At 39.8% G+C, this 72,089-nt stretch overlaps 2 protein-coding genes across 3 annotated transcripts in view; both read left to right on the top strand.

Annotated features, from left to right (window-relative positions):
* The first annotated feature begins 18,350 nt into the window (after positions 1 to 18,350).
* LOC127624601 (55 kDa erythrocyte membrane protein-like) lies at positions 18,351 to 55,699 on the top strand. Of its 2 annotated transcripts, XM_052099387.1 has the most exons (13): positions 18,351 to 18,698; positions 44,388 to 44,516; positions 45,650 to 45,728; positions 45,810 to 45,895; positions 47,097 to 47,165; positions 47,339 to 47,372; positions 48,022 to 48,235; positions 51,471 to 51,577; positions 51,675 to 51,755; positions 52,274 to 52,354; positions 53,495 to 53,697; positions 53,938 to 54,012; positions 54,770 to 55,699. In XM_052099387.1, exons 1-13 carry the CDS (start codon positions 18,576 to 18,578, stop codon positions 54,944 to 54,946), a joined length of 1,458 nt encoding a protein of 485 aa, XP_051955347.1. In that variant the 5' UTR covers positions 18,351 to 18,575; the 3' UTR covers positions 54,947 to 55,699. The 2 variants fall into 2 exon arrangements, with proteins under 2 accessions (XP_051955347.1, XP_051955348.1); XM_052099388.1 differs by lacking the exon at positions 47,339 to 47,372 and having other exon boundaries at positions 48,039 to 48,235; positions 54,770 to 55,696.
* An 11,832-nt stretch (positions 55,700 to 67,531) lies between these two features.
* The window catches only part of LOC127624603 (NEDD4 family-interacting protein 1-like), a 16,965-nt gene continuing 12,407 nt past the window's right edge, over positions 67,532 to 72,089 (top strand). Inside the window, exons 1-2 of the mRNA XM_052099391.1 lie at positions 67,532 to 67,720; positions 68,706 to 68,793. Coding sequence (XP_051955351.1) covers positions 67,691 to 67,720; positions 68,706 to 68,793 — 118 coding nt within the window. The 5' untranslated portion in view covers positions 67,532 to 67,690. The remainder of the gene's footprint in view (positions 67,721 to 68,705; positions 68,794 to 72,089) is intronic.

The following is a 72,089-nucleotide window of genomic DNA, read 5'->3' as shown; positions in this document are numbered from 1 at the left end:
CATGAGTGCTATCATTGTCCCAAAGGAAATGAAAAAAAAAGAACCCAGTATCAAAACTCAGAATGTGCATCCAGCCAAACCACACATTGCAGTCGTATACAGTTTTTAACTTTCTAAACTGTAAATCTATTGCTCAGTACTAGAGAATGATGACTAGGTCACCGAAACCATTCTAACCCACGCAACAAAACTCCCCTAGTTTCACTTATGATACAAACACATGTTTTCCTCTAAAGACCTAAAGATCTAAAAACACAACTTGGTAATATCTTCACATCAACAGAGCGTTACACAAGAGAAGGGGATTTCATAAATGACTGTACATTGTCTGAATGTCCAAAAATCCATGCACAACAATCAATTGCATATGTTTTATATATTTTTAAACTCAGCAAAAAAAGAAACATCCCTTTTTTAGGACACTGTGTTTTAAAGATAATTTTGTCAAAATCCAAATTACTTTATAGATCTTTATTGTAAAGGGTTTAAACAATGCTTCCCATGCTTGTTCAATGAACCATAAACAATTAATGAACATGCACCTGAGGAACAGTTATTAACACACTAACAGTTTACAGACGGTAGGCAATTAAGGTCACAGTTATAAAAACTTAGGACACTAAAGAGACCTTTTTACTGACTTTGAAGAACACCAAAAGAAAGATGCCCAGGGTCCCTGCTCATCTGCATAAACGTGCCTTAGGCATGCTGCATGGAGGCATGAGGACTGCAGATGTGGCCAGGGCAATACATTGAAAAAATAATTACTGTGAGATGCCTAAGACAGTGCTACAGGGAGACAGGAAGGACAGCTGATCATCCTCACAGTGGCAGACCACATGTAGCAACTCTTGCACAGGATTGATACATCTGGCAATCACACCTGCGGGACAGGTACAGGAAGGTAACAACAACTGCCCGAGTTACACCAGGAATGCACAATCCCTCCATCAGTGCTCAGACTGTCCGCAATAAGCTGAGAGAGGCTGGACTGAGGGCTTGTAGGCCTGTTGTAAGGCAGGTCCTTACCAGACATCAGCAATAACAATGTTGCCTATGGGCACAAACCCACCTTCGCTGGACCAGACAGGACTGGAAAAAAAGTACTCTTCAAAGATGAGTCGTGGTTTTGTCTCATCAGGGGTAATGGTTGGACGTTGATCATTGAAGGAATGAGTGTTACACCGAGGCCTGTACTCTGGAGCAGGACTGATTTGGAGGTGGAGGGTACATCATGGTCTGGGGCGGTGTGTCACAGCATCACACAAGGTTGGATCGGATGGTGAGGGCTGGGGCCATTCCCCCCAGAAATGTCAGGGAACTTGCAAGTGCTTTTGGTGGAAGAATGGGGTAACATCTCACTGCAAGAACTGGCAAATCTGGTGCAGTCCATGAGAAGTAGATGAACTACAGTACTTAATGCAGCTGGTGGCCACAACAGATACTGACAGTTACTTTATTTTTCACATTATTTATGTCCTGACTCAGTTGAATGCCACTTTGGTGAATAAAAGACCAATTTCTTTCCGTAAGAGCAAAATCTACATTATTCCAAACTTTTGGCCGCCAGTGTGTGTGTGTATATATATATATATATATACACTCACCTAAAGGATTATTAGGAACACCTGTTCAATTTCTCATTAATGCAATTATCTAATCAACCAATCACATGGCAGTTGCTTCAATGCATTTAGGGGTGTGGTCCTGGTCAAGACAATCTCCTGAACTCCAAACTGAATGTCAGAATGGGAAAGAAAGGTGATTTAAGCAATTTTGAGCGTGGCATGGTTGTTGGTGCCAGACAGGCCGGTCTGAGTATTTCACAATCTGCTCAGTTACTGGGATTTTCACGCACAACCATTTCTAGGGTTTACAAAGAATGGTGTGAAAAGGAAAAACATCCAGTATGTGGCAGTCCTGTGGGCGAAAATGCCTTGTTGATGCTAGAGGTCAGAGGAGAATGGGCTGAATGATTCAAGCTGATAGAAGAGCAACTTTGCCTGAAATAACCACTCGTTACAACCGAGGTATGCAGCAAAGCATTTGTGAAGCCACAACACGCACAACCTTGAGGCGGATGGGCTACAACAGCAGAAGACCCCACCGGGTACCACTCATCTCCACTACAAATAGGAAAAAGAGGCTAAAATTTGCAAGAGCTCACCAAAATTGGACAGTTGAAGACAGGAAAAATGTTGCCTGGTCTGATGAGTCTCAATTTCTGTTGAGACATTCAGATGGTAGAGTCAGAATTTGGCGTAAACAGAATGAGAACATGGATCCATCATGCCTTGTTACCACTGTGCAGGCTGGTAGTGGTGGTGTAATGGTGTGGGGGATGTTTTCTTGGCACACTTTAGGCCCCTTAGTGCCAATTGGGCATCGTTTAAATGCCACGGCCTACCTGAGCATTGTTTCTGACCATGTCCATCCCTTTATGGCCACCATGTACCCATCCTCTGATGGCTACTTCCAGCAGGATAATGCACCATGTCACAAAGCTCGAATCATTTCAAATTGGTTTCTTGAACTTGACAATGAGTTCACTGTACTAAAATGGCCCCCACAGTCACCAGATCTCAACCCAATAGAGCATCTTTGGGATGTGGTGGAACGGGAGCTTCGTGCCCTGGATGTGCATCCCACAAATCTCTATCAACTGCAAGATGCTATCCTATCAATATGGGCCAACATTTCTAAAGAATGCTTTCAGCACCTTGTTGAATCAATGCCACGTAGAATTAAGGCAGTTCTGAAGGCGAAAGGGGGTCAAACACAGTATTAGTATGGTGTTCCTAATAATCCTTTAGGTGAGTGTATACACAGGGTTGGGAGAGTTACTTTTGAAATGTATTCCACTACAGATTACAGATTACAGAATACTGTGTAATGTCATTTGTAACGTATCGCATTCGATTACTCAATGTCAGTAATGTATTCTAAATTCTTTGGCTTACTTATTCACAACTGGTAGATTTTTTCAATTGTTTTGACTATAAAAACTTTGCCAGTATGGTAAGACAAAATACACATGTTAAAAATACATTCTCTGAAAAGCCAAAATATCATGCAGTGTGGTTTCTAAAACAAGATCTTGTTTTAAGGATTTTTAGATATTGGAAAACAATACAAAAATTATTATCAAGAATATGATTTTTGCCCTAATATCAAAGGTCTTACTAGAAAAAAGAAATTATGATCCAACATGAATTTTCTTGATAAAAAATATGATTGTGTCTGGTAACGTGCATGTAAAATGGCTAGAAATTGCATTTTAGCTTAGCATAAAGCTAACATTTTACACATGGTTTATTTCTATTTCTTCTGCTCCAATCTTACTTCAAACTTATTTCTCTGTCTGCTTGTATGAATGTAGCACATCATAAGAAAGTGTTTCACCGCTGTTCAAATACACTTTGGATTGCATCATTTTTATGTGTGAATGTTTTCCATCTGAAAGGACTAAATATAAAATTAAACAAATGAAAATAAAATCCAATATGTAATATCTTCAGTATTCAAAATACTTTTTGAAGGTAACTGTATTGTAATTAACCATGAATAGAATTGTATCTGTAGTGGAACACAGTTACTTATATTATGTATTTTAAATATGTAATTCCGTTACATGTATTCTGTTATATATATATATATATATATATATATATATATATATATATATATATATATATATATATATATTTATTAAAATGAATGGGAGAAGTTGGATCAATCTAAGTCCCGCCTTACAGGTAAAAGAGACAATCACCTTTTAGATACAGACTTCCTGTCAATCAACTTGAGAACCCACATGCCCATTAGCTGGACCAGCCTGAAAATTGTAATTTTTTTTTGCGTGATCTGATGTAAAGAAGCACAATTTATGATATAACTGTTGTTAGAGTTAACTGCTAATTTTGAATATGCTCTTTGATCATAATATTGACCGACTGCTTTTGAGATTTTGGTCTTTCCCCATTCAAGTGGATTTAATGTGCATTCAGTTGACGGGCATCCCCTATCGTCAAGTGGCTCCAATCACTTTATTTTCACTGTCTAATATAATATTTGTAACAACTGTTATCCAGTATATATGAATTGATTGCAAAGAATTGTATTTATTAGGCTATAGGTATTAAATAACTTCTAACCTGCTCATTAAAACCAGATCAAATTGACATAAGATTCTGAATTCTCACGTTAAAATGCTCTCAAAATTCTTAAAACTCTAAACTCCACCCAGGAATGTTTGTTCCGATGCCTGTAATGATTACCGCATCTTTGTCCACGCTCACAATGAGAAACTCACAATGAGAAAAATTTACTTAGTTATTGAACAAGATAAAAGATTTACAATTCATTTAATTTTGTTCTTCAATGCATACCATACCAATTAATTGTTGCCCATGTAAATGAGAAAGAAATGGTTAGCTTTCTTATAGTTGGTCGATGTAACAGAAAAGGAAAAAAAAGGAAAGAGTATAAGCACATAATGTTTGATTTCAATACACATTACAAGAGTATAAGTTGGTTTGACTCTTGTGATGTACATCCAAACAAAGTTGATATCCTTTTGAAACCTTTAAAAAAAATAAGATGGAGAAAGAGACTGGGAAATAAAGATGCCAAACGTAAACAAACTATCCACTGTGTCCTTGATTTGTGAAAGCAAAATTCTGACAGTACTCACACCAATCTTTGTGATTCAAACAGACAAATTGTATCCTTACTGTAAACAGTACATGTACCGTAAATGGATGGGCTCACAATAAAAACTCTCTTGACTTAAATAAAAAATTTATTAAATATAAAAACTAATCCCATCACATATAATTTTATTATTATACAAATGGTGAAATTAAACATTTCTTTGTTCAGTTTTCTCCAGTTAGCTCACAAACTAGCCAATTAGCCTTGTAGTGGACATGTAGTAGATGGTAAAATGGTCTATGGTCTGCACTTATATAGTGCCTTTTTAACCTTAGCGGTATTCAAAACACTTTACACTGTGTCTCATTAACCCATTCACACTCACATTCACACACCAATGACGGCAGAGCTGCCATGCAAGGCGCTAGCCTGCCATTGGGAGCAACTTGGGGTTCAGTGTCTTGCCCAAGGACACTTCGGCATGTGGAGTCATGTGGGCCAAGAATCGAACCATCAACCCTGCGATTCAGTGTCTTGCCCAAGGATACTTAGGCAGTGGAGTCGTGTGGGCCGGGAATCGAACGACCAACCCCTGCTCTACCACCTGAGCCACAGCCGCTCCAGTATACTGTCGGCGCAGACAGACCCTTATGTTTAGTTTGCGTGCCCTCTACAGGTTTTTTAATTTCAAGTGTCTTGATTAATAGGAAAACTGATTTTTACACAGTTATTATGAGAATGTATTGTATTGTATGTGAACAATGTATTATTATAGAGAATGTGAAGCTGATGTCACGCTGTGTTGAATTCTGGGTAACTGTTTAGTGTAGACGCCATATTAGGAGGATCAGACTTCTTTTCTGCTTGTGCATTTACGGCGGTGTTTTGATATTCTTTATTTTGGAAAGTATCACCATGGTAGGTCATTGCTGCTGCATTAAAAACTGCAATAGCTAGTCACACGATCGTTCAGGAAAGAAACTGAACAATGAGATAAGTTTTTTCCTTTTTCCAACGTGTAAACAACGCAAAGGAAAGCATGTCAAGGAGGTGATGAGAAGACGTCGTATAGCGTGGACAGCGGCAGCAAGACGAAAAGACATGAGATATAGCAAAATCTCTGCTCAATGAGAGTGTGTTCTTTGCATTTTCAATCAGGTGAGTCCCATGGTGTTTAAAGGTGGGGTATGTGATTTGCAAAACGGCCGGCAGATTTTGAAAATACACAACTCATAAGGTCCTACCTTCTCTCCTCCAACGCTGGCCCTGACTCCACCCATTCGAAAAACATGGACGCGCAATCATGCACGAGCGAAAACTCAGATGCGCGAGAGCGAGCCAGGCTAGCATAGGTTGGAGTTTCTGCATGACGTCACCATTTACCTGCTAAGACCGTCAACATGGCACAACATTCAGCGGTAAGTTGCACCAGATATTATTAACGTTCAACAGTCACATAAATCATTAGTATTGTTAGAAAATTGATGTTTTTGAAATGTAAATATATATTGTATAAATATAAAATATATAAAAATATATTGGACGTCCTGGTTGTCACCGAAGTTTATGGCTAAATATAGGGCTGACCGATATAACGTTATCAGATGAGATTGTTATCGCATCTCGTCAGTAAAGCACATAACATAAAGTGCATTCATTGATTAGTAAATCGCCATTAGCTGCTTTCAGATGGAGCGGTATACTACACAGAGCCGTAGTTCACTAACAAGCTGGGCCGTGATAATGAAGGGTAAATTGCCCAGCTTGTCAGTGATGAACTACAGCTCTGTGTAGTAAATGCCGCTCCATCTGAAAGCAGCTGATGACGTAACGGGACACGCGCCAGGGTGGTGGGGGAGGGGGCATGGTACGACCGTTTGATTGACACATTTTCTGTCCAATGATTCTAGATGGTCTTGAAAATGATCGGCTGGAGTTTTTCGAGTCCTGCCCGTTCCACAGATGATTAAATTGCTTAATTTTCATTTCAGTGCTTCTAATTTACAGCCAGTAAGTGGGTTAGGAATAGGATTTCAAGTTATTTTGAAAAAATGGTCAAAAAAGAAAATCACATACCCCACCTTTAACTTTGACCTTAATTGTACAATATATTTCTTCAAAAACGTGTTATGATGGCATGTGAACATAGGTTTGTGTGTGTGTAATGGGTGAAATAAAAAAACCTGGCAAATGTAAAACCACTACATGTTCATTAAGTCCTTCTGCCAGCATGAGATGCTGTTTAAATTATATAAAGATTCCCATCAGCTTGTATAACCTATGCAATTGCTGTATTTAAAGGACAACCAGCATATGAAATTCTTGACACCCATCCAGACTAGGCACCGTCTTTGCTTTTGGGCCACAAAGAAGTGAAACCGACAGACAAAGACAGGTTTGCACGTCAGTTACAGAGACATGAGAGGTCTGGGGTCAGGACAGGAGTGAAAGTGGTGGACAGAGTTCGAAGTGAAGGAGAGGAGGAGGCAGCACAAGAAGAAGAAGAGGTACAACAGGAAGAGGTTATTTTATTACTTATTAAATAACATAACATGGCAATAACTGACATTAAAACACAGTATATGAATATGACTGTTCCAAAGGAAAAATAATTTTATTAGGAAAATGTTATATTCATCAAACTAAATGTAGTAATTCAAAACACAACTGTTTTCCAACAGCCTTTGAAGTTTATTTAGAATCTAAAAAGTTTTTAAATAAAAAAGCCCTAAGAACTGTGCTTCTGTTAAATGAATTTAACATAAGTTTGTGGTGCCCTTTAATTTTCTTTTTTTTTTTTTATTAGTTAATGCTGTATGAAATTGTACTTGCAAATTTTGAAAATTGTGACTGGTCTTGAACTTGCCGAATTTTTTAATTTTTAAATTCAATAAAAAAACACATAGTATAACACTTTGCTGACATGTTAACTCTTTGTTAACAGATATACAACAAGGCAACTGAGGAGGAAGACGACATGGCATAAAATCATCATGACCACAGTGTAGAGGAATGTGAGTCAACTAAAGGAAAACAGTCAGCTGAAGCATGAACTTGATAAATGCAAAACCACAGACAATTTTTTAAGGATGATAATGTTAAAGTAAAATATTACACTCGACTTCCCAGCTATGTCATTTTTCAGGTTTTGTTGTGCCATATAATGCCATTTCTGCCTCAGGAAAGAAGAAAGTTGACACATTTTCAGATGAGGCTTCTTACTTTCATGCATCTGAGATTGGATCTGCACATCCAGCACATCGCCCATCTATTCACTGTGCGCCGAGCAACTGATAGAACAGCATTTATGGAAACGGTCAATATTTTGTACTCACGCTTGTCTCCACTAGTGCATTGGCCAGACAGAGAGAGTTTTCATAGAAAGACCATCAAATCTTCAGGCAAGGGCACAAACATTTTCAAACTACAAACACAGTCACACACTGAAATACCTCAAATGCATCACCCTACAAGGAGTCATTTCTTTCATCTCCAAAGGGTAGGGCATGGAGTGCATCATTGGATGAGAGCTCAATAGTACTTATCCGAAGCAGATGGACATCCCACCTTAGCACCCTCTGACTTGCACAGATTTTGAATATGCAGGGAACGTTTTGCAGAGAGTTTAAAAATCCAGGATGTGTTACGACATTCATACCAGCCTACAGCTCTCCTAAACCATCAATAAGCACCTCTACTCTAACTGAAACATAGTCATTTGATGTGTGGTTATCGACTTCATTCGCATGTCGCGCAACTCTCTAGATATATGTGAAGAGTCCGCTATAGATTTTTTTATTATTTTATTGCAGATGTATATACATAAACGATCAGGGAAATGAAGCATGGTTGTATCTTTTACAATGAACAATCATAACAACAGAAAACAATATTATGGATTTGCAGACATCAAAATATGAAGTTATATACGCGGAAAAAAAAGAAAAGGACAAGGTTAAATCATATCATTTATGAAACTTGCTCATTTGGTGGATTTGTTGAAGAAACAGCTCCCCATTTATTTTGAGATTGTAGTATAACCAATACATCTTGGATTGACTTAAGCACTTGTGTTTTAGCCCCACAAATAGCTATAGTTTACACGCGATATGGCTATGAACTAACGTCACATCAAAACAAGTCAAGAGTAATCGAGCACATGCTTCAATCTACAATAAGCCAATGGTAAGCAGGACCCGCCCACATAATTATCATACAAGAGACAGAAATCTAAGAATAAATACAAAGATAAATAAATGTGGGAATATTTAAATATAGAAATAAATACATGTGGGAATAAATAAATATAAAAAATAAATGAATGCATAATTAAATAATAATAAAAAAACAAATGAAAGAATAAAAAATGTTTTAAAGAATAAAAATAAAAAGAGAAAATAATAAATAAAGGAAAAAAGTCTACAAAAATAAATTCAGGAATAACTTTAATTAAAAACGAATTATAATAGTTTTATCAAGACATTTATTCCTTTATTTATTTTCTTATTATTACATTTATTTATTTATGTATTTATTTATTATTTTTGCATGTTTTGTCCTCCATAGTGGGGTGGTCGCACTAGTGACAAACGAATAAACGAGAACTGTGGTTTTCTAGACAAACTACTACCAGGTGACCTAGTATTAGCGGATCAATGGTTTGACATAAAAGAGAGTTTGGGAATGATGTGTGCTGAAGTAAAAATACCAGCATTTAAAAAGTTGCATCATCAGTTAGAAGCAAAGGATGTGGAGGAAACGAGATGCATTGCACACCTCAGAATCCATGTGGAGAGAATTATTGGTTAAATATAAAATCCTGTCTTCAGCTATTCCTGTCATGATTCTGCCATGTGAGGGTGAGAATGTGACATTTTTAGACAAAATTGTTACAGTGTGCAGTGCTCTGGTAAACATGTGTCCATGTGTTGTACAATGATTACTTAATGTACACTGCAACCTTGTGAATTTGCATTCTTTACAATAATAAATGTGTTTTTAATGAAAATATTTTTACATGCCTTGCTTCTATTGTTTGTGAAACAACTTTGTATAGTGAATATATATATAATGAATTGAACATTAATACAAATTTGAAATGACATTAGCCAATTCTCAAAAACAAGGATTTAATGAGCAACAAATTGCATAACAAATATGTTTTTAATTTTCATTAATGTATGTAAATAACTTTGAACTCACCTCAGGTATAACGTTTGTAACATTGTTATGTAATAACCTGCAAAATAACTCGGTGATAGTTTATCCAAAAATCTCACAATTTACTCACACTCATGCCATCCCCAACTGACATGACTTTCTTCAGAAAAAACACAAATGAAGATTTTTAGGAAAAAAATCCATCTGAGAGATCATATAATGCGTGTGTGTGTGTGTGTGTGTGTATGTGTGTGTGTGTGTGTGTGTGTGTGTGTGTGTGTGTGTGTGTGTGTGTGTGTGTGTGTGTGTGTGTGTGTGTGTGTGTGTGTAAGAAAACTACACAGAGATGGATTTTCTTTCCTAAGAATCTTCAATAGTGTTTATCTCAAGAAAGGAATTAATGTACATTGGGGATGTATGAGTGTGGAGTAAATGATGAGAGAATTTTAATTTTTAGGTGAAACAACTTAGAACAGATTAGGTAGTTCACGATATCAGAGTATGTCAGTGGAGGTAGCGTTTCGGCATCTGAGATCCATTCTTGGGCTGCTAACTCATATGGATCTATGTCTTTAATGGCGTTTAATTTCTCCAAATACCGTTGCTTGGCTTTGTCATTCAGTTTGTCCCGGAAGGGCCCACTTTTTTTTTCTTTTCCCTTCTCCATGTAATTCGTATTAACACTAGCAGAGCTCGATCCTCTTAAGATGGTGGCCCCAGCATGCAACATGGTGTGACGTAGCTTCACATTCTCTTATTATTTGTAATTGACATATTTAAATGACTACAGGAATGTTAAAACTGAATTGTGTATAATGTGATTTGTAAGGTAACTAAATATTTGAGCATTTATGAATGTATGATGAGAAAGAGATGCTTCTCTTTCTCTACCGTAAAAAAAATAAATATGAATTGCTTATATTACTGTTTCATACATATATTAAATACTGTATTTTTATTTAATAATGTAAAATACTGTAAAATAACTAATTACAGTACATTTGCTGTGATATTTTGCTGTAAATTTACAACAAAAACTATGGTGGTATACGCCCCTGTCTGGAAACAATTAGCTAAATATAAAAAATCTAAATAAAAAAACAACAACAACAACAAAAGTTTAAAAAAAAAGTTATATGAAATAAATAAAAAGCATACAGATCTCATGCAATCAATAATTTATCTTAGCCCACCCACAAATGTCTGCCTACGCTACTTGTTAATACAGCTTCTGTGGCAGCGGGGGCGTGGTCAAGTGTCCGTCCAGAGAGAGAGAGCGGTAAGTGCGCTTGCACCTGAGCTAGATTATGCCTCTAATTTCAGTGAGCACGGGGAGAGCGGCATAAAAAGAGCCACACCACCAGCAGACGAGAGGGAGAGTCCGAAGCTGATGTTTATTGTTAAATCTGAAGAGTTAATGAGAGTCTGAATTTTATTGTTAATTTAATGTGAAGCTGAAGTTTGGAGAGGCAGGCGTATTGTTGCGCCCAATCAAGCTGTATTGTAATAAAACCTACTCACCTGATTTAAGGAACCTGATTCCCTGTGTCCTCCTTTCAGTGTCCCCACAGCTTCGTTTACTGATCTTGCGTTAATTCAACTCATAGAATGAGTCATTAAGTAATTGATAACACATTTTAATGTCACGTTAGTTAAGGTATTACATGTAATCTTGTATTAAAATTATATCAACTGTATCAAATGTTCCTCTAAACGCCTCCCCCAGCAGTGTGGCGGGTGTCTGAATGTTTGCAGACATACCGTTGTTCATCTGTTTTGAATTTCTTTTTGTCTGAAAGCGAAGAACGAAGAAGAACTTCTCCATAAGTGTGCCGGGGCCTTTATGATGCTTGTATCCATAAAAATTAGTCAAAGGGTGCAGATGACCCAAGGCCCAAGGGGGTTAAAGCAAAGGTCTATAGTTGACCCTTAATGGGATCAAGTACAACAATTTACTTACTGACTTAAATCACCGAAAATAGAATGCATATGTATTTACATGATAAATACATTCATTTTTATAATTAAAACTTCTCATCTGATTCTGATACCCCATCCCCCCCGCTGTTATTGTGAAAATGGTTCGGTCGAAACACCTGGCCAATCAGATGTGCGGAACACACACGATGTGCATTGTGCAAAGCTTGGGTTGACAATAGTCAAAATGCCTCTCCAAACAAGGCTAAAATCAGGGGCACACCAAAGAAATGCGAGCAAACAGAGAGCAAAAGTGAACAAAATAAGCAGAGAGGCGATGGCCAAATTTCTTGCCAAGCATGAAGCACTAGGTATGACAGGCTAAACTGAAAGTGGCAAAAGCGAAGAGCTTGTATAGACTAGCAAATAAAACTGCAGGTAGCTAGCTTAACCTTTAAATAACGTTAGCACGTTCAATAAACTAGATAAGATATCAACATAATAGATAGATATATATATGCCCTTATAAGTAGGGATGGGTACCAAAACCCGGTATTAAACAGGCCCCGGTGCTAAATTATTTAAGATTGCAGTATTGATGAGCTCCGACGTTATGGTACTTTTTAACGATTTGGGGTCATTTATAATCAAGCTGCCGCAGCCTTGCTGCGCTGTTTTGGAGCTGTGCTCCACACACACTAGGGGTGACCATATCCCAACAAACCAAATGTGGGACACATTACCAATGCTGAGAAGTCACATTTTTTTTTATATGACGTCTATCTAACTTAAAAAATAAACTTCACAATTTTCCACGGCGCTAAGTAGGCAGCAAAGACGGTGACAGGTCCACCTGCACTTGACCCACATGTGCGCAGTTTGATTGACATCAAACACATCCCCTTGATGACAGCTTGCCTTGCACAGCCATTGGATACAATTATTTTATTGACATTTTAGATTTGTTTCCAGTGAGATATTGAGTTTATATAGTGACTTTGCTGTTGTAAACGTTACTGTTGCTATTCTAGAAACAACATTCTTTAAAAAATATATATATTTTAATAAATTATTTAATAATTGATAAAAAATGTTTATAAGGAGTATCAATCAGAGTAATAGTATTGATAAACTCCTAACAATACCTATCCCTACATATAAGGCAATTATATTGCAACCTGCTGGAATTACGAAATCTTGCAATTTGCTCATTTTTAGGCCTGAAGTCTTCCTATGATATCACCCTCTATCAGAAACTGAGGGAAAGACGAGCATCCCCACCATGCAGAGCAGGTCCACTGAGGGAGAGAGTAGCATCCCTAAACAGTGAGTGAGTGAGTAACACAAGGATGGGTGGGTGGTGGTGGACGGTGCTGGAGTGGGTGTGGATGAGGGCAATGCCGCAGTAAGTAGGGTTGCTGTTTTTTTGTTGTTTTGTTTTTTAAATAAATAAAACCAAAATCATTAAGAGTAAGAAAATGCTCTTTATTAGAATATTAGTTTTTCATATTCAGGTTGGCAATGAGCATGTACAAGCAGTGTACAAGCACTCCGCACAGTCAAAGTCTGTCGCGGGGGGTCAATTTGGAAAATGTTGTCCCCCTGTCCATAAACCCTGCCATCGAGTGGACTGACTTGCCTTGACATGATTTGATTTTACTATAGCACAAACGGTGCAGCACGAGTTACATGCTAAAGCTTAAAGGGTTAGGGTTAAAGGTTTGTTCCCCAACCCTGCTATGAGCAATAGTAATAGTGATGTTTGCCTTTAAAAACACCACAACATTTTTGTACTAGCCAATCAAATAAAAAGGATGTCTCTCTATGTAGTGTTCTCTCTTTGGATTTGTGCATATGATAGGAGAAGCTTTTGGGGAGACAAATGAAAGGGTGCAATTCGTTTCAAAATGAATCACTTTGCTACCAACAGATCTGAGCAACCTCAAAAGAGTTGGAATAGGTGCATTGTTCCAGAAAGCAAAGCTCATGATGCTTAGAAAATGTTGTTTTCTTCTGTTGGACGCAAGGGGGCATACATGACTATGGAGTCAGAAATATGCCAAAACAATTTGAATTTTAATTGTGTAAATTTGAATTATAGACTTTTGAATTTGATTTATAAGTGTGATTTTTGCCAAATTTAATATTACTTTGTATTTTAAATTGGTTTGAATTTGAATTTTTTAAACTCCAATTCTGGCCATTTCATATTTAACCAAATTGAATAGTGTTTTTTATGGCACAATATTATAAATATGTATTTTGAAACAGCACATTTTTTGTTCTGAATTCTACAATCACAGAAATTCAGATCTACAGAAAGTGGATAGGAGATCAAGCTTCCGTGTTCCACAGGGAAGAGTAGAGGGTCTCGTAAAAGTCGAACAGAGCATTTTGGCCAATTACAGGTCGAGGTGCAATAATTCTTTGGTGCTAGTGTGATTCAAAAGGTCGCCATTCTGACCATGAAGTGGTTCTTAAACTTTTATTATTTATATTTTTATGTTAGCACATTCTCAGCACATGATACATTTGTCTAAGCTGTCTCTGGTATTTGTTTTAGTATAAAGCATATTTAGTATGAAAGTGATTAGTATGCGTAAGAGAAAGCATCACATATAACTCAATAATGAATGTAATTCTGCTTCATTCTGTGATCGGAATCCACATCAGATCCAAGTCGGATTTTATTTCAAACAATTGTTGGTGTTTGTAAGTGCGTTTTGAGCTCAAGACATGAACATCACTAATGATCATTCAGATGTGTGTGATTTAGCAGGCGTGATTACATTATACGATTAATTTCATGCAAATTGTATGCTTATTGTAAGGCATTTAATGGCTAATTTACACACCGAACTCCAACAAACGTTACAAACACAGGATGACTGTCATTCTCACTTGGAGACTGCACATCCCTATTGATGTTTAGTCATTATGCCATTTATTTTTAGTTTGACTGTCAGAATAATTTTAAACGGAACATTTCACGTGTTCTTGTCATAAATCTTCAAAGCTGCAAAGTAAGTTTAAACAAGCAGCATTAAAAGGTTACATTTTGGGTAATGTTGATTATTGTTAATAATAATGTATAAGCCATTTTACTGTTTCATAATTTTATTCAGCTTTGTGACACTTGCCACAGTAGTTCATTGCCGCAGAAGGAAATGGGAAGATTCTGCACGTGCATGACATCTTCTGCGTGCGCAATACAAGATCTCACACGCGAGGATATGCCTGCCATTAAATGCCTTACAATAAGCATACAATTTGCATGAAATTAATCGTATAATGTAATCACGCCTGCTAAATCACACACATCTGAATGATAATTCGTGATGTTCATGTCTTGAGCTCAAAACGCACTTACAATCACCAACAATTGTTTGAAATAACATTAAACTTGAATCTGATGTGGATTCCGATCATAGAATGAAAAAAGTCAAAAGTCTATCATTCCAATTTACACAATTCATGTTTTGGCATATTTCTGGCTCCATACATTATTCGCGCTAGCGCCAACTTAGATTTTTTATGGGAATGACAATAAGGCTGTGAGGAATAGACTTAAGAGTCTCTTCAATGGCACGAATGGTAAAAAGCTGTATAAATCTCCTTGATCACATCTTATTTTTCACTGATTGTTCTTGGCCAGATATTTTTGAGCAATGTTTTGTCCGTGGAACAATCCAAAACTCTTTAAACTGCCATACAGACCATTGAAGATACTGTAAGTGTGTATCCATCACAGCCTCGTTTTCATTCCCATTAAAAATCAAAGATGGCGCTAGCGTGAATTTAAAATGAATTGTAAAAGTGCGCATTGTCTAAATATGCTTAGGAAACTGTTTTATAACCAGACAGGAGGTTTAATTCGCTTCCATTCTAATATTCATTGTTCATTTAAATATGTGGTAGAAAATAACTAAGAAAACACATTTGAACTATCGACCGGGGGTCCGTGTATCATCCGATCATTCGATTATTCCATTAAATCTGGCAAACCAAAAACGAAATAACAAATCAATGTTTTGTTTTTCTGTTTTTCTGTATGAACCAAATATGAAAATTTTCGTTTGTTTGATTGCTTTCAGCTCGAAACGGGAAATATAATAATATGGAGTGGTGGTGGTGTAGTGGTCTAAAGCACATAACTGGTAATCAGAAGGACACTGGTTCGAACCCCACAGCCACCACCATTGTGTCCTTGAGCAAGGCACTTAACTCCAGGTTGCTCCAGGGGGATTGTCCCTGTAATAAGTGCACTGTAAGTCGCTTTGGATAAAAGCGTCTGCCAAATGCATAAATGTAAATGTAAATGTAAATGTAATAAACAAGGAAACCAAAAACGAAATAATGGGTCGAATATACGTTGTCTTTATTTTTCTTTATTTGTTTTCCTATTTCACACGGTGGAATCAATTCTGTTTCGCGCATGCGCAGTGGATAGTTTCAAAGGAGTAGGTCGCTGAGCGCCAAAAGCGTAGGGTTCGGTCCCAGTTGGTCAAACTTTCCAGTTCAAATGGCACTAGGCGCAACATGAAGCCTTGGATGTTTTATGAATCTGGTCCCTGGAGCACAGATTTTATCAGCTGGCAATTTTCATTGCACATTTAAGAGTGCAAGTTGCAACTATTATTAACAATAATTGAAAGCTGAGGCTTATCAGTAGCAGTAACAATGAACATAGGCCTATGTGCAGTTATGTCACCAACACTCATTCATTATGGAATATTATTAACAGTGAGGACACAAAAAGTGTCCACATCATCTCAAGCACATTTATCGTCCAAAACCATTGTCAAACTGAGGTTATGTACTGTATCAGCTGAATGAGCAAGCTTCCAGGAACTGTTACTACTACTTCTTCTTCTTCTTCTTCTTCTACTACTAGTACTACTACTACACACACACACACACACACACACACACACACGAAGCCGAAAACGTCAGTTCAGTGCTTCGCAACCCAGACGGGGTGAATTTATGAATGAACGCGTGAAAGTTCTGTTGTTCTGTTGCAAAAAAACAATGTTGTTACGTATCAGCTCACTATTTTAAGTGGGTATACGAAAATATCTGACCGTTCCTTGTGGGTATATATCGTATAGGCTAACTGCGTATCACGTAGACTAGTGATAGGTCTAGTATGGGTGACCATATTTTGATTACCAAATACCAGGACACTCGGCCCGGCAAACAGATACTCAAATGATACTCGAAGTTTACTCAAAGATGCCTTATTAATTTCAATACATTTAAAGTAGGCTATGCCTCCTCTGTATGGATAGAAAATTGTTATATTACAAGACACAAATTCAGATAGGCTTCTCAGAGGTTACTCAACATGTTTTATCATGACAGGTTTCAAAAATAATGAATGAAATAATGTCTCTTCTGTATTAGAAAAATAAATATATAAATAATAAATGACTAAAAGAAATACCTCCAAATTGAACAAAAATAGCTCTCACAAACTTACAAAAACGAACTAACAAAATATATTTATATCTTTAGTTTTCTTCCTCTTTATCCTGTTTTTCTTCCTCATCCTCCTTGTTTGCCCATCTATATTTGGCTGTAGAGCTGATCTTTCCCAGCAGTTTTTTGAAAACCAGGACATTTTCATCACTTTATAAAAAACAGCCAGGACGGCCAGGACAGGACGTGAAAACAGGACATGTCCTGGGAAAACAGGACTGTTGGTCACCCTAGTTTAGTATGCAACATGTTTTACTTTTTTTATATCACGTAACGTTACCTCATTTATTGCTCGAGAGACAGCAATGTCAAGGTCTGAATCAGAAGTGTGTCCTTTTCTCCGCATATTATGCTTGGCAAGTAGTCTCCGGATGCTGATCTCAGAGCTTCCACGCTGGACACCCATTTCTTGCATCTTTACTGAGATCTCATGATATGGCATTCCATTCATAAACATGTCCTCAATAAAAGACATGTATGGTTCGAGTGCCATTTGAACTGGAAAGTTTGACCAACTGGGACCGAACCCTACGCTTTTGGCGCTCAGCGACCTACTCCTTTGAAACTATCCACTGCGCATGCGCGAAACAGAATTGATTCCACCGTGGGAAATAGGAAAACAAATAAAGAAAAATAAAGACAACGTATATTCGACCCATTATTTCGTTTTGGTTTTCTTGTTTATTGTATTTCCCGTTTCGAGCTGAAAGCAATCAAACGAACGAAAATTTTCATATTTGATTCATACAGAAAAACAGAAAAACAAAACATTGATTCGTTATTTCGTTTTTGGTTTGCCAGATTAAATGGAATAATCGAATGATCGGATGATACACGGACCATTTTTCCGTTGTCTGTTGTACATTTTCGAATCCTACTAAGACGAAGACTTTGCTCATGAATATTTCCTGTTTTTATCTGACACGTTGTCGCCTTCTCCAGAGCAGTTTTGATTTATTCGCCAGCTGTCTAGTATCCCGTCTTCCTTCGGCCAATCAGTTAGGAATATTGCGTTGCGTGTGGCGTTACGTGATTAATATTCATGAGAGTAAACGTCGCCATAGTAGGAATTGCAATTCCCCTTGTACTGTAGGTCCCACCTACGATTTTCAGCGATAGTAACAACGTAAGTGCGCACTCATAAGGGAAGCTGCGGTGCTCCAGCCCCCTCCTCGCACTCTTGTTTATGTGCTTTGTCAGCTGTGTCTTGTCTCTAGCGCAAACTCCGGACTTCGACTAAAAGCTTTACCTTGAGATTTCTTATCACTCCGCATCGTTCTCCGGACCTGCCCCTTTCGGACCTTGAACTGATTAAACCCGATAATTGTTCTTTTTCTTATCCCCACCCCCTCTAACTGTGAAACATGACATTAAATTCCAATAAAAACGAACCCGCTGTCACCCTCGAGCGTGTCAACAGCTCGCGCACGGCTCTCTCTGATCTCTATCTGGAACAGCTGCTGCAGAATAAACCCAAGTCAGACAAGGTAAGAGGACTCACGCTGATGTTATGATTACAGAAAACAACGAGCGGTTGTTTTTCCTCGATTCCTTATCTCAGCATTAACACGCGGTGTTCAGATGTTGATAGTGTCTATCGACAGTTTTATCAGCTTCAGGAGTTCCTGAAATGGGGATGATGTGCTGGTCTGTACTGGTGCAACCCGGTTTGAGATCAGCATCTCACTGCTGCTCACCACAACTTTCCTCTTCACATTTCCGTTCAGATTGTTTACATCAATGATTACCAGTAATTCTGTCAGCAATGTGTATGACATACATAAATGCAAGGCATTATATAGCAAATTAGTATATCGTGTCGAGTCGTGACGTCATAAGGACAGCTGCGAACGCATTTTATTTCATTTTTATTTAGTGGTGGTAGTCTTATTTGACTAGAAATAATTGAACAATAAAAAAAACGGTATCTATGTACTTTTTGCTGTTGTCATACTCTGGTAATTTGATAAGATGAACACTGATTTATGTTTATGCAACAATTATAGTTGACCTTCCAGAGAAAATAAATATTATTGCTAAGGTTGCTCTTTCATAGCTCATGTACTGGAGTTTCCACTTATGCTTCATTTAATTATCATTTTTGGGTAACACGTCACATTCACTTTGTTCAGGATTTATAAAGGTGTTAATGAATTACTAATAATTGATTTTATAAATGCATTATAAATCATTGGTATGCAGTTATAACATCACGCAATACCTCATTTTAGAGTCATTTTACCTCACATGTTATAAATGCTTAATAACACTTCTTCAACATTAGTAACCTATGAAAATGTACCTTAATGTTATGTGGACACATTTGAAGCATTTATTAAGGAGTTTCCAACATTACACAGTCAAAGAGGACTGTAGCAAAAATTATAATTCCTGTTAATCTACCTATCCACTATTTACACGGGCAGCGTAATTACCCATTATGCTTAGTGCATACACTGAACACGGATGCTAAATATTCCGGTTCGCAACTTACTCAAATTTCCAAGCATTGAAATAATCACTAATGACAGTCAGAAACAATGGAACACTCCCTGTTTATTTAATGTAAATCCCTTTCTCACTAAAATCTGTGGATGCTTTCGGTGGCAATCGCTGAATAAATAAGTACACAATCACACACATTTACACATTTCACTGGGATTCTTGTTGCACGCACAATGTATGATGACTATGGTAGAAAGCACTTCAATTTGAAAACAGACAAATATGGGAATCTGAATCTGACCAGATACTTTTTAAGGTCCAAAAAAGAGGACATGTGGTCTCCCTAGGTTTCATTTAAAAATCAGCAGATTTGAGGGACATATCATTTGGAATTATCTGTCAGTGTTTAAAAAAATTGGCAAATGATGGAGAATTATGTTAAAGGGCACCTATTATGGAATTTTGAAAATTACCTTTCATGTAGTGTGTAACATAGACTTAAGTGAACAAAAACATCCTGCAAAGTTTTAGGTATGAAAGTTCACCGTAAAAAAAGTTATTGTCTCTCAAAAGTAGGAGTCGACTCTGAGTCAGTGTAATGAATCGATTTTCCAACGAGTCATTTTCCTTTTCGTTGTGACGTCAAGACGAAAAATGATCAAAATGGCCGCGCCCACTCATTGCGCGTGCAAACACCAGGGAAAACTTGAAAACATCATGTCGACAACAAGACGCTGTGTTCTGAAGTGCATATCAAAAGCGACCTTTTTTTCACTGCCCAGTGATGAGCATGTGAAGAATCAGTGGCTAGAGTTTATATTTACAACTATACCACACAAGTATAGCCCGAACCTTGTGCTGTGTTCGCGTCATTTTAATGACGATTGCTTTACTGAACATGAATGCTTTCAAGTGTGGATTCAGCGAGCGGTTGATACTGAAGGAAGGTTCAGTACCAAGTTTATTTGGATCAGCTTCCTCCTCCGAATCACAACCTGTAAGTATTATTAATAATTGTTGCTTTTATGTGTTTTTAGCATGCTTAATAAGTATTTGTGTGTGTTGTGTAAGTTACGCTCAGCGCAGCTTCTAGGTCTCCAATGTCAATTTTTTTGAAATATGTGAAATGTTTGTCGATGTTATTGGAGTTGTCATAAAGAATAGAGCAATAACTTGTAGTAATGCAGTGCTTTACCAATATGTTTATGCGTTGGGCTAACGCAAACAATAACTGATTGGGTGTTTACCACCGAACTTTGGGCTATGATCGCTAACATAAATCAACTCAAATTCCTTCTCTGATTTAGATTTTTTTACTACAAAGCGGTGATGGGCGTTCCGTTTCCGACAATCTCTGCACAGAGTATACCAATCACAACTGACTGGGTCATCTGACCAATCACCGCAGATTAGCGTCACGCAAAGGAGGGGTTTGGAAAAATGAGTCATTGAACGAATCATTTGGGAGTCGTTGAGCAAATCAGGTAAACATAAATGCATATTATAAGACAACAAAAGTGTTTTTTGTCATTGCATGCATGTAAAACTGTTGTTGGGGACTCCCAAAACAATATTAGGAACATTTGAAATGCCATAATAGGTGCCCTTTAATGCAACCTCTGCTTATTGCATTTGGTGCGACTCAAAGTTTCAGGTACTGACAGATTTTGGGTGGGTTTATTGTTTTAATATACATTTTCCAACTAATTTGTAAGCCACCTGTAGTTGTTATAACATCCTCTAATAGCACATATTCCTCAAGAGCCCCCGATGATCACCTGCAACATTTGTCTAGCTCTAGCGTACAATAACAACAACTAAGCTGAAGTGCGGAGCATCCGAGAGGATGTAGTTTGCCCTAATGGCGCCACCCATGGAGAAGTCAGGAAAAAGGTGGATAATAGTCTTTTTTGGGGGCATTGTGACATAAATGATTAGCTAAGCTATTTTATATTTCTGATTCATATAAAAATGAATGTGTATTTAATATGCATTTATATCATGTAAATTAAAATGCTTATTGTTTTTCAAGTATTGTTTGAGTTGTTATGATATCCAAATTATTTATAATGCATTTGTAAATGACTTTTTAGCCATTAATGAACCCCTTTAGAATTGGGACTTGCACAGTTACCATTTTTAACATTGTTTTTACAACGAGGTTTCATGAAAGGTTAATCGTTTTTCCTTCGGGACCCAGGGATAAAGAATGTTTTTTGGAATGGGAAATGCTGAAAGTAAAATTAGTGAGATTCAACGCAACATTCAAAGATGTCCGTCCACCACGTGTCTAGAAAAAATAGCGCAGATGCCCCTAACTCGCCCACATTTGAAAAACTGACCAATTCCCACTGTAAAAAATTGTGTTTTGACGGAACTAACCAAGTTCGAATCAGATTTGTAAGACCTCTTTTGCATGTGTTGAATTACTGAAAAGGGATTTTGGGTTTCGATTACTGGCGTATCGAACTGTTAAACAAATGTCAACAACGCATACCTCCAGACTTTATGAAGCCTTAAAATGATAGTTCACCCAAAAATGAAAATTCTCTCAATATTTACTCACCCTCATGATATCCCAGGTGTGTATGACTTTCTTTCTTCAACAGAACACATTTGAAGAAAATTTGACAAATATCTTCACTCTGTAGGTGCTTAAAATGCAAGTGAATGGAGATTTCTCTTGTGAAGCTTCAAAAATCACAGACAGTCAGCATAAATGTCATCCATACGACTCCAGCCGTCTTCTAAAGCAACACAATTGCTTTTGGTGTGAAAAAGATAAATATTTAAGTACTAATACATTTTTTAACTCAAAATTATGATTCCGGTCAGCAGCTGTATGTGCGTGATGTAATTGCATTGGCTTTTGAAAATGTGAGAACTGATTCACGTGTGTCACAGCCGGAAAAGCAGCGCTGTTTACAAGTGAGAGGGAATGCTGTACAGTAGCTTCGTTGGTTTTGATTTAGAGCTGTATTTATCTTTTTCTTTACTCACAATGGTGTATTTGTGTGCTTTTCCTGGATGTTTCCACCAAGTGGAGAATGTGAGATTACTTCGGTATCATAGCAGCGAGAATACGTCACGCGAGAGACCGCTTGGACTAAAAATCTAAGAAGGAGACTAAAAGCAAAAATCTCCAGTAGATTCAATCTCATTGCTGTCTAGGATAAATCCCATTTGAGATTTTTGGCAGAGATATTTATTACAGCTTGTAAAATAAATAGCACAATCACACTCATTTGAACTGTAAATAATTTAAACAGTCAATCATCGTTGACAGTGAGAAATGTTCCGAATTCATAGAATACTTGCCAAATAACTAATCACCTCAATCATCTACAATCTCGCTGCTCCAGTAACTTAATATTATTAACCGTTTGAACTTTTTCTTTGTCACCAACAGTGCTGGTAATAGTTTGAAATCCCTCTTTGATGATCACAGACATGGGAATGGTATATCCAGTTGTGAAGGTCTAGCACGTGAAGAGGTTAATGATCAAGGCCAGTCCACGACTTTATGTTCTCTCAGATAAACTCCTCAAGCCTCTGATGTTCTGACAAATGTGCTCTGTAGGGAAGATGGGATTAGTGGCAGAAGGCACAATAGACTCGTTAACTTGGTTTTTGTCACAAGAAGTCATACAATATTTGCGTGGTCAAAGTAGCCAGTGTTGTCTAGTGATCTGAGGGGGACCCACTGAAACTACTCATACACTATGACATTTTGGTATGTGAAAATTATATAGAAAACAAAAGGATTGTTTTTTTTCCCTGCACTTAAGTCAGAAGTTGATATTTAATGCCCCTCTCTGGGCCCCAATCTGGTCAAAAAATATTCCACTTACCCCCTTTCTTAAATGTTGGCTAAGTTTGATAATTTTATGTTTTTTATTTGTATCCCCTATTTTTGTGTTCAGATCTAATCATTTATAAAAGAAAAAAAAATGCAATAATTTATAATTTGTATGAGATGTTGTACAATTGTAACTTTTATTCCCATAGAGACCGACCAATCAACAAACAGAATTTCAAATCAGTACAATGCTTGAAATTATAGCTCCTATCCAATATATTATTTTAAGAAAGGAAACTTCAATGAACAAATTTGGTTACTCATTCTAAATTTAATCATGCAATACAAATGACTGATGTATGTCAAAAACATGTTATGTCTTGTAATCGTTCTTGCACAGTACAAACATTTTATTAAATGTATTAAAATTATGGTTAGATTAAGGGTTTGGGTAAGGGCTTAGACTTTATGGTTAGGTTTAGGTTTGTAAACAGGGTTAATGGAAAGGAGGAGGCGAGAACCGGATTGGCAAAATAAATAATAGTTTAATGAAAAACTGAACCAAAAACACACAAACATAAACACAGAGCAGCTGTCATTCTCTCTCTCTCTCTCAAACCGTCATCACCAGCCGCCTTTATCCCTCGCTCGCCCCCATCAGGCTGATTGGGGACCGGGCATGCATTGTTCCAGCCCGGCCCCGCCCTCCTCCGCTCTACAATCCTCCCGGCGTTGCCTCAGGCCAGGGAGCCCCCGGCATGACGTACACCCCCCCACCCCTCTGCCGCTGTCCACAAGTTTACTCCGTCCCCCGGCGGATGGCAGCGGTGCTCCCCTGGGTGGACAGCATGGTCGTGGACTCTGCGACAGGCATCCCTCCTCCTTCCCGGGTTCTGGCACCGATCTAAAGCGGATTAAGGGAAAGTAGGAGGGCGAGAACCGGCTTGGCAATATAAATAATAGTTTAATGAAAAACTGAACCAAAAACACACAAACATGAACACAGAGTAGCTGCACGTCATTCTCCCTCTCTCTCGAACCATCATCACTGGCCGCCTTTATCACTCGCGCGCCCCCATCAGGCTGATTAGGGACTGGGTGTGCATGGTTCCATCCCGGCCCCGCCCTCCTCCGCTCTACAAGATTTAATTTTCTGATAATAAGCACATCTGAAAAGGTAATCTCTTCAATGAGGACCAGCTACACATAAGTGCACAACAAACTCGGCACAGATTTTTTTAAAATACAATCCAGCCTTATCTGAAAAGGGTAGCTTTAACCTTTTTATCTAAAGCAAACAAAATGCCAGGGACACAGTGTTTTATACAAGCAGCTCCAAATGGTTTTCCATACTTCCCACTTTTATCTGCAGAGGAAATTATGGCTTCTATTAATAGAATGCTTGTGCTCTTCAGCCTGACTAGTGAAGCGTCATAGTCTATGACTAAGAGTGAGCGGCTGCCAGCAAGCCAGCATCCACATTACTGAGTCAAATGAACACCCCTGTCAGCAAATATTATTCTGAAGAAGGATTCTGATGTATTCTTGGATGTAATGTATGAAGTAGATTTTTTTTAACATTATTTTCAAGATGCTCCTTTAAAAAGTGTTTTATGAAGGTGCTGGCATCTATGCTAAATTATGCAGTGAGAATAAAACTTGATAGTCTGCCTATTGACAATGTGGATGCATGTGATATATGGTGCTTACACTTTTGAAAGAAATTAGATTGACCACAATGTGTAACATAATGTAAAGCTAAACCAACAAAGTAGAGCTGTCAATTAAACGTGTTAATTTAGTGTGATTATTATATAAAAATAATAGGCTAAAAAAAATTATGTTCAAATAATCATGCCCCCAGACTACAATTAGGAATCTTCCTTCCATCAAATGTATTCAAGCTTTAAGTACCACCTTAATGTTTTTACAAGTCTCAGTCAGCAGGGGGTGGTAAGCACAACTCCAGCAGCTGTACAGGCAACAAAACAGCAGAGAGCATAAGATGAGAACGCATTCTTGGAAGGAGCACAATTCTGAATGCAGAAATCTCGATGTGTTTTTAAGTTTCAGACTGTTTAACTTGACATAGCGACCTAAAAACTCTGTTTAGGATGTGACACATTCAAAATGAGATGCTCTAAAAGCATTCGTCTGACGCATAAACAAACACGTGGAAAGCTCTTATAATAAATATATCTCAGACAGATTGATGAATTCAACTGCAGATTGGATTGCTGTGTACTGTATGCCAATGGCAGGCTTATGCTCAATAATATGGAAATAAACTTTTTATTGCATTCTAAAGCAAATTTTGTATTGCTTAATCAATGTATAACTTGTGTGCCATAATAATTTAATGAATATTTTATCTGAATTATCATACATATTTATTATATACTATTTTTTAAGTATTTACATATTGAATCATATTTATTTGGGGGCCTTTCTATGAAAATGTGGATATGTGCGAGTAATTGTGATTAATTTGATAATGCATTTGTTCCCCTTCTGTCGCTCTCTCCACGTTGTGTCGGAGAAACGACACTAGGGGTCTCTCTTGAGCGCCGATAGTCACCTCTGACCTATTGAAAAGGGCCAATGAGAGTTGGCAGTCAGTATTTGCATACCCCGCCCCCGCATACGGGTATTTAAGCGGGGCAAATACGGAAGTTTAGTCAGAAAATTTCTTCGGAGCCGATGGTCTGTCTACCTTGACGACTGGCTTATCTTAGCACACTCTCGAGAGTTACTATGCACACACAGAGACCAGGTGCTCCGGCACCTCAGCCGCTTGGGGCTTCAGGTTAACTGGGAAAAGAGCAAGCTCACTCCGGTTCAGAGCATCTCTTTTCTCGGGCTGGAGTTAGACTCAGTCTCAATGACAGCACGTCTCACGAGCGAGCGTGCTCAGTCGGTGCTGGATTGCCTTGCTTCCTTCAAGCCAGGCACAGTGGTCCCTCTAAAACTTTTCCAGAGGCTCCTGGGGCATATGGCGTCCTCCGCGGCAGTCGCGCCGCTGGGGTTGATGCATATGAGACCACTCCAGCACTGGCTCCAGACTCGAGTCCCGAGACAAGCATGGCACCACGGCACGCATCGGGTAAGGATCACCCCCGCCTGCCTCAAAACACTCCGACCCTGGACAGACCTCTGCTTTTTATGGGCAGGAGTGCCCCTGCAGCAGGTGTCCCGACGCGTTCTGGTCACAAACGACGCCTCCCGGTCTGGGTGGGGTGCCGTGTGCAGCGGGCACGCAGCAGCGGGCCGTTGGAAAGGGGCCCCGCTGCGTTGGCACATCAACTGCCTGGAGTTGCTGACGTCCTTCTTTCTCTCAGGAAGTTCCTCCCGTTAGTTCGGGACAAACACGTCCTCGTGAGATCGGACAGCACCACGGTGGTGGCGTACATGAATCGCCAAGGCGGCGTACGCTCCCGCCACATGTCAAAACTTGCCCGCCATCTCCTCCTATGGAGCCAGCAGCGACTCAAGTCGCTGCGTGCCACTCACATCCCCGGCAAGCTCAACATCGTAGCGGACGCGCTATCACGACAAGTGGAGTGGAGGCTTCACCCCCAGTCGGTCCAGCTGATTTGGGGAACGGTTTGGCAAGGCCCAGGTAGACCTGTTCGCCTCCCAGGAAACCTCCCACTGCCCGCTCTGGTACGCCCTAACAGAGGCTCGCCTCGGGACAGACGCGCTGGCACACAGCTGGCCCTCGGGGCTGCGCAAGTACGCATTTTCCCCAGTGAGCCTTCTTGCGCCGGTGCTGTGCAAGGTCAGGGAGGACGAGGAGCAAGTCACGCTAGTGGCCCCCTACTGGCCCACTCGGACTTGGTTCTCGGAACTCAGGCTTCTCGCGACAGCTCCTCCCTGGCGAATTCCCTGAGAAAGGACCTCCTCTCTCAGGGGCGGGGCACGCTCAGGCACCCGCGCCCAGACCTCTGGAACCTCCACGTCTAGTCCCTGGATGGGATCGCGGAAGAGCTAGCCGGCTTACCGCGACCGTTGTGAATACAATCAACCAAGCCAGAGCCCCTCTACCAGGCACCTTTACGCCCTAAAGTGGCGCTTGTTCGCAGATTGGTGTTCTTCCGAAATGAAGACCCGCAGAGATCGCGTGATCAAGTCAGTGCTCCTGTTCATACAGGAGAGGCTGGACAGGAGGCTGTCCCGTCCACCCTCAAGGTGTATGTTGCCGCCATTGCCGCCCACCATGACCCTGTAGGCGGCAAGTCTTTGGGTAAGCACGACCTGATCCTCAGGTTCCTGAGAGGCGCCCGGAGGTTGAATCTCTCCCGGCCAGGCCTAGTTCCCTCCTGGGATCTCTCGGTAGTCTTGGCAGGACTCCAGAGACCTCCCTTCGAGCCGCTTGAATCAATTGGACTCAGGGCCCTCTCTCTTAAGACGGCCCTGCTGATTGCGCTCGCCTCTATCAAGAGGGTCGGGGACCTGCAAGCGTTCTCTGTCAGCGACACTTGCCTGGAGTACGGTCCGGCGGATACGCCTGTGATCCTAAGACCCCGGGAGGAGGCAGACCCAGCCCTTTCGTTGCTATGTCCAGTGCGCGCCCTGCGCATTTACCTGGACCGCACACAGAGCACCAGACGCTCTGAGCAGCTCTTTGTCTGCTTTGGGGGACGGCAGAAAGGGAATGCCGTCTCCAAACAGAGGCTCGCCCACTGGGTTGTTGATGCCATCACACTGGCTTATCACACCCAGGCCGTGCCCCTACCCTTGCGGGTCCGAGCTCACTCAGCAAGGGGTGTTGCGTCCTCGTGGGCACTGGCCAAGGGCACCTCCCTAGCAGACATCTGTAGAGCCGCGGGTTGGGCAACACCCAACACCTTCGCGAGGTTTTACAACCTCCGCGTTGAGTCGGTTGCGTCTCGTGTTTTGTCAGGTCCGAGCCCGTAGAACTTGGTAACACGTAGCCTGACCGGCCGGGTGGATCGCTTGCGCCCAGCAAGGTTAAGTAGTGCGCCTTTTTTCCCAGGGCGCCCCACTTCGAGTCGGGACCCTGGTCGATTCCTCCCCAGCCCTCAGGGTCCGCGGTTCAGCGGAGGAACTCGCCGACCCAAGCCACTGCGGGTACCCTGATGGCTACCCTGTACTGGTATAGGTGCTCCACAGGTAAGGCCTCCTGCTAGACTCCCCCTGTGTGTAATTCCACGGTTCTGTCCCCTTACGAGCGGACCCCGTGTCTCCCTTAGGCAGTTACAGCTGCCCGGTCGCCGTGCTGTAGCAACTCCCCCTTGCGAGGCTGGATCTACCACCGCACCATACTTTCCACACGAGCCCTAAGGCGGCCGTGTGGCGTGTCTACCACTTTTCCTCCCCAAGAAAAAGGGCAGGTGTGGTCTCCGCAGGGTCTGGGTAAGACCCCTTCCCTATATGCGTGTAAAGGCCCGGCCGTGATTGCTCTATCGCGAGAAACATAGAGAGAAAGAGGCCCAGCCAGGCTGGCCCGTTCAATGTTGGCAAACATCGCCTTGTTCCCCTCTCAGGGTAACTAGAAGGATCCCGATGTTCAGTATGGGGCATTGGGGAAGAGTACGTGCAGCCAGGTACAGGCGATGCGCGGCACTGGATGAATCCCTGCCCGCCTCTGTATCGGCAGTTCACGTACACGGTTCAGCACATGGCAAGATTGGAATGGGTCCTCTAGTGTCGCTTCTCCGACACAACGTGGAGAGAGCGACAGAAGGGGAACGTTTGGTTACGTATGTAACCTCCGTTCCCCGAGGGAGGGAATGACACGTTGTGTCTTTCCTCCGACATGTCGCTGAACCGAGCCACTGTTGTGGCCGGACCATTTCCGGCTCTTCAGAAAAATCCTGACTAAACTTCCGTATTTGCCCTGCTTAAATACCCGTATGCGGGGTATGCAAATACTGACTGCCAATTCTCATTGGCCCTTTTCAATAGGTCAGAGGTGAATATCGGCACTCAAGAGAGACCCCTAGTGTCGCTTCTCCGACACAACGTGTCGTTCCCTCCCTCGGGGAACGGAGGTTACATACGTAACCAAACGATAGCCTTTAATTAATTTGATTAAAAATTGATTGATTGACTTGTATTTTATATGGTATTTTAAGAGACTTACTGACCTTGATGCATTCATGAGGGTATACAAGGGTCTTCTATGTGATGTCATTTTCTGTTTTTAGTTTGTTGTCACATGACAACATAATGGCTCCTTTCATGTTGGTAATGGTAAACTGTTAGATATACGTCTTTAATTTTTCTTTTTTAGGTATTAACAATATTTTTTAAAACAAGTATTCTTCTGGACTGTATTCATTCTAAGAAATAATAATTCATGTTTTCAAGAATTTCACAATCTGATATCATGACAAGTCATAATAATAGTACATGATGGCAAAATTTTAGGAAACAAAACTGTACGGCTTTTACTCCCAAAGGGAAAAATAAATGAACCAACGTATGCATTAAGAATTTTTGTCTAACTCCTAATCCTATTTTAATAGAAAAATTACTGTTGTGTACCACAAAAGAAAGAGAAACATCAGGATTTGAAACGAGCATTGTTATAATTGTATCCCCTAACCTAAACCTAAACTTAACCATAAAGTCTATAGACTTACCCATACCCTAAACTCAAGCATGATTTTAATAGGAGAGTAACTTTTGTGTACCACAGAAGAAAGAATACAAGATGAGGGAAGTGTATTACAGGTTATTTATGTACATCAGTCATTTTTGTGGAATAATATATGGAATTGTCCTTGTGAGCAACAATTGGCACTACAATAGACACTACAAAGTTTACTAATATTTATGTTAAGCCTAGGCCTGGGCGATATGTCTAAAAAATTATATCTTGATATTTTTCATCCTATTGACGATATTCGATATATATCTTGATAATTTTGTATTTGCTCTAAATTGGCTCTAAAGTGTTTTTTTTATTTTTTATTTAGTTTTTTTCTATCAGAGGAAACATAATTTCATCCAAACAGCCATTGTAGCCAAGTAGATTAAATATTTTAAAGACATTTCATACACAATGATACATAGTAGTTTAATCAAAAGCATTATTTACCTTCAAACGTTTTTACTGTGAAAAGCTACTTCACTGACTTATTTTTGAAACCCCAGTTGAACATTGCATAATAAAATTTTTTTTTACTGTGAGACACGTCAGGTTTATTTATATAATATAATGCTGAATTATCAGTGTTATTTGGATTATTGGATTTGCATTATACAAAGGTAATACATTTCTGTCCTGTTTAGTTCATCTTCACCTGGGGGCTTTTATTTTGTAGTATTTACTTCAACTTCACAAGCAGCTTTTATTGTGACACAGAAAAGGCAATGTGTGTGACAATTTAAAATGTTCTGCATTTCATGAAACGCTGTAATCTCCTCACTTTCTGTTATTCTCTGCTGCATTTGTAGAATTGTATAACAACTTGTAACTGTTACTAATGTTTGGAATTGCGCGAATGCTTAAACCTTCATTATTTTGATTTCACAATGCACATGAACTGATCTGAGAGCGCTGCCATGCGCGTGCACATAGATCAGCGTGTCACTGGTTTGTTCAGAATCACACACAGATCTTGTTTATCTGTCTTTAAATTGCAGATTTTGTGGATTAATTAACACATATGACTAATTGCCATTTTGATGTTATTTAAATTGTGCTGCCCTGAAGGATAGAGCAATTAGTCTACTGATGTGCTCTTTATGACACTTAATGGCCAAATGAAAGCACATTCAAATTATCGCGATATTGGCGACATTGATGTACATCGGTTTTGACGTGAACGCTCAACCTTTCAAAGTATACTTCATTTGGGGGCCTGGGTAGCTCAGCAAGAAAAGACACTGACGATGGCAGCTGTTGAGAACAATAGAATGCGGGGATCTCGAACAGAGCATTTACATAGTTTCAAAATACATTTAACTTGACACAGTGTCCTAAAAACCTATTACTAGAGATGCTGAAAACAAGTCAAACTAAACTCAATATAGGCAGATATTGTTCTAAATAATAGCATTTCGGTATCAGCGCACATCAGTGCACACCTGCTTTAAGCAAATTATTTAGGACTATTAGGCCAATGTTACATCATCTAATTAATGTTCATGACCCAGGCTGATGGGTTTGTTATGTGTCCCCTCCATATTTTGGATCCTTCGTATGCCCCCGTTTTAAGGGCTGTATTTCAGAATTATTTCAGAAGGTAGTACCTGATTAATGATTTCAAACATTTCAGAGGGGTGTCTTGGTAATTGATACAGTTCCTCTTTGTGCCAGAGTTCAGCGGTGAAGAACGGACTGAAGTAAAACTGCTGAAGACTTGCATTGTCACATGTTAGTCCTGATTCAGTGAAATTCCAAAATAGGAAGTACTGTATACAAAGCTATGGCTGTTGCAGTGATCTGAGATTGTCTTACTTCTATTACGATCAATAATCTGATCTGGGAAATGATGAATATGCATTGAATTCTGCATTGAAATAATTACACTTGAAGTGTTGATTTCACAAGACCATAGTCAACATGTTTCTCTGCATGTACACACATTAGTACTGTAAGCTCTCTTTAGCTGATGTGTGCTTTTATGTTTTATCTGCCAAATCGTGACATAAAACCTTTGGTCAGGATGTTTGGCTGTTTCCTATGTGACTTCCTTCTTATGAAGCACTGTCGGCAGCGAGTGCACTGGAGGCTTTGCTGATTGTTCGTCTCCAAGCTTTGGTATCAACTGGTTTGTTACATGCTTCTGAACCGATTTGGATCATGAAAGCCTCAGTTTATGATTTAAAGGAAAAGTTCACACAAATTTGCTAATTTAAAGCCCATATGATTTTCTTTCTTCTGTGGAACAAAAAAGAAGATATTTTGCATAACATCTGAGCTGCTCTTTTCCATACAATAGTAGCAGAGCTCCTAAAAGGACAAAACAAGCCCCATAAAAGTAGTCCTTGACTCATCTTCCAGGCCATTGAAATAATACAATAGCTTTGCTTGTGGAACAGACTGATATCTAGCTATATAGCTCTTCAATCTTAAAAAAAAAAATGTTATTTACTCAATGAAACAACATATAGACCTACTTAAGGTTTTTCAGAGCGAATAATTACTGTAGTTTTAGTCTGTTCCTCACACAAAGCTATTGAATGGCTTCAAAAGACTTTTGGAGTTTGACAGACAAAGTCACTATGAACTGTTATAGTATGGAAAAGAGCTGTGTGAAAATGGGGTGGGGATAAGGAAACTAAAATGTCTATAAAATAGTACAAATGGAAATATACAAATGTATTTATAAAGGATTTGAGAGTATTTATGTGTCTCTAAAACTTTAAAAACATTTAAGTTTTAGATGCTGTTATTACATCCATATTGCACAATTCAGTGTGTTTTCAAACATACCGAAATATATGTGTAAATGTTATGTGCGAATACCAACACATAATAATGAGATCAGGCTGGTATTTCCAACTTGGTGTGAAACATAAAGAAGTTTTTTGCTCCCCAGAGAGGTTTGCCAAGCAGCACATACCGACAGTTATATTATTATATTTATTAGAAGTGACAACTTGTGTTTACAGCATTAAAGAGTAAGTTCACTCAAAAATATTTCCTCTGTGGGGCACAAATGGAGATGTGTGGTTATGTGTTAGGGACTGAAATCCTCGGAATGGAAAAAAAGATATAATGAAAGGTAAGAGTGGCTAAAGTTCTGCTTACAGTGAGCATGTTTACATGCACGTTCTTACACCGATTATACTTAATTGGCCCAATAAGGTATGTTGTCATGTAAATGCATTAAATTACTTTTCTGTATTGGTATATACAGTATATTATAAACCGATCGACTCGATAGGTTCTTCCCCTTACTCCGATTTCACATTGCATGTAAACTAAAAACCTTTACTGGCACTTGTACCGGCTTATACAATGTACACACTTGTTGTGCGCTTGCCTCTAAATGATTTGACATCAAAAGCAGAGAATAACACGATTGTTTCAAATCTCATATAAACTAATTTTTGTTTTTTGCTTTGTCAGATTTTTTAAATAAGTTGAATGGACATATCAACAAATTGGTGTGCATGTAAACAAGCTCATTGTAACATCTATTGAGTTCCATAAAATAAAGAAAGTCATATGGGTTTGGAACTAGAGGTAGACCTACATATCGGTTTTACTGATTAATCGGTACCGATAGTTGCTTTTTGGAGCTATTTCTCAGAAAATATGCTGATAGTTGACAATAATTTATTAGAATTGTTTTGCCCTGATTTTTATTTTTGTTTTTAATTCCTTATCAATAAACTTCATCTGGTGAATTATATACATACAAAACTTTTCATATGGTGAATCTATAGACTGTAAAAAGCTTAATTTGATAAATACTCACATCAAATTAAATCACTTTATTGTCACACTATCATGTACACAAGTGCAACAGTAGGTTAAATTCTTTTGTGCAGTTCCGAGCAACATAGCAGTCATGACAGTGACGAGACATATACCAATTACAGTAAACAACATACTGTGGCAGCGGGGGTGTGGTCAAGCGCCCGTCCGGGAGAGAAAAGCGGTAAGGGCGCTCACACCTGAGCTAAATTATGTCTAACACCTGTCTGTAATTGCAGTAGCGTGAGGAGAGCGGATAAAAGCCAGCAGCCACAGAGCATCCGGAGGCTGACAACACAGCAGAGAATACGTGTGTGTGTGTGTGTGTGTGTGTGAAGAAAATTAAATTAATTAAGCTGAAAAATAAAGCTTACCCCTTAAGCTGATGTCTGTTCCCGTCCCTTCCTTGGTACGCTTTACACTGGTGCCGAAACCCGGGAATTGAAGGAACACCTTTTTTTTGTGTTCCAAGTTATGGAACAGAGTCGCCCCATAGAGTCCTCCCAGCTGGCGGAAGTCCTCCAGTCCCTCGCTACTCTCCATCAAGGCCACCAACAATCCCTGCTTGAGCTCCGGCAGGATCAAGATCGACGTTTCTTCGAGATCATGCGGGCTCAGGCAGAGGACCGACTCGCTATCCGGAGCCTCCTCAGCCAGGAGACTGCGTCGGCCCCAGCAGCGACCCCGGACACCCACGCTACGCTACCCCCGCCCACGTTACAGAAGATGGGGGCAGCAGATGATCCTGAGGCCTTCCTCAACTTGTTCGAGCGGACGGCAGAAATCTGGGGCTGGCCGCCCGAACAGTGGGCAGCCCGCCTAATCCCTCTCCTGTCCGGGGAAGCCCAGCTCGCGGCGCAACAACTGCCGGCGACAAACCTCCTGGCTTATGCTGACCTGAAGAGGGCCATACTGCAACGGGTCGGTCGGGGCCCGGAAAAGAATCGCCAACTCTTCCGGAGCATGAAGCTAGAGAAGTCCGATCGCCCGTTCGCGTTTGCTCAACGGCTCCGGGACGCCTGTCGGCGGTGGCTGCTCGCGGGGGACCGCGACGTCGAGGAAGTCATCGATCAGGTGGTGCTGGAGCAGTTCGCGTAACGGCTGCCCAGGAGAACGGCGGAGTGGGTCCAGTGCCACCGCCCGGCATCGCTGGAGGAAGCCGTACGACTCGCGGAGGACCACATGGCGGCGATTCCAAGGGCGGATGAGCCATCTCTCTCTTTCTCCCCTTCCCCTGTGTCTTCCCCTGTTTTTTCCCCTCCCCTCTTCCCTCTCGCTCTGCTCTCTCCCCAGGGTCCGTGCCTGCCCCCCGCAGGCGTGGAGGATTTGTGAGACCAACTTCCCGGCCGTGGGAGAAACCGCCTACCCCTTCCCCATCCCTCAGCCGCTCTCCTCCTCAGGTGGGGGCGCCCGCCAGCACAGGTGCGGCCGTGGTGCCTGGGCCGGTCTGCTGGAGGTGCGGAGACCGGACCACTTCGGGATCAGTGTCCGCTGATGGAAATAGGGACGGTGGTGCGGGTCTCCGACTTCCCGCAGGCTGCCCCCGATCGGGCTGGAGCGTACCGTATTCCGGTAAGGATCCAAGGGGGTACATACCAAGCATTGTTGGATACCGGCTGTAACCAGACCACCATCCACCAACGCTTGATTCAACCCGGGGCTTTGGGTTTAGCTAAACTGGTGAGGGTGAGGTGTGTGCATGGGGATGTTCACAAGTATCCCATGGTGACTTTGACGATTAAATTCAGGGAAAAAACCATAGTGTGGAGGCAGCGGTTAGTTCCCGCCTCACCCATCCGCTAATCTTGTGTACTGATTGGCCGAATTTCAAAGATATTCTAGAGGGTATTTGTGCGGATGGGTCCTGCATAAAGAGGTGTGCGGTGTGCGATGCTTTGGCAGGGGCGGCGGAGCCGGGGCCGTCCTCGGCTGCTCGGAATGACGAGGGAAGGGGCGAGGTGGCCGCCCCTCCTCTCAGGGAATTCCCTGAGGGGGACTTCCCTATAGAGCAGTCGCGGGACGAAACCCTTAAACATGCTCTTGACCAAGTGAAAGTAATTGATGGTCAACAGCTCCGGCCGGGCATCGCCATTGCATACCCATATTTTTCGCTTATTAAAGATCGGTTGTACAGAGTGACGCAGGACGCTCAAACAAAGGATGAAGTGACACAATTGTTGATTCCACAAAGCCGCCGGGAAATGGTTTTCCAGGCGGCTCACTATAATCCTATGGCCGGTCACCTAGGGGAAAGAAAGACACTTCTCCGTCTAATAGCCTGTTTCTATTGGCCGGGCATTGGCGGCGACGTCCGCAGGTGGTGTGCGGCGTGCCGCGAATGTCAACTCGTAAACCCACCGGCCACCCCAAAAGCACCATTGCGCCCCCTTCCATTGATCGAGGTTCCCTTCGAAAGAATTGGAATGGACCTCGTCGGGCCATTGGCACGAACGGCACGCGGACATCGCTTTGTGTTAGTCCTGATGGATTATGCAACGCGATATCCGGAAGCAGTGCCTTTGAGCAACATCTCAGCACGTAGTGTTGCAGGGGCACTCTTCAAGATAATCTCCCGGGTGGGGGTTCCGAAAGAAATCCTTAAGTCGATTCGCACTAGTGTATACCATCCTCAGACAGATGGACTGGTGGAACGATTTAATAAGACGTTCAAAAATATGATTCGTAAATTTGTGCATGAAGACGCTAGGAATTGGGATAAGTGGCTGGACCCTCTGTTATTCGCAGTACGATAGGTCCCGCAAGCCTCCACGGGGTTCTCCCCATTTGAGCTGTTGTACGGGCGACGCCCACGCGGGGTCCTCGACGTCATCCGCGAAGCTTGGGAGGAGGGACCTTCCAATTGTAAAAATGAAATTCAATACGTTCTTGATCTTAGAGCAAAACTCCACACACTGGGGAAATTAACACAGGAGAATTTGCTCCAGGCTCAAGAACGCCAACGCCGGCTGTATGACAGGGGTGCTCAGCTACGGGAATTTGCACCGGGAGATAAAGTGCTTGTATTACTCCCAACACCGAGCTCTAAATTACTCGCCAAGTGGCAAGGACCTTTTGAGGTCACACGACGAGTAGGGGATCTCGATTATGAGGTTAAACGTACCGATAGAGGGGGCGCGCGGCAAATATATCACCTCAACCTCCTGAAATTGTGGAGAGAAGAGGCGGCCTCTGTGACATTGGCCACGGTAGTTCCCGAGAGGGCGGAACTCGGAACGGAGGTAAACAAAGCCCGCAATCTCAACATCCCGTTTCCTTGTTGGAGTTTGCGGACGTGTTTTCTCCTCTACCGGGCCGCACAAACATCATACATCACCATATCGAGACCGAGCCGGGCGTGGTGGTACGTTGCCACCCCTATCGCTTGCCCGTACATAAAAAGAAAGTAGTTCGAGAAGAATTGGACGCGATGCTTGAGATGGGAGTAATAGAAGAATCCCAAGAGCGACGTGTCTGTACGATTCTGTGTGGATTATAGAAAAGTCAACGCGGTGTCTAAATTTGACGCATACCCAGTGCCCCGTGTTGATGAACTGCTCGATCGGTTAGGTACGGCTCGATTTTACTCGACCTTGGATCTAACGAAGGGTTATTGGCAGATCCCCTTGACACCAATATCCCGTGAAAAAACGGCCTTCACCACGCCGTTCGGATTACACCAATTCGTGACGCTTCCTTTTGGTTTGTTCGGGGCACCGGCCACGTTTCAGCGTCTCATGGATAGGATCCTCAGACCGCATACTGCTTACGCCGCTGCCTATCTAGACGACATCATTATTTATAGTAATGATTGGCAACGGCACATGCAACATCTGAGGGCCGTCCTGAGATCGCTGCGGCGGGCGGGGCTCAGGGCAAACCAAAGTTAGGTTAGGCGTGTGGAGGTACGGTATCTGGGGTTCCACTTGGGTCATGGCCAGGTGCGTCCCCAAATTGACAAGACCGCGGCGATTGCGACTTGCCCTAGACCCAAGACCAAAAAGGGGGTGAGGCAGTTCCTGGGGCTGGCTGGCTATTACAGAAGATTTGTGCCTAACTATTCGGATATCACCAGCCCGCTGACTGACCTCACTAAAAAGGGGGCTGCAGATCCGGTCCAATGGTCAGAGCAGTGCCAACAGGCGTTTACACAGATTAAAGCTGCACTTTGTGGGGGGCCGCTTTTGCATGCACCTGACTTCTCTCTCCCTTTTGTATTGCAGACGGATGCTTCAGACAGAGGGCTGGGGGCCGTACTCTCGCAGGTGGTGGAGGGAGAGGAGCATGCCCCACTGCAGTGGCTCCACCGCATGAAAGATACTAACGCCCGGATCACCTGTTGGTATCTGGCCCTCCAGCCTTTTAAGTTCAAGGTGGTCCACAGACCGGGGGTGCAGATGGCTGCCGCTGACTTCCTCTCCAGAAATGGGGGGGGGAGTGGTAGGCAGGCTGGATGACGCCCCGGCCTGAGTCGGGCGGTGGGGGTATGTGGCAGCGGGGGCGTGGTCAAGCGCCCGTCCGGGAGAGAAAAGCGGTAAGGGCACTCACACCTGAGCCAAATTATGTCTAACACCTGTCTCTAATTGCAGTAGCGTGAGGAGAGCGGATAAAAGCCAGCAGCCACAGAGCATCCGGAGGCTGACAACACGGCAGAGAATACGTGTGTGTGTGTGTGTGTGTGTGTGTGTGTGTGTGAAGAAAATTAAATTAATTAAGCTGAAAAATAAAGCTTACCCCTTAAGCTGACGTCTGTTCCCGTCCCTTCCTTGGTCCGCTTTACACATACTTACACAAAACAATTTACATATCAAATGTACACATACTTACACAACACAATAATTATATACAATGTACAGTAAACAATACACACAATATAGAATACACAATATACAATACAATAAGTAAAGAGTATATGAAATATATATATAAGTAGTTGTATTCAGGAGAATATGTTGACAGTCCAGTGTGAGATTATAGATTAATGAAGTGCAGTGCTAATTATTGATCCTGATAGATCAAGTGTTCAACAGTCTGACTGCTTGGGGAAAGAAGCTGTCATGTAGTCAGCTGGTGCGGGTCCTGATGCTGCGACTGCCTGATGGTAGCAGTGAGACCATGACTCAGGTGGCTGGAGTCTCTGATGATCCTCCAAGCTTTTTTCACACACCGCCTGGTATAGATGTCCTGGAGGGAGGCAAGCTCACCTCCGATGATGTTTCTGGCAGTTCGCACCACCCTTTGCAGGGCTTTGCAGTTGTGGGCGGTGCTGTTGCCGTACCAGGCGGTGATGCAGCCAGTTAGGATGCTCTCTACAGTGCTAGTGTAGAACTGTGTGAGGATGTTGTGGTTCATTCCAAACTTCCTCAGCCGTCTCAGGAAGAAGAGGCGCTGGTGAGCCTTCTTCACAACGGCCTCAGTGTGGACGGACCATGTGAGTTCCTCAGTAATGTGGACACCGAGGAACTTCAAACTGCTGACTCTCTCTACCGGTGCTCCATTGATGGTGATGGGGCAGTGTTCTCTGTCTTTCTTCCTGAAGTCCACTACAAGCTCCTTGGTTTTACTGATGTTGAGGGAGAGGTTGTGCTCCTGACACCGGCGTGTCAGAGTGTGCACCTCCTCTCTGTAGGCTCTTTCATCATTGTCAGTGATCAGACCTACCGTCGTATCATCAGCAAACTTAATGATGGCATTGGAGCTATGTGTTACCACACAGTCATGTGTGTACAGGGAATACAGGAGTGGGCTGAGAACACAGCCCTGCGGGGCTCCAGTGTTGAGGGTTAGTAATGAGGAGATGTTGCTGCCCATTCTAACCACCTGACGTCTGCCTGACAGGAAATCCAGGATCCAGCTGCACAGCGAGCTGTTTAAGCCCAGAGCCCGGAGTTTCTCATCAAGCTTGGAGGGCACTATGGTGTTGAATGCTGAGCTGTAGTCTACAAACAGCATTCTCACATATGTGTTCCTTTTTTCCAGATGGGAGAGAGCAGTGTGTAGTGTAGATGCAATGGCATCATCAGTGGAGCGGTTGTTGCGGTAGGCAAACTGCAATGGGTCCAAAGAGGGGGGCAGCACAGAGCAGATGTGATCTCTGATTAACCTCTCATTTGCTGATGATGGGGGTCAGAGCAACAGGAAGCCAGTCATTTAAGCAAGTGATTATGGCTTGCTTCGGTACAGGCACAATGGTTGATGTTTTGAAGCATGTGGGGACTACAGACAGGGAGAGGGACAGATTGAAAATGTCAATTTGAAGCACGCTCTGATGAATGACATCTGGACCCGCGGCTTTACGGATGTTCACCCGTCAGAAGGATCGGGTTACATCCACAACAGAGACGGAGAGTGAACCAACCTCTGTAGCGTCAGCCGCGAGTGCTCTCTCCGCGAGGGCGGTGTAATTGTCCTCGAAACGAGCATAAAATTTATTAAGTTCGTCCGGGAGAGATGCAGCGGTGTTCACGGCGGAGTCTTTATTCCGTTTGTAGTCCGTGATGGTGTTAATTCCCTGCCACTTCTTGAGTCAGTGGTGTTGAACTGACCTTCAAGTTTGTGCCTGTACTGTCGTTTGGCTGCACAGATAGTGTTACGGAGTGCATAACTGGCTTGTTTACGCTCCTCCGTGTTAGAAGAATTAAAAGCGGAGGTCCGCGCGAACATCGCCGATAACCCATGGATTCTGGTTGGGGGATATCCGTGTTGTTTTGGTCGTAACAACGTCCTCTACGCACTTCCTGATGGAACATGTTACACTGTCAGCGTAAACCTCGATGTTGTCATCAGAGGCGGACCGGAACATCTCCCAGTCCGCGTGATCAAAACAGTCTTGTAGCACAGAGTCTGATTGGTCCGACCAGCACTGGATCGTTCTGAGGGTGGGTGCTTCCCGTTTCAGTTTCTGCCTGTAAGCGAGCAGAAGCAGAACGGAAGAGTGGTCCGATTTGCCAAATGGGGCGGGGGAGGGATTTGTAGCCATCCCAGAAAGGAGAGTAACAATGATCTAAAACCCGGTCCCCTCGTGTGTTGAAGTTTATGTGTTGGTGGTATTTTGGAGCGATTGTTTTAACATTGGCTTTGTTAAAGTCCCCGGTAACAATGAATGCAGCCTCAGGGTGTGCGGTTTCCTGCTCACTTATGCTCCCATACAGTTCTTTGAGTGCCCGGTCTGTGTCGGCTTGTGGGGGGATGTACACAGCTGTGATGATGACCGCTGTGAATTCCCTCGGTAGCCAGAATGGTCGACACAGAAGCATGAGATATTCCAGATCAGGAGAGCAGAAAGACTTGATGAAATGTATGTTCCTCTGATCACACCATGATTTGTTGATCATAAAACATACACCACCACCTCTGCTTTTACCTGAGAGGTCTTTCGCTCTGTCCACTCGGTGCACAGAAATCTCTCGTCTCTCGTTGGAAAGAGATCCGCGCTCTCAGCTCGCAGAGCTTGTTGTCCAGAGATTTGCCAGTAGTATACTGGGTAGCGGGGGTCGATTTGCACGACGTCTTACTCTGATGAGAACGGCGGCTCTTTTTCCCCTTTTCCTTCTGGATTTCCGCAGCCGAGCAGCCCAGACAAAGGGCTCCGCCGGCGTGTTTGTAAACAGCGGGTCGGCATTGAGGAATTTGAAGTCCGGTTTTCGATGTGTGATTGTTGAACCAATGTCCAAAAGCGTTTGTCTGTCGTAAAAAATAAGGCAGACAACATCCAAGACAAAAAACAAAGAACTGTAAACAAAACAAACAATAAACCGCAGTGTTGTATCAGAGCTCGCAACGCAGCAGCCATACTCGGCGCCATCTTGAGTCCAATAGAGCATATTAACACAGCCACATCTCTTTGATTACAAAATAGAGTCCCCAGTGTATTTCGGGCTTGTTTAAAGTAAAAGGTCCTGTGTTATGCACCAAATCTTAATTTCTTGCACAATAAACTGCTTTTGAGATTTTATTCATTTTGCATCCTCAATGTCTGTGCCCTTCATTTTAAGGAAAGTATAAGATATTTTATTATTATTATAAAGATTGATTTAAAAGTACTTTTGGCCAATTTATCAATTATCAACATTTTCACCACCTTTGCTATCGGTTTCGGCAAAATCCACTATTGGTCGACCTCCATTTGGAACAAACTGAGGGTTTGTAAATGATGACAGTTTTCATTTTGGGGTGAACAATCCCTTTAAGACTTTGTGCCAGGTATTACATTTGCACCTGTTCCATTGACTCTGATGTGCCCAGACAGGTCCTATGTATTTACACTGAATTGAATTAAGCGTGCATGCACGTGAGTGAACAGGCATTTCAGGATTATCATATGTGTAATGTGTGTAAGTGGGCTTCTGCAGAGAATCCATAAGATCAGGAAACACTAAAGCACTCTGCATGATTGGATTTCCTTAATGTGATTTTCCAAGTACTCACCATTTGTCCTGTTATCTTGTTTCTTAGACTAATGAACCCAGTCGTAATACCCTTGTACCTTCACTCTCACTATCATTTAACTTTTCCCCTCTACACTTTACACACTTTAGCATAAATCCAGAGCATGTTACTGGCTTTGTAATTCTGAGTACTGCTCACATGGACAAGGGATATGCCGATCTAAATATTTTCATCACCGGCTCGTGGGTTGTCTGAGTTACCGAACTACTGGTCATAGTCTGTCTTAAGGACGTCACGGTGCCCCTGGACAAAGACCCAAGAGCAGAGGAGATAAATGACAAAGTCCTTTATTAACAGAAAAAGTGCTCCAGCGACAGCCCGGTCGAGCTCAAATAATGAAGCCACAGAGGGCGAGGAGAGTGTGTTCGTCAGTTAGTGTTGTGTCGTGGAAGTCCGGAAAGATCCATAGCATCGGTTGGTGTGATGAGAAGCAACACCCAGGTACACAAGATCACACAAGTTCACACAAGCCTCCTCGAGAGCAACCAAAAGGACAATGGCGATCTGTGGGGTAAACACCACCTCGATAACAGAGCAACCACTCCACACTAAACAAGAGACAATCGTGAGTGGTATAGCAAACAATAAACCAGTAAACGTACAGGGAAAACACAAGGGATGAAATAGGGAGAGCAATGAGAGGAGGACAGGTGGAGCATGTGAGAAAACAATTACTGTAATCAGCGTCTCCCCGGGAGCGAACAGCGTTCCCATGTAGACGCCGATTACGCTCACTGACTTCACCTGTGACACACAATGGAGAGAGAGAAAACAAACAACAGAATGAAATGGCAAATGCAGGAGCCATGACAAAGGAAGACCTAGTTTGGCTGATTTAGCATCAGATCCACCACACTGCAATCAGGCACATTGCCTATGGGGCGTCCACATAAGTTGCATTGTAATGTTAAAAACAGTATGAGTGCAAGGGTTTCGAGACACTTTTTTTTTTTAAGTTTTAACTTGCCATGCTGTCTTAAGCATGCAGTGTTCATGGTGAGTGATACCGTGAGCAAAATGTACTACTACAATCAATCAATCAACCAACCAACCAACATGTCTGTCTGTCTGTTTAGATTTATGTGAACCTAATCCTAATGTAAAGTAGCCAGGGATTATGAAGTATGTGGAAACCTCATGGAAACATTCAATTTCACTTGACAAAACAGCATACTTCATCCCAAAATCTAGCTGACAGCCGGTCATCAAAACCTGATGTCAGCCCTTCATAAATCGCCACGTCTTACTGCTTATCTCAAAGCCAAGGTCTAAAGTCCTGATCACGAAATGGTAATCATGAGTGGAGTCTTTGTCCTGAGCTCTGATGATGCATGCATTGAAATGCATTAACTGAACATTAAGATGTCAGAGCTGTTCTTTATAAATCCTTGTTTTAAGGGTTGTAAAAGTGAGATATGGAATGGTTGTTGCATGCCGTCGTAGCATGAATAAAATTATTCACTGCTGCCCTCAAGATACACAGGCAATATTTTGTTTTAATAAAAATCAACCCCTGGGACATGAAAGAAAGTAGAAGAAACAAAAAAAGTTGAGGAAAACATCCAAGTACGAAACTGTTACTTTAACAGTACATATTCACACTTCCCCCATAAGAACTTTGCATTGGACGATTTTATATAACTGCCATTTTTATGATCTCTGAAGGTTTATATAAACATCTCAGATGAGTTCTTTGGATGCAAGTCCCCGTATCAGACAACATAACCATGCCAACCATTTCAGTTGTAGCTCAGTACATTTTCCATCATTGCAGGATTTAATGAAGTGTTAAAATGTGAGAATTTAATCGTTAACCCAGAACAGATGTCCACATTAATTCATTCATTTTCCTCCTCCCGTTTATTTTTTAACACAGAAAAATAATTTGTTATTTACTTCAGTGTATAAACCATTTCACATTAAGCATATTTCAACACCACTATCATGTGAATAGATGAATATGATTCATCATCTCTAATATTACATCACGCATACAAGTATTCAGCTGAGGCAAAGTGAATTACTGGGATCTGAAAGGCATTGTTCCTTTTATATGGAGTTTAATATGCTCTGTGTTTACATTCCCAGGCCATCATGCAGACGCAAGACAGCAAAGGACAAGAAGTGCACACCAACGGCAGCGCCGGTCACATGAATGGCAAAGACGTAACCAAGATGCGAGAGGTGGCCTTTGAGAAGCACACCTCTGAGCCACTGGTATTAAACTTCATTGATTTACGCATAGTACACGTGTAACTGTTTTAAAAGTGTATTTTGTTCCCAAAGTACACTTAGGATGAAATAACAGTTAATTCCCGTAAGTCTTGACGTTAAAGGGGAAAAATAGTACTAAATAATAATGAACCCTTTAAATGTATTTTTCAACAATTGGATTCTTATGCCAAGAACACCTAGTTTTTTTGCTAAATTGTATTTTGTATGACTGCGTTTAGCTTATGAAGAAATGTCGAGGTCACCCTTTATCCCTAAATAATAAACAAATTGTTTTAAATAAAATAGGTTTTTACCTTTATTTTAGGATGGCTTTTATAAACATGGGTTTCCACAAAAACAATGACTGTAGTAAAGATAGACACATAAAGGCAGCATAAAAGTAATCCATAAGACTCCAGTGGTTAAATCTGTGTCTTCTGAAGATATATGGTGAGTGTGGGTGAGAAACAGATCAGTATTTAAGTATTTTCCCCCCTATAAATCTCCAAATTCACTTTCACATTGTTCTTCTTTTGTTTTTGACGATTCCCAGTCTTCGTACATATTGCCACCTACTGGGCAGGGAGAAGAATCTATAGTAAAAAAGGAATTAAATGAGGGCAGTGGTGGCTCAGTGGTTGAGGCTCAGGGTTACTGATCAGAAGGTCGGGGGTTCAAGCCCCAGCACCACCAAGATGCCACTGTTAGGCCCTTGAGCAAGGCACTTAACTCCAGGTTGCTCCGGGGGGATTGTCCCTGTAATAAGTGCACTGTAAGTCGCTTTGGATAAAAGCGTCTGCCAAATGCATAAATGTAAATGTAAATGTAAATATTTACACCCATACCTACCATATCGTGTCTGAAGTTAATGTTTTAACCACTGGAGTCAGATTACTTGTATGCTGCCTTTATGTGCTTTTGGAGCGTAAAAATGTTAGTCACCATTCACTTGAATTTTATTGATGTATAGAGCTGAAATGTTTTTCTAAAAATCATATTTTGTGTTCTGCAGAAGAAAGAAAGTCATACACATCTGGGATGGCAAGAGAGTGTGTAAATAATGAGAGAATTTTCAATTATGGGTGAACTATCCTGTGTACATCTGTGCTGTAAATGTGTGTTCTGTGTCTTCTCAGGGTGTTACTCTCAAGTTAAATGAAAAACAGAGGTGTACAGTGGCGAGAATATTGCATGGAGGGATGATACATAGACAAGGTAGAGTGTATTCTTTTCAATTTGTTTCCATATAGCTGACTGCATCACTGCTGTTCACACACATTGCTGTTGTTTTGGCAGGTTCCTTACACGAAGGAGATGAAATAGCAGAGGTCAATGGCAGAAGCGTGGTTAATCAAAGTGTAGACCAGCTGCAAAAGATTCTGGTGAGTTTTATTGTCATCTTGTCACGAACCCTCTCCTCTGCCCCATCTCCGCGTCCACGAGCACGCACACATGCACTCCGCGAGCGTGCTCGCTTCCCGCTTCCTCGCTCCGCCCCCTTGAGCTCGTACGCTCTGTTTCCTCCCTCGCGAGCTCACACGCTCGTTCTGCTATTACGAGCTCTCGCTCGTAAACTCTCTCCCCCCTCTGACCCACTTGCACTCACGCGCTTCCTATCTTCACACATTAGTTACACCTGCCACAGTCCCAATCACCTGTCATTCGTTTCACCTGCACCTTCCCCTATAAATACCCAGCACTTCCGTTTCACGGGTGTTGGTTATTGTGTGTTTAGGTTCCCGTACCTTTGCCCCGCTAGTCCCGTCTAGTTTTGCCCCTGCTAGTCCCGTCTAGTTTTGCCCCTACTCGTCACCTCTTAGCTTGCCAACTCGTTCCCCTGTCTTCGTTCCCACTTGTTATTGTTATTCAGATTACCCCGGCTTTTGACCCTACGCTTCCCTCGACGATTCTCTCTGGATTAACCCTGATTGTACTTTTGCCTTCACTGCTTTATTCTCAATAAAGCAGTGTTTCATCATTGTGACTGTCTCTACTTGTGTGTGTGTGTCGGGTTACACATCTCTGGGCGTTTCTAGAGTATATTCTCCTCAGTGCAGTGTAAGTGTTGCGACATTTATCTTGCAGTAGCTTGACAGGATCTCCAATTTCTGTTAAAATAATAAAAATTAAGAGAATAATTACACACTCAACAAAATTTTTTCTTTATTTTATCAAGTGTCTCTGTGGTCTGGCCTATGTAGGCAAGACACAGAGATCCTTGAAAACAAGGAATTATGTGGAATTATATTGATGATGTATTCACATGGCTTGTTGAGGCAAAGTCACATTACTATCTTGGTGTGCATATACAGTATATACCTATATAAATTCTCTAGGAATATATTCAGTAAATGTGTTTCCATTTTAGTTTCTGTGCATGTCTTCTTATCAATTAAAAATGTGCTCACTTCAAGCAAACGTTTAAGATTTTATGTGCATTTTGCACATCTTGGTGTTTCCATCCAGCATTTTTTTATGCAATATCCCATAATTCTTAGAAAAATACATTGATGGAAACCCAGATAGTGTCTGTGGTGGTGTTAATCTTTATTTGATGTTGTTGGATGATCCCTTACATTACAGAAAGAAACAAAGGGTGTTGTCACATTGAAAATCATCCCCAACCAGCAAAGTCGTTCTATGGTGTGTGAGGTGAGTACGAGAACAGTGAAATTTGTCAAATCTTACCAGTTTCTTCTTTTCTTTTTTTATAGTCACAATCTACTCAACTCCCTTTGTCCTTTTGATCTTTAAATATGAGCCTCAAATGTGATTTGATCAATTCTTTCTTGTTTTTGTCTATTCTGTATTCTTGATAAAATAAGGTTTGGAAATCCTGTAAGCCAATAAAAGGAAAAGGTGACTATCCAACCATGAATAGAAGCTAACTGTAGAATATATCACTTCTTTATTTAGATAAATTAATAATCTTTCTACTGCCTTCTATCTATCTATCTATCTATCTATCTATCTATCTATCTATCTATCTATCTATCTATCTATCTATCTATCTATCTATCTATCTATCTATCTATCTGTCTGTCTGTCTGTCTGTCTGTCTGTCTGTCTGTTTGTCTGTCAGTCTATCTATCTAGTCTCTAGGCATTCCTTCAAGTCATCTCATATGTAGATGAGAGGTGCACCAATAGGCTCACTGTTATTACGGAGGATATGCCACAGTGATTTTAGCCATCAAACAAGGGGGAATTAGTTAAATATTAATTATCTTAAAACGCTCTGTGATCTAAACAGAAGATGCAAGTAACAGTTTTACTTTAAGTTGAATTTGATAAGTATATTTAATACTTGACGTTATATTTAATCTTTTTAGTTGCATAATATTTAAATGCACATGTTCCTGAATCAATATTATTTGTCGTTCCAAGAAACACTCCTATCGACCAATCACAAACCTAACCCTACCCTTAAAATTAGAAGAATTTTGATTGGTTGATAACTCATGCATCTTTATAAAGCACACAAAAACAGGGTTTTATAAGATTTCCAGATTCTTTGTTTTTACAGGTGTATATGAGAGCACAGTTTGATTATGACCCTGTCAAAGATGACCTCATCCCATGCAAAGAAGCCGGCCTGAAATTCAAAACAGGTGACATCATTCAAATTATCAATAAGAAGGATCCGAACTGGTGGCAAGGAAAGGTGGACAGTTCTACCGTAGACTTTGCAGGACTCATTCCTTCTCCAGAACTTCAGGAATGGTACGTTCTGACCTGGATATGTCATCGTCCAATATTTGATGATATATTGGTCTTCTTTAAAGTGAATAAAGTAAATAATCCATGTAAACCAATGAAGTAAATAAAGCTTTGTGGCTTGTTTGCAGGGGTGGATTTAGGCATGGGTGACATGGGCAGCTTCCAAGGGTGGCACGGGGGACCCACAAATGAATGCACTCTTATGGTGCGTTCACATACAATGCGAAGAAAATTTTCGCCTCGCATTGCTCACGTGAGTTTGACCGCTGGATTATAAATGTGTGTTTAAACTCCCTTTCACGCGAGTAACGCAAACCCACGAGTATTCCCCCTTGTCTTCCGGAAAAGGACAGGAGGAGGGGCTACTACGTTCATAGTAAAGTACAACCAATAGCTGGAATCAAGTAGTTTTCATGTTTTCAGAACTTACCAGGTAGTCCAACTTCCTCGCTCACTTTCCTCCAAGCGATGTCTTTTTTCATCTGGTCTCTGTACATGTATGACGTTGTGTCATACAATTCTGTGTGCCCAAACACTGCTACAACAATTTTTTCATCCATTTTTCCAGATTTCTTCTGCTTCTACGTCAGTACAAAATATTTCGTGTTCGATTCACACCATTCACTTCAAGATCTTGCATCTTTGCATTGACTTTGTATGTAATTGCGCCGCACAAAACGCTCGCTTGGCGTTGTATGTGAATGCACCATTAAAGTTCCTCTTAAATAGCTTTAGACACTGTAATAAAATTACTATCTTAATCAGTATTAAAAATAAGTAACCTAATCTTTAAAAAAAAGATACAATTTACTTGAGAAGCAAAATTTTACAAGATAACACTTAAAAAAAAAGAAAAAATATATTGTTAGATTTACAACTTAAAACAAGAATTAAAAAAATATTCCAATGAGTTAAGAAAAATAAGCTTAAAGAAACTGTATATTCTCTGAAAGTTTTAACATCTTATGCAGTTTTGCTTCTCATGTAAATCTTGTTTTATCAACTTAAAGTCTGCGCAGGCCAGGAGTGTGTGAAAGTTTACACTTAAAAGTCAAAGGATACTTAAGTAAGTCATAAGGGTACCATTGGAAAGCTTATACTATGAACCTTTCACAGCTTAAATCACTTTTACATTTACACTGGCAGCCAAATGTTTGGAATAATGTCAGAAGGAAATTGGTACTTTAATTCACCAAAGTGGCATTCAACTAATCACAAAGTATAGTCAGGACATTACTGATGTAAAAAAACAGCACCATCACTCTTTGATAAAAAGATAGACCGGCCCCATTTCCAGCAGGCATCTCTCCAACACCTTATCCTTGAGTAATCATGCTAAATTGCTAATTTAGTACTAAAAAATCACTTGCCATTATATCAAACACAGTTGAAAACTATTTGGGCTGTTAAATGAAGCTTAACATTGTCTTTGTGTTGTTTTTGAGTTGCCACAGTACACAATAGACTGGCATGTGTTAAGGTCAATATAGGTAAAAATGGCAAAAAAGAAACCGCTTTCTCTAGAAACTCATCAGTCAGTCATTGTTTTGAGGAATGAAGGATATACAATGCTTGAAATTGCCGCACATGGAGGATTTTTGATGAGAACTTTTTGAAGTAGTTTAAGAAGTTCTGAACATTTTGTTCAAATTATGATAGTAATTAATGACTACATTGTGATCTGTTGAATGCCACTTTGGTAAATAAATGTACCAATTTCTTTCCATAAGAGTAAAATCTGTACATTATTCCAAACTTTTGGACGGCAGTGTATGTTACACAAAATAACAAGATAAAATCTGAAAACCATTGTCACAAATGAGCGACACTTAATTGTAATGATGTAGAAATATGAATATAAAAGTTTTTCAAACAGCACTGAAATAGTGCTATTGTGAAGTCTATATGTATCTATACAGTTTATTTGCCATAGCACCACAAAGTGAAATATGATCTCTGTTAGACAACAAAGACAAATGTTTCATGTCTGTTCCGATCACTGCTTGTCACGATTCCCTTGTTGTCTGCCCTGTGTTTCACTAGTCTTTGTTAAAAAACTCCACTTCCCACAACTCCCGGCCCTCATCACTGCCAGCACCCTGTCATTGTTCTCACCTGAATGTCGTTTGTGATTATCCTGTGTCTATGTATTTAAACCCTGCTGTTTCTCCATTCCCCCGTCAATCGTTGTTTGTGCATGTTATGGTAGTCTGTGTGTTTATATCCTGCCCGTTTTCGCCGTTGATTATTTTTTCATGTTTATGTTGTGTTTTCCCCTCATGGTTGTTTTATTTTAGTTATCCTGTTCACTCTTTTGTTCATATCATTAAAAGAACTGCAAGTAGATCCTCACTCCTCGTCTGCCAAACCTAACACTGCTTCAGTAAGCCCCAAATAGCCACAAACACTATATCATAGTTTTCTTCTAAATTAGCTTTTTTTTTTTTACTTGTTTGTGAGTTGCTTGGGTTAATATTCCAATGTTATGTCTCAGATGTCCAGAACAATATATGCAGTCCAGCTGAAAAAGCATGATAAATCATTGGCAAAATATGTTTTTGACTTTTGATGATGAAATATTATATCAAAGGATCTCAGCTTTCCAATGACACCTAGGATTAAGCTGCTAATCCACTCAGAAGCCGAGATATTCGACGAAACAATGGTAAAGGTTTTGGGACCACAAAATAGACTAAATGTCTATGGGTTAGCACATGGTGAGTGCTCAGCTGTGTTAGAGCACCACCTGTGGAATGGATTATCACTTTTTTTGCAAGGCCATAGAGCAAACAGATCCCAAATCACATGCAGTCAAAGATGGATGTTTTAATAAAAATGTTAAGATATTTTTTACAGGAAAACAAGACAAAATACTAATAAAGAAAGTAGTTAATTTTTTTTTTTTTTTTTTTTTTGATGAGCACAGTTTTCTTTCTGTGTTGATGTATTTCCTGTTGAAACAGGAAGTTCGGGCGGGACATATCGAAGTGGTCCTCATCCCTGTTTTTAAAATAGCATGTAGTTTACATCACTGCTATGAACTATGATATACTACTTACTATTGCTGGTCAGAAATATGTATTAGAGGAATTGCCTTTTTTTTCTGATTAGAGAGAATTTTATTGCACAAAATACTGAATGAAAGATGCGTCATTGATGTTTTTGGTTTATTTCAAAGTCATCAAGTTTTTAAGTTTTAAAAACATTCACAAGCTAATGAATTGTGATATCTCTTCAGGCGAATAGCAAGTAAAAGCAAAGCAGCACGGGAAGCTGGTCAGTCCTGCAGGCCTTTTGGCAAGAAGAAGAAATGCAAAGACAAGTATCTCGCAAAACACAGCTCAAGTTAGTGAAGCTAAACTCAGCCCTACATTACAAACACAACACACTGAGATGTACTGTGTCGTGTTCTTTAGGTCAAACAGTTTTGTTCTCTCCTCAGTCTTTGACCAGCTCGATGTAATATCCTATGAAGAGGTAGTGAGACTTCCTGCGTTCAACAGAAAAACTCTGGTTCTCATTGGTAAGTACTTTATTACCTAACCCTTTATAGGTGAATCTCACAAAACCTCTCAAGAGCATGTTTGGGTTATATTCCACCCCAGAATCAAAGATACAAATAATATATGTTGCATAAAAAAACCAAGGTTACTTTTAGACTCCTAAGAGTTTTTGCATAGCAACTTTATTTTCATGGGAATTTTCCTCCCCAATTGTCAGTAATGTAAAGTAAAAAATCTCATTCCATTTACAGGAATGCAAAAAAAATAAAAAATAATATTATTTAAATGGTAAAGTATTTATTAATCCTGGCACTGTTTGTTGTGATACCTTTAGTGTATTCAAATTTAATAAAATGTAATCATCACTGAGAAAGATGGTATGGTAGAGAATTTGCAAAAATCAACAATGCATCAATCTGCATTGAAGTACTTGGATCCAGAAGCTAGCACAATATTTGAAAAAAGTGCATATGCTGTTAAATGGTTGCAGCCTAAAAAGTTATTGAATTTTTCAGTTATTATATGCTATTTTTCACAGGTGCACCTGGAGTGGGAAGGAGCCATATTAAAAATTCACTGCTGAGCAAATATCCAGAGAAGTTTGCCTACCCTGCTCCACGTATGTACAGCTCAACTGCTTCTTTATAAACTGAACTCTTTCACCTATGTTTAGGGATGAGTACCTCTACATTTAATATTCTTCATTAAAATTTTCATTGGGTTTTTTTGTCCTTTGATTTTGTGTTGAAATTAGGGCTGTGGATTTAACGCGTTAATTCAGTGCAATTCATTTTAGAAAAAATAACGCGTTAAAAAAATGTACGCAGTGAATCGCAATGCCCCCGGACCGTAATAAGGAAGATTCCTGAGAAATGCAAGCTTGTAGAACTACCTGTTTACTCCAGAGTGAATTTGAACTAAGGGATCTCAAGATGTGTTCTAAGTATTAAACTATATTTAACTTGACACAGCAACCTAAAATTGTACGTTTAAGACGCAAAGCACCCGAGATGCTACACAAGCATGTCTGACGCAGGTGTACATTGACGGTCCTTAAACAAGCCCTCACAATAAATCTCCAACTGATTGACAAATTCACTTGTGAAATGGATTGTTGTGAACTGTGTGCCAATGATTGACTTATGATCAATAATATGGTAGTAAACAATACATTGTATTCAAAGGCCGCTTTTTGAATGGTCTTATTAATGATGAACTCTTCTGCTACAGGAATGAAATGCATTTTAATTATATGAATATTTTTTTATTTTATATATATATATATATATATATATATATTTTTATATTTAAAGATAATTAATCAGGACACTATGTAATTAATTCGATTAAAAATGTTAATCGATTGACAGCCCTACTTATTAATGATGAACTCTTCTGTCACAAGAATGTAATGCATTTTGATTATCTGAATATTTGTTATTTATATAAATATATATATTTAAAGATAACTATGTATAATTATTTCATCATTATATATTGAATTATTGTTATATGAGGGGCTTTCTCAGCAAATATTTGTATATGCGATTAATCGCAATTAATTAATCAGGACACCATGTAATTAATTCGATTAAAATTTTTAAGCGAATGACAGCCCTAGTTTAAATATAATTTGGACATTTCTTGCCCCATTTTTTAAGTTATGATTTTCATTCACTTTTTCATAGGTTATAATTATTTAAGTCTTTGCTCAGTCATAAAGAAATACTCTAAAATGATCTCAAATTAATGTTTTCAGACACCACCAGACCTCCAAAGAAGGATGAGGAGAATGGAAAGGAATATTACTTTATTTCCAATGATGAAATGACCAAATGCATCGTTGGGAATGAGCTGCTTGAGTACGGCAGTTATCAGTGCCACATGTTTGGCACTAAGATCGAAACTGTCCACAAGATCCATGAGCAGGGCAAAATTGCCTTGCTGGATGTGGAACCGCAAGTAATGCCATTTTTTTTAGCATCCAGATTATGTTGGGTCTCATACATGTGATTAGAAATGGTTCTCTAGCTAAATTTCGGCTGGATTCAAAACGGATGCACACTTACTGTACCTTCATTCAATTGTCTGGATTATTCTAAATGAGAGAGGGCACCCTCACAATTTATTTGATCATGTTTAATTAGCTTTGCTAATGATTACATTTTTCAAATTGTTTCTGTATTTTTCTCTCTTTTTTAGACTTTGAAAGTGCTCAGAACAGTAGAGTTTGCTCCTCTTGTGATGTTCATTGCTCCTACCAACATCGGCAGTCAGGTTAGAATCTGTTTTTGATGGATTATCACTTCTAACAATTACAAAAAACAATTTTGTAATCGGTTATTACAAAAGCATCTTTAATTTGACTCTAGCATAGAGCTGCTCCAATATTGATATTGTGTCTGATACCAATGTTATGACTGAAAGCCAATTAATTGGCAGTAATTTACAGTAAATCTGCAATAAAAAAAAATAATAGTTTTACACGATACAAGTGAATTTAGGCATCAGAACATTATTACAGTGTGGCAGATGAATAAATATTCCTTTTAAAATCTGTTACAGAGCTACAACCAATGGATTTTAATGATAGAATCTGTGTTTGTGTATGTTCTGTGTGTGTAGAGTCAGATGAACATGCTTTGTTAAGTCAAAAAACAACTACAATGCACATACCATAACCATTTGTAGCCATAAGATAGAACTAAAAACAATTAAAAAATGTTACCTTTCACATATGCATCTAAACTAAAATAAATATTATCACTTTGGCATATGCCATAGATGAATTAACCATCATAAAACTGAAATAAGTTTACTTCGCATTTCAAAGTAACATTAGTAAAGATTGTTTTAACTGTTTCAAGGAAATTAGCATCTGGAATAAGCAAAAATGGAAAATCCACAATTAAATAATGAAATCTAATTTTGTCCAATAATGATAAATAAATAAAAAATTACTTAAATCGGTCCCAATATGTTGTGCATCTCTAATTTGTAACTTTTTTACTTTTTTTCCCATTCTACTTTTAAGTCAGAGGCAGTACAGGCCATCCAGAAAGAATCAGATGCCATCCTCGCTGCATACCGGCACTTCTTTGATGAAATGCTCGTGAACAACGATGTCGATGAGAGTGTCAAGGGTGTGGAGGAGGCCATCGAGAGAGCCTCTTCAACCCCTCAATGGGTACCAGTGTCTTGGGTGTACTAAAAACCCCAATCCCTCTCCCTAATCTCCCCTCCAAAAACAAACCATGCAAGTGTACTACGTTCATATGGTGGCCTGGCTAACAAAGCTTTCATAAAGGCAGTTTGCACATGAATATGTTTTTTATAGAATGTTTAAATAAAGCAATAAGTTTGTTCTTTTTGTTAAATATGTTGATGTGGAATGATTTCCACAAAGATTTTAAAGGACAGACTGCTGTAACCATGCCAGTATATAGCATCAAGCGATGATATTGTAGATTGTAGCAATGCAAAAAGGACCTCTACTGTGAGTCAACATACCACTCAGTTCAGTGATTTTGACTAATCTTCCCTAGAGTTTGAATGTTTGTTTTTTGTTCACATAGTGGTCCTCTTTTATATATATATATATATATATATATATATATATATATATATATATAAAGAAAAAAACATGTTACAAACACAGGGAAAACACATCCATTAGTATTTGGAAATGTGTTTGTCATGTCCTGAAATGCTTCTTGAATGATATATGGATTTACCTCAAGTCATAATGTAAGGCACTTTTAAAACTTAATAAACATATCCTGACACTCCAATTGTGACTTTTTGTTGCAACATGTGGAATGCAAACAAATGATAATGCTATTTTGTCACATAATATGGGTAAAAACTACAAACAATTGCAGCTTACACTTGCAAAATGTATCGTAGTGACGATTGCTAATGTCACACAACAAGGTCACAGCAAACTGACACTAATATTTAGCAATCTTACAAGTACGTGACCTGTAATCTTTTTCTCAATGTTTAGTGATAGAAGCAGCATTCCAAATAATAAATAAAAGACTCTTCTGAATGTGCATCTTTGTGGTCAAAAATGATTGTTTTTCATAAAACAGAGCCCATACATTAATGCATTCATAAGTAAATACTATTTAAGCACATACTGCAAGTTTCTCAACTCAAACTCAAAAAACGTTCAGAAACCACAAATGACAACAACTGAACTAGTGGCAAAAAATAAATAAAATAATTTATAATAAATAGTAAAATTATATAATAATATTATTATACATGAATGGATAAATTAATACATAATTAATCAGAAATATTTATTGTGTCAAAACAATAGGCTGTTTTTTTCCACAGGGGCATTCACACCGCCTTTGTAGCGACAAAGCGACTGGAAGTTGGTGATTCCAGGTGACATCAATCTTAACTAACAGTAGGCTATAAGTCGATCAGGGGGAGAAAAAAAAAATGTATAATAGAAAATGTAACATGAAAATGAATAACACCCTTTTAAAGTAATAGTTCATACAAAAATGTAATATATTTTGCTATTTACTACGTTCCAAACGTATGCTATTTTATTTCTGTGGAAAAGGGAAACGTTTTAAAAACTCTTCATGCAGCTCTTTTCCATACAAGGACAGTTCATGATGACCACGACTGTCAACAAACAAAAAAGATTAAAAACGCTACTATAAATACTATAAAGCAACACAAATGTAGTCCATTATACCTATATGCTAAATTCCGCATCTTCTGAAGCCATCTGATAGTTTTGCATGGGAACAGACTGAAATGTATTTATTATTCACTGAAAATCTTTGATACCAAAACGGCATCAGTTTACAATTTAATTGTATGTTTTTTACATGACCTGACATTTTTGGAGCTTGACCAGACATGGTCACTATGAACCGTCATTGTATAAAAGAACTGCAGGAAGATTCTTAAAAAATGTGTGAGTTTACATGCACGTTCTTGCATTATGCGTAACAAGCCGACAATGTGTGAGGTCATATAAATGCATTAAACAGCTTTCCTTTACAGGTCTAAGCTAAGGTCATGAATGGCTTAAGAATAAACTGATGAACACTAGTAGATTTTTGACGAAACACATTTACCAGCGTTCTTACCGGATTTTCCATTGTACACACGTGTTGTTTGCATGTCTCGAGTAGACCTCAAAAGCTGAGAATAACGCGATTATTTCAGATGTCATCTTTACTGCGCGTTCAAAACAGTCCGCTAGTGAAAATACAACAAGGTTAATCGTGTGATGTTTATTTAGTTATATATATATATATTTTAGGGCTGTCAATCGATTAACGTTTTTAATCGAATTAATTACATGGTGTCCTGATTAATTAATTGTGATTAATCGCATATACAAATATTTGCTGAGAAATCCCCTCATATAACAATAATTCAATATATAATGATGAAAAAACTATACATAGTTATCTTTAAATATTAAAAAATATATATTTATATATATAAACCTACCATATTATTGATCATAAGTCAATCATTGGCACACAGTTCACAGCAATCCATTTCACAAGTGAATTTGTCAATTTGAGATTTATTGTGAGGGCTTGTTTAAGGACCCGTCAATTTACACCTGTGTCAGATATTTTTTAGAAACAAGCCAGGGGTACACATAGTACACAATACTACAGATATATTTTACAATAATGCCAAGACATTATATTCATTACATAGTGTAATGGTTTTCAATGATTTGGAGTTGTTGGAGGTACAAAGATAAATACTCCAAAATACTACTGCGTGTGCACGTTCCCAAAAAAAGTGAGGGGGCAGATTCATCTACAGCATTACAGAAGGAGCAAAGTGGATCTATTTCAGGGAGCATGTTTCTTAAATAAAGATTGACTGGGTAAAAACAGTGTAACAGTTTAAAGGACACATCCTTAACCGGCAATTAAATATTTATGAGGTAAAGACCATACGATAGGGTAACCACCTGTCTATTGCTCTGTTGCAGGTCAGCAGACCTGATTTTGCGGGACAATGCGGGACTCGAGGGAGAGATAACTTACTATTATTGTACTAGGTGAATAAATATTTATATTAGATGTATTTTTGCAGTGATGTTAAATGTTAATGACGGCGCTGTGAACGTCACTCAGTTTGGCATAAGGTCTACGATACAAACTCATTTTAACAGCTGACAAAATTGAAATGCGGGACACTGCTTATGACTTGCAGGACGCGGGACAAAGCTTCCAATTTCAGGACTGGTGGTCACCCTACTATGACGTTCCATACCCTACCATACGACCTGCGTCAGACATGCTTGTGTCGCGTCTCGGGTGTGTTGCGTCATGAAAATAAAACGTTTAGGTCACCGTGTCAAGTTAAATATAGTTTAATACTCAATCTTTAAACACATATTAAGATCCCTTAGTTCGCATTTGAACCCTTAGTAATGCATATCTGTGTTTTTTTCTTCACTGTATATACGGTGTGTTGCTCACACAGCTGAAATGATGCTATGTATAATACATAGTGTACGTGTTTCATTTGATTTCAGTTGTAATGCTGAGGGAAATGGTAATCAAGGGAGCTCATTTCTTTTTAAATTTCTCTGCTAGTTTGCCAGCAAACAAATTAGTAGCACACTGTCTTACTTTTAGGAAAGTGAGACCTTAATAGGCACTATATTACTAAATTACACTGTGGCAACAGAGGCGTGGTTGAGAGAAAGCGATAAGGGTGCATACACCTTACAATTAACACCTGTTTCCAATTCTAGTGAGTTTGGGTAGAGCGGCATAAAAGCAACCACGCTAGCGGCAAAGAGTCAGAGAGAGTCAGGGAACATGAGTCCTGCCGTGAAGCCGAAGTATAGATGTGAAGCCGAAGTATAGATGTGAAGCCGTAACACCATAAAGTTGCCAATTAAAAGCCTTAATTTCAGTAAATTGAAAGTGTTAAAACATCCAAATATGTCATGCATTGGGGGGTATCTGGTCAAATCTGCTGTATAAAAATAACTAACGTGAAATTACAACTACAGCATGTCCAGATGGCTTCAGTGCTGCATGCATTGGCTGATCTCTATCGTAACAAACTTAATGTCTAGATATCACAAGTCATGCATTAGATATATTTTTTGGACATTATAAAACAATTTTTTGGTCAAATTGTAGCAAACTTTTAGCTCTGAAATGCTTGCAAACATATCTCCACCTTGTAGACTGATACTAAGTTATGAGGTGCCTGCTGATTTCTTTCAAGACCTGATGTCCATTGGGATGGACATTAAACTTTACAAAAATACTGGGTTTATTGTTTACCTAACTTTTGAAAAAATGCTGGCAAAATTCCCTGAATTAAATTAAATAAATTACCAAATGAATAAAGAATTAAATAAATAAATAAATTACCAAATGAAAAAATAATATTGTTATTCTTATTCTTACTCTTATTGAAAAAAGTTGGCTGAATGTCATTCTCATAATGTCCTACACTTTTTTTCAAGACTATAAACTATCAGAACTATTTGTCCAAAGCTTTTGAACATTTAAAATATTTAAAATCAAACCCTGTTAACCTCTGATCACATTTATTTTGCGATAAACTAAAACATATGATGTCATCACGCACACCATTTTGATCAATAAAAGGCCATTTGAATGGAAACAAGGAGAAGACGGTAAATTTAGCAAAAATAACTTTTCATGTATTTTCACTTTGTCGTCAACAAAACAGCATGAAAAATGTATGGAAACTATGTTATTGTGATCGGATGACCAGGGACTAATCATTATTCGGATTATAAAGCATGTGTTTTTACTGGTTTACACCAAAAACATGTGATGTCAATTCCAATCTGATGGGGTTGAAATTATAAATGGATAAAAATGTAATCTTGGGTCGCAGAAACAGCGGGGTCACACACACGCGGTCGCGTCATTAAAGCGTGACGACGATTAGGACGCGTGCTGCAAACTTCTCAGGACTGACTGGCTCTACTGATCAGAGATTAAACCAGATCGACTGTATAGGGAAGACTAAGGACGGTGAGGTAAAGATATAGTAAATATAGTTAAATTTGGGTGTTGTGGGGAACTAGGAGTGGGATTATTGACCGACGGCCTGTATAGGTCCGGAACGATAATATCACAAAGTTCCTTGCAAACCTAGGGGAAAATGGCAGGGAAAAAGATGGATAGTGAGAGTAATAGCATGGTTTGTAGTGAGGAAGTTGAGAGGAGGGTAAGTGAATGGGAAAGCGTGGGGAAGGGAAAGAAAGGGAAAAATTGGAAAAGAAAGAAAAAATAGGCATCTAGCATAAAATCGGAAAGTGAAGGAAGTCAAGATGGGGAAAAAAGAAGGAAGGTAGGACTGAATATAGTTGTTAGAGTTGAAGGAGAAGGAGGAATTAAGAAAGCAGACCCAATCAAATAAACAAAAATCATCAGAGGACAGATGGGGAAGTGAAATACGCAAGGATTCTAGGAGATGAAAATGTGCTAATTGGATGTAATAATGAAGATCAAATTGAGAAGGGCAGAAAGATGACAAATGTTGGAAAAGTTAAGGTCCAAAAGGTCGTAAAAGTTGAGGAAAAGTGGTTTTATGGTTGCAAAGGGGTGATATATGGGGCCCATAAATGTTAATAGTAGAGAAATAATGGAAAACCTGAGAGTGAGAAATGGCACAGTAAAAAGAATGACAAAAGGAATAGAGAAAAAGAGACAGAGTCTGTACTGATTGAATTTGAGGAAAAAGAGATATAAACCTAAGGAGGTATATTTTGGATTTTTAAGGTGTAATGTAAGAGAGTATGTAGTGAAACCAATGAGATGTTATAACTGCCAAGAGTTTGGACATATAGCCAAAATGTGCAAAGGGAAGAGAAGGTGAGCCAGATGTGGATGGGAACATGATTATGGGAAGTGTGGTGAGGGAATGAAACCAAAGTGCTGTAATTGTGGAGGAAATCACAGTGTAGCTTACAGGGGATGTGAGGCACTTAAAAAAAAGGTGGAGGTGCAGCAGATTAGGGTAAAAGAAAAGGTGTCGTATGCTGAAGCAGTTAGGTTGGCTGGTCAGGAAAATCAGAATTAGTAGGAAGGAGGTAATAAAGAGCATGGGTAAACAAATGAACAGAAAGATAAGAGGAACAAATGGATTGAGAAGAAGAAACTGGTCACTTTCATTGCAGGAGTAATAAATGCAATTTATGAAATTAAATCAAAAACAGAAAGGATTCAGGTGATCGTGAAAGCGGCGAAACACCATTTGGATATGATAGGATTGAAGTGGGAGGAAGTAAATGAAGAACTTATGTTGCAAGCAAGTCAGGAGATATTATGTGTAGGGTGATAGTACTAATAATGCTAATCTTGCAGTGGAATGCGAGAAGTTTGATAGCTAATGGGCAAGATTTAAACACAAATTGTATCTAGTAGGGGAGGAAACCCAGAGATAGTTTGCATTCAATAGACTTGGTTAAAACCTCAACTGGATTTTGTTTTATATGATTATGTGGCAGTAAGATGTGACAGAAGAGAGGGAGGAGGATGTGTTACATTTATAAAGAAAGGAATACCATACCGAGTATTAGCTGTAGGGAATGAGCAAGAATATGCAGTAGTAAAGGTGTGGGTTGGAAAGAAAGAGTTGGTGATTGTAAATGATTATAATCCTTGTAAAAGACTAGAGTTAAGGAAATTTGATGAGATAAAAATTGTAGCAACATGGTGTGGTGTGGGGATCTTAATGGTCATAATACGTTGTGGGGGAGTGATAGAATAGACAATAATGGTCAAATAGTAGAAGAAATTTAGTGTGCTTAAATAATGGTGAATGCAAAAGAATATATATTAATTCAGGGAAAGAATCAGTACTGGATCTTACATTAGTATCAAACAACATTGCAGCAATATGTGATTGGTCAGTGTATCAAGAAGGAACAATAGGCAGTGATCATTATCCACTGTGGTGTAAAATAAATATAGAGGTAACATGGAAGACAGAGAACATAAGTGAGAAATGGAATCTTGGGAAAGCAGACTGGGAAAATTTTCAGGAGGAAAGTTGTAGATATTTAAAACAAATTAAGGTTGAAATGAACATTAGACAACAAAATAAAGCAAGGTTTAGGCAGAAGTAAGGAGGTTAATTAGACAAACAATGAGGATATTTTGGAAAACATATTGTGATTCAATTGGAAACACAACTCAGAAATATGGGGTATGATTAAAAAGATGGGGGGTGATAGGAGAGAATGGAGCTATCCAGTTATGATTGAAGAAAATGAAACTGCAGTAACAAATAAGGAAAAGGTATAGATGATGGCAAAAAGCATTTGTCTAGATAAACAGGTCTAATAACTTATCAGAAGAAGGAAGACGAGGTAGAGAAAGATCAAAAGTAGAGAATGAGGATGCGTTATGTAGAAAAAATAATGGTGATTGGGAACAAGATGCCCCTTTTAGCACTGGAGAACTGCAAAGAGCATTGACAGGGAAAACTGCACCAGGAAAAGACGAAATATGCTACAGTATGTTAAAACATTTAAGTCCAGAAAGTCAGGAGAAACTATTGATGTTGTATAATATAATGTGGGAGGAGGGAAAAATTCCACAAAGCTGGAAAGAAGCAGTAATTATTCCAATAAGGAAGCCTGGGAAAGATGCAATAGACCTGGGAACTATAGGCCAATATCATTAACATCACATATATGTAAAATAATGGAGAGTAGAAATATAATGGCTGGATGTCAAAGTGGATATAGAAAAGTAAGAAACACAATGGATCCTGTGATATATTTGGAAGAGGAAATAAGGAAAGCTCAAATAAATAAACAGTAAAAGCAGTGTTCTTTGATGTGGAGAAGGCATACGATATGTTATGGAAAGAGGGACTTCTAAATAAATTGCACTTGATGAGAGTTGGAGGGAAAATGGATCATTATATATATATATAAGGCCTAAGATAGACTATGGGTGTATTGTATATTAATCAGCAGCAAATTCTGTTAGTCGAATTGAACATTGTGCAAGCATGTGCTTTAAGAATATGCTTAGGGGCAATCAGAACTTCCACAGTATGCGCACTTCAGGTTAAAGCAGGTGAAATGCTGTTGTGGTTACAACGAAGGCAATTGACAACCAACTATTGGATAAATCTAAGGGGACAGGGAGATAACCATCCAACGAAAAAGGTGTTACAGAAATGTTGGGAGAAGGAGAAGAGAAAGAAAGAAAGTGTATGATAAAGAATTTGCTGAGACTGTGGTGTGGCCTGATAAACCAATTTGGTTACGGGAAAACCCGAAGGTTGATCTAGAGCTTTTAAAAATTAAAGTAGAAGTTTAGACATACCAGTGAATATTATAAATACAAGCATTATAAGTACAAAGACAGCATTGAATATTTACAGATGGATCAGAGGACCTACAAACGGATGCAACAGGATCTGCGGGATTTGTCTTTAGATATGAAATGGGAGTCAACAAAAGAACATCTGATCGCTTAAATGTATATACAGTTGAATTATATGCTATATTAATGGCATTAGAATGGATTGAACAGACCAGGGATAACAACATTTAATACATAGTGACTCTGTATCAGCCCTTATGAGTATTAATGGAATAACTCGAAATCATCAAGAATTATTGTATGAAAATTTGACAATCTCAAACAATATGCAGACTAGGGAGAAGTATTACATTCATTTGGGTCCCAGCGCATGTGGGGATACAGGGAAATGAGAAAGATGATATATTGGCAAAAGACGCAAAAAAAAAAAAAAAAAAAAGGTGACATGTTGATGTCAAAATTAAGTTATCAAAATCAGAAGGAAAGAATCTAGTATGGAAAAAGATAATGGAAAAATGGCAACATCAGTAGGATCATGAAAAGAAGGGGAGACGTACAGGGTTAAAAATAAAGTAGATATGGTAAGAGAGAGGGGAAATAAAAGGAAATAACAAATTATAATAAGTAGACCAAGGATAGGTAATTTCAAGCTAAATATAACTCTACATATCATAGGAAAACATCCTACAGGTTTATGTAATGAATGTCAGGAGCAGAGCCAGCCCAAGGCATAAGCGAACTAAGCAGCTGCTTAGGGCCCCCTTTGACCACCAGGGGGTCCCCAAAAGCACATGGAATGACAGCTTGATTTGTTTTTTTGTTTGTTGTGGTGTATTATGTCAATGGACAATGGTAATTATACAAAAACGTAATATTAAATGCAATATTATGTTAACGGGCGGCAGGATGCAAGCACATTCAGACAGTTAGTTGATTAAGCAGCAACGTTGATTGCAGCAAAACAGCAATGACACAAAAAAGAACATATCCCTCTGGTGCAGAGAAAAGGAAAAAGAAGAAAACCGAGGAAGAGAAAAAACAGCAAGATAAATGTATGTTAAGTAGCTAGGATATGTTGTGAGCTAACGTTATCTGGATAGTTATTTAACATAGCCTATGTAGCATATCTTCTTGTTTTAGGGAAGTTCAGGTTTGATTAAACATCTGTAAATTGCCTTGACATCTTAATATATCATAATACAACATATTACTGCTAGTTTTAGATTAAAGTTTTTATATTCTGTGTAAAAATAACTTGTCCCTGGGTATTTTGTAATAAAAATAAGCTTCTGTTCCATAAACTTGGTACTGCTAACAACTTAACAATATTTACATTAGTCTACCATTTTGGGGTCTTTACTATTATATTCCAATAGCACTATGCCTCAATTAGCTAGTTATAGAGTAAGAGCTGTTGTTTTAGGTGTACAGATGGCTTGCTGCTGTGTATAATAATTTATAAATTTATTTAATTAAAATAACATTCTGTTCCGTCAACTCTATACTCTTATGAAACTTCCCTAGGAGCACTGTTGAAATGTTTTGGAGGTGGGGCATAACCAATGCCACCTGCCCCAAGTGCCAGTGCTACAGCTGATGGAGATACAGCAGGTGAGATTTCAACAATCTCATGCCAATAATTTCACACAACCATTAACACCTCCTGCAACCCCCCTCCTCCCCCCTCCTGCTACTCTACCTGCACTCAAGATCTGTGAGGACGATGTGTGCCGTGTCTTTCGGAAGCAAAGGACAAGGAAGGCTCCAGGACCAGATGGCATCTCACCAGCTTGCCTTCGTACCTGTGCTAACCAACTGGCCCCCATCTTCACTCAGATCTTCAATAGATCACTGGAGCAGTGTGAAGTCCCATGCTGCTTCAAATGCTCAGTCATTATCCCCGTCCCTAAGAAACCTAAAATCACAGGACTTAATGACTACAGACCTGTCGCCCTGACATCTGTGGTCATGAAGTCATTTGAGAGACTGGTGTTGGCCCACCTGAAGGACATCACTGGACCCTTTCTGGACCCCCTTCAATTTGCTTATCGAGCAAACAGGTCTGTGGATGATGCAGTCAACATGGGTTTGCATCATATCCTGCAACATCTGGACAGACCGGGGACATACGTAAGGATCCTTTTTGTGGACTTCAGCTCGGCTTTCAACACAATCATACCAGATATACTCCGGAATAAGTTAAACCAACTCCCTGTTCCCACCTCTACCTGTCAGTGGATTACCAGCTTTCTGACGGACAGGCAGCAGCTTGTGAGACAGGGAAAATTCACTTCCACCACCTGTACCATCACCACTGGTGCCCCCCAGGGATGTGTGCTCTCCCCACTACTCTTCTCCCTCTACACCAATGACTGCACCACCAAGGACCCCTCTGTCAGGCTCCTGAAGTTTGCAGATGACACTACTGTCATCAGCCTCATCCGAGATGATGATGAGTCTGCATATAGAAAGGAGGTTGAACGGCTGGCTGTCTGGTTCAGTCAAAACAACCTGGAGCTGAACACGCTCAAAACAGTGGAGATGATTGTGGACTTTAGGAGGAACACCCCAACATTGTCCCCCCTCACCATTCTAAACAGCACTGTGGCAGCAGTGGAGTCATTCAGGTTTCTGGGCACTACCATCTTACAGGACCTGAAGTGGGTGACACACATTGATTCCATTGTAAAAAAGGCCCAGCAGAGGTTGTACTTCCTTCGCCAGCTGAGGAAGTTCAACCTGCCACAGGTGCTGCTGAAAAATTTCTACTCAGCAGTCATTGAGTCTGTCCTCTGTACTTCTATAACTGTCTGGTTTGGTGCAGCTACGAAATCAGACATCAGAAGACTACAAAGGTCAGTTCGGTCTGCTGAGAGGATTATTGGTTGCCCCCTGCCCCCCCTTCAAGAACTATACACTTCCAGAGTGAGGAAAAAGGCTGGTAAAATCACTCTGGACCCCACTCACCCTGCCCACTACCTTTTTGAACTGTTGCCTTCTGGCCGGCGCTTCAGAGCACTGAGCACCAGAACCGTCAGACACAGGAACAGTTTTTTCCCTCAGGCCAACCATCTAATGAACAATTAAATTGCCCCATTGAGCAATAATTATGTGCAATACACAGTTTAATTTTAATTTTAATTTATATTATCCAACTTATCCACTTCTGCCATTACTTACATTGCTCTGTACATAATATACTGTTTTTTGTTCTTTATATACAGATTGTATTAGATTTTCACTACGTGTGTATGTGGGTATGTGTGAAGGTGAGTGTATGTACGTATATGTATAATTATTTATATTGTATTCTTTTTTGTTTTTAATTACCTATGTCTTGCTGCTGTTTTTGGTATTGTTTGTATTGTTGTTGACTGGAAGCTCCTGTCACCTAGACAAATTCCTTGTATGTGTAAGCATACTTGGCAATAAAGCTGATTCTGATTCTTCTGATTCTGATATTTATATGGATAAACCATGCTTTTTGTGAGATTTTTTTTTTTTTTTTTTTTTTTGACAGACAGTTGTATTACCTTCTATTTGACATCTAACATGGCTATCTTTTATTATTAATATGATTATTATTACTATTATTTTCATCTTTCATCATGTCCATCCTCTGCAGGTGAGGAGCACCCACATCCACTGATCTTACTGTTCCTTCCTTTGTATTTGCTCAGTTTACTATAGAATATCCTGAGATTAATTATAATTATTAATGTAATATTTTTTATATTAAGTACTTTTATTTGTTGTTGATTGTTCTGCACTTTTGCATGTTACAATTTTTTTTTAACCAAAAGCAAATAAAGTGGTTAACTTATTTACAGTAAATGCATTGTCTGCTGGTTTATTTAGCTACTTTTCAGTATACCACATTAAGTATGCCACTTAGACCTGTAAGAATATTAAAGTGCAAATTAACACCTGACCACTATTATGGGTTTGCTATTGTTACAATTAAAAACCGTAGAAGGTTAAAAACATGCCATACCATATTCATTGGTATGATGTAAGCAACACAGCTACAACTAAAAAAATTGATAATGGCTGTGTTAGATATATAGTGTGCGAATAATCAATCTTTGACAGTCAATAGTCAATCGTATTGGTGGCACAGAGGGGCCCCCAAATCAAATTCTGCTTAGGGCCCTCATTGGGTCAGGAGGAGAAGACAGGTTAACACATATTTATGTCATGCAGGAGATATTCACAAGAAAAGGAAGAGATGAAGGAACAGCTAAGGAGAATGGGTATAGGAGAGTACAATTTTAAAAGTATAACAGAATGTGGAAATAATGATCAAGGAAGGAAATATTTAATTAATATCCTAAGCAGGACTGGACTGGAAGGACGAATCTAATTAATAAGGACTAAGTTAAAGAAGGACAATAGGTGGCAGTAATGCAACAAATTGGAAGGAAGAAGAACGTAATCCTGGCTGATGTTTCGTCCTGTGAGGGCGCCAAAGATCACAACTGACTGACATCACAGGGAGCTCAGAGAGATCTTTTCTGATGAGGGCTTTGGTTATATAATTTCATTCAGATTTCTTGCTGCGTGAATTGTCTATACGAGGATCCTCTTGAATCTTTTCAAGTTCTCTGAGGATGCCTGAGCCAAGTGGGAGATATCAGCAGGTGAGTTTACTCCACCGTTTCGCCGATGTTAACAGCAGCTCCGACGGCAGTTCTTTACAGGGAACGCCGAGGCTGTCGGTTGGAGGCCGCATTGTTTTGAAATGAATAACGTGGGTATTTAAACGATCACGCACGTTAAACATGACACAACACTTGGATTACAATCATCTTTGATCATTTAAGTCATAAAACAGCGAATTATTCGAACATAAAGTAGTATACTTTAAAGCAGCCGTTTTTGTTAAGGCGTTAGTTTACGACAAAGTTTTGTGCACATTGTTTTGATACATATTCATGCGTTGTAAACGGCATTACTCGACACTCACAATGTCAAAACAACGTTAATAAAAATGAATACAAATCTTCTACCGTGGGAAATGTCCTGGTAATTGAATATCGGACCAATGGAACATAATAGGCAAACAACACACACACACGTGATACCATTAGTCCAAAGTGATGCATCTCCCTCGACCACATATGATGTCATTTCAGACAAAGTACTGTGGTTCAGCGATGGTATCAGAAGGTAATGCCATTGTATTTTAATATAAACCGTGGTACTGAATGATTGTATTGATCTACCATGATATGTAGCCTTATAAAATAGTAAACAATTTCCTGAAACAGATGTGAGTATTTAATGTGCGTGCAGGTGATGGGTGTATGAAAATTCGTGTGATTTTTATAGGTGATGTTGCTTCTGTCACGGTCTCACACTCAAGTGTCAAGCTATGTTTCCACAGTATTGCTCTTTTAGAATTTGTAATTTATTTATTTTTTTTATCCTGTGCTGAAACTTGACTTAACTCAGAAGTTAACATTTAAACTTAACATGATAATGCCATCTGCATTCAACAAGAACAATCGTGTTGTGTTCCCACCTGACATTATTCCAGGTTTATGTTCAGAGTTGAACCATGTCAACATTGGGAGGCACAGATCAGGATTTTGTGTAGCAAGTGAACTCTTTTTGTGTCCTCAGCTGCCCAATGAGGAGGAGCCGGAGGAGGGACCTCAGGTGGCCAGGGATGCCCCGCCCTCTTACAGCAGTATTGCTGCTGACAGTGCAGGTATGCATATTTTCTTCAAAATGCATTTTAGGACATGGCATTTAATTTTTTTTTTTACCCTGTTTTATAAAGCAATTTGGTACTCTGTTTATATTAAATATATGATTGCCACCAGTCTGTTGTTGGTTGTAATGTTTTTAAAGGTATGGTTTACATGTACCTGAGGTTCAGGATATGGATAAAGAATGCTGTGGGCATTTTCTATATATATATATATATACACACTCACCTAAAGGATTATTAGGAACACCTGTTCAATTTCTCATTAATGCAACATCTAATCAACCAATCACATGGCAGTTGCTTCAATGCATTTAGGGGTGTGGTCCTGGTCAAGACAATCTCCTGAACTCCAAACTGAATGTCAGAATGGGAAAGAAAGGTGATTTAAGCAATTTTGAGCATGGCATGGTTGTTGGTGCCAGACGGGCCGGTCTGAGTATTTCACAATCTGCTCAGTTACTGGGATTTTCACACACAACCATTTCTAGGGTTTACAAAGAATGGTGTGAAAAGGGAAAAACATCCAGTATGCGGCAGTCCTGTGGGCGAAAATGCCTTGTTGATGCTAGAGGTCAGATGAGAATGGGCTGAATGATTCAAGCTGATAGAAGAGCAACTTTGCCTGAAATAACCACTCGTTACAACCGAGGTATGCAGCAAAGCATTTGTGAAGCCACAACACGCACAACCTTGAGGCGGATGGGCTACAACAGCAGAAGATCCCACCGGGTACCACTCATCTCCACTACAAATAGGAAAAAGAGGCTACAATTTGCAAGAGCTCACCAAAATTGGACAGTTGAAGACTGGAGAAATGTTGCCTGGTCTGATGAGTCTCGATTTCTGTTGAGACATTCAGATGGTAGAGTCAGAATTTGGCGTAAACAGAATGAGAACATGGAGCCATCATGCCTTGTTACCACTGTGCAGGCTGGTGGTGGTGGTGGTGTAATGGTGTGGGGGATGTGTTCTTGGCACACTTTAGGCCCCTTAGTGCCAATTGGGCATCGCTTAAATGCCACGGCCTACCTGAGCATTGTTTCTGACCATGTCCATCCCTTTATGGCCACCATGTACCCATCCTCTGATGGCTACTTCCAGCAGGATAATGCACCATGTCACAAAGCTTGAATCATTTCAAATTGGTTTCTTGAACATGACAATGAGTTCACTGTACTAAAATGGCCCCCACAGTCACCAGATCTCAACCCAATAGAGCATCTTTGGGATGTGGTGGAACAGGAGCTCGTGCCCTGGATGTGCATCCCACAAATCTCCATCAACTGCAAGATGCTATCCTATCAATATGGGCCAACATTTCTAAAGAATGCTTTCAGCACCTTGTTGAATCAATGCCACGTAGAATTAAGGCAGTTCTGAAGGCGAAAGGGGGTCAAACACAGTATTAGTATGGTGTTCCTAATAATCCTTTAGGTGAGTGTATATATATTGCATTATCCCTGATGTCCACTTATAACGTTAGTTAAGTTTTTTTGCAGAAAAAAATCCATAATTTAGTAATATAAATAATTTTTCTACCCTGTCGTTGGCAATTTGTCTGAAATGCTTGGTTTAAATCTCTCTGGCAATTTAAAACTTCAATGTAATCGCCCACTGTTCTGATTGCCTAACATCGTGCAGCCATTCCAATCCATCCATATTTGAATCACAATCCGAAGAAAATGAAAACTTCCACAACACCTCAACATTCATAAAACTAAATTTCAGGATTAACATATAACGCACATTTAACACATTTCATCTGAATATATTAAACTGTTCACTCAAGCCTAGGGCTGGGTATTGTTAAAAAAAAATTGATACGATACCTTGACTTCGATACCGGTTCCTAAACTATACTTTTTTCGATACCAATTTTATGAAATCCATTTTAACAAGATTACAAACATTAGACTTCAAAAAACTTTGTTTTTATTTTTTCAGACTCCTTTCAGAGCCTTCTGGTCTCCTCTCAGAGCCTTCTGGTCTCCTCATGCCAGGGTCGGCAGGGGATATAACATTAATGTGAAGAGGAGAAAAAAAACAAGAAAGCTAAACTGTTAATTCAGCCAACCCTAAGGATAAGTCCAGTTTAACAAGATAACTAGTTTAATTTACGTTAAACTTGATCGGTTACTGTCAACCTTTAAAGCGTTTTTAGCATCGATTCTAGCTAGCTATTTATAGCCATACATCCAAACAATATGTAACGTTACGTAGGTCCCATGGTACTATGTCACCCGCACAGAAATGTTAATTTAACATGTACACAAGCATGTACCACTACAAGTTAGCCGATTGTGTTTGCTAAACATTAACCTTGCCGAGCCTGGTGAAATGTGGAAAAGATCAAAAGTGTAACTACATCTTTTAAATCTATGGGGGTTGGGACGCATACACACTACAGCCTCACGTGTGAGCCGCGTCTTTGGGTGTAACCAGCATAAACTAGTGTTTTTCCATAATGCCTAAACACAGCCAATCACTGGCACTTTTAGATTTGGGCACATCTAGCATGGTGCATGCTTATCACTGACGTTTACGAGATTAACCCCTTAGGTATCGAAATTTCATACCGAACGACAAGATATTTTTCGTTACTCGATTGTTTAGAGGCAATGCGGTCGGTGCCTAAAATGTATCAAACTCTAGACCCAGACCTACTAAAGCCGCACCATAAACTATAAAACGGTCATGACTTTTGCACCATTTTAGAGTGAAAAAAAAAAAAAGGAAAGGAGCACCATGCAAAAGTTTGGGCACCCCAAGAGATGTGAGCTCTCAGATAACTTTTACCAATGTCTCGGAGCTTAATTGTTCACAATCATCATTTTGAAAGGCCAGGTGATGCAAAATTCAAAGCTTTATAAATACTCTGAATCCTCAAACCTTGTCTCAACAATCAGCAGCCATGTGCTCCTCTAAGCAGCTATGTAGCACTCTGTAAATTAAAATAATTGATGCCCACAAAGCAGGAGAAGGCTATAAGAAGATAGCAAAGCGTTTTCAGGTAGCCGTTTCCTCAGTTCGTAATGTAATTAAAAAATGGTAGTTAAAGGGAACGGTGGAGGTCAAGTTGAGGTCTGCAAGACCAAGAAAACTTTCAGAAAGAACTGCTCCTAGGATTGCTAGAAAGACAATAGACCTTAAGGACAGCCCAAGAATCACAGAACTAGAAGCCTTTTCCAGTGAAGAATGGGCTAAAATCCCTCAAACAAGAATTTAAAGACTCTTAGCTGGCCACAAAAAGCATTTAAAAGCTGTGATACTTGCCAGGGGGTGTTACTAAGTAC

Source organism: Xyrauchen texanus, chromosome 31 (assembly GCF_025860055.1).
Source record: "Xyrauchen texanus isolate HMW12.3.18 chromosome 31, RBS_HiC_50CHRs, whole genome shotgun sequence".
In the NCBI taxonomy this organism is placed as follows: Eukaryota; Metazoa; Chordata; class Actinopteri; order Cypriniformes; family Catostomidae; genus Xyrauchen; species Xyrauchen texanus.
Note: the sequence above shows the minus strand (reverse complement) of the source record. Positions and strands in the feature narration are given on the sequence as shown.

Excerpts from the sequence above, each read along its gene's own strand:
- LOC127624601 (XM_052099387.1), top strand. The coding sequence starts at position 18,576 with ATGACATTAAATTCCAATAAAAACGAACCCGCTGTCACCCTCGAGCGT. Across the intron at positions 47,373-48,021 it reads TAAGCCAATAAAAGGAAAAG|ATTCTTTGTTTTTACAGGTG; the intron begins GTGACTATCCAA and ends TAAGATTTCCAG. Across the intron at positions 48,236-51,470 it reads TCTCCAGAACTTCAGGAATG|GCGAATAGCAAGTAAAAGCA; the intron begins GTACGTTCTGAC and ends ATATCTCTTCAG.